Raw genomic sequence first — 72089 nt, 5'->3', positions numbered from 1 at the left:
GCAGTAATTGTATCCTGGGAGATGTTTTTCTCCGGGATACTTTGCCCAGGGAGTTCCGGGGAGCTTTCCAAGTTTGGCTGCAATGTCACCTCCGCTAAATTCTCGCTTTTTTTTTGAAATCTAAATTTTTTTGTGCCACATCGCGTACACTTACCAGAAAGTGCTTGTCTGTTATTTTTTGTTGTAATGGTTGTTAGATCATTCGTAGGGGTTCGTGCCTTACACTTCACACAATATAGATCCATAATTATTATTCTTTATATACAAATGGAAATTACAGATTTTTCTGCGACAAAAAAGAAAGAGCCAGTTAAGCATAATTCAGTGCTACCAAACTCTATCCGCGCGATTATAATTGGGCCATCCGGTTCAGGTAAAACACAGCTGTTGCTGAACTTGATAATGAAGTGGATGAAATGGGATAAACTGTATTTGATAGCTCCATCTGTAGATGATCAACGATGCTATAACGTTATAAAAGATTTTAATGAGAGTGCAAGCGCGCTGAGTAAAGACGGTGAGGATGTTGTTGAATTTATCACTGATATCGAAGAAGCCCCCAGCGTCGAGGATCTTGATGAATCAATTAACAACCTAGTAGTGTATGATGATGTTATGTTGGACAAGCAAAAAAATCCCGCAAGAATATTTTCCCGGGGACGTCACAAAAACACTGATGTGATTTATGTTACTCAGCGTTATACACAAATTCCTAAAGTAATCAGGGATAATTGTAATCTTCTTGCGATATTCAATGGAGTTGATACACATACACTGAGAAATATTCATCAAACCTGGTGTGGTGGCGATATGGATTTAAATAAATTTAAAAATTTCTTCAGTCATGCTCAAAGAAAACCTCACGGATTTGTGACAATAAATTTACACGATCCCAGAACAAGATACCGTATTGGACTTGATACACTATTTGCAACATAAAAATGTTTTTCCTTGGAAACTCATTTCCCAGAGCAGCAGAGGGGATGGACCCGACCCATGGATTTTTCAATAACGACCCCGCCACGGAAACTGTTTCAGATTTATTGAAGTAACCCAAGTTGTCAGTGCAAACTCAACGAGTTTGTCCCTGGAAACTCTTCGAGTTTTCGGGGGACATTTTTTTTTGTCCTGTATTCTGAATAGAAGGGTTTATTTCGTCGAAATAAGCCCTCTATCGAGGAATAGTTTCCTGGAGGGGTTTATTGTGCAAAAAGTTTCGGTCTGTACAGCCCCTCTGCTGCTACTGTAACACTGCAGACATCGTAGCGATATGACTGAAAAATTGTTAAAGCTGCGTTAAGAATCCAAAACACACACATCCGAATCTAAGGATGTTTAACCTCGGTTATCAACACATTCAACAAAACATGTTCTACAAACTGAATTATGCCATACTATGAGGAAAATATGTACATTGTAATCATTTATTAAAAGAAATTGTCTGGTTTATAAATTTGATTTTTGTCATAGGAACTTCTCTGCATGATACTTTTTTGCTATGCTCTCTCTCTCTCTCTCTCTCTCTCTCTCAAAAATGAAAGGACAAAAGCAAAAACAAACAACCTTTAGTCGACCTATTAATCGAGATGTGATTGTCACAAACCTTTCTTTTTAAGGTACATTTGAGAAAGAATTAAACAATTAGTCCTTACTAATTTGTGATCTTATTGATACAATATATTGCACTCACAAACATCACAACACAGCAAATACGCACATACATACACTCAAGCACGTACACACGCAACTCTCAAAATTGGACGGTAATGTGATTTGATGAGATTTTGATTTTTAACGTAACATCAACAATTTTTCAGTCATATGGCTACTATGTCTGCAGTGTGGCAGTTTGCAGAGATGTTTAGCACTGGGGCAACATGCCGCAGACATGTAGCATGATGTCCCACCCAGTCACATTATCCTGACACTAGGCCGACCAGTCCTAACACTAACCTCTTAAAGCTGAACGCCAAGCGAAGCAGCTGTTGTACCATTTTTGTAAGTCTCTGGTATGACTCGGCCAGGGATCGAACCCACGGCATCCCGCATCCGAGGCGGACGCTCTAACCACTAGGCCACAGGAGCGGTTGGACGGTAATAAGAAAAGCACAGAAATTTCAAATTAAAAATCAAGCAGAAATAAAAAAGAACTCATAAAAAAAAGTCAAAGAGGACTTGGACATTATTAGACTTTTAGTATTACGACCTAAATAATACTAATTGTATTTCATAATAAAAACCGTGGAAACTGATAATTTCTCATTGGTAAATACTGAAAATGTGGCTCTAAACAGTTTCGCATGATGTTTTTTTTTTTTTACATGCAAGGTAGCTTTAATTTCGTATGATTTGTTTTTGCACATGCATGGTAACTCTAGTTGCGCATGATATGTTTTGACAAACAAAGTAGATCTAGTTTCGTATGATTTTTTGACATTCAAGATAGCGCTAGTTTCGTATGATATTTTTGGACATGCAAGTAGCTCTTGTTTCGTATGACTTTTTGGACATACAGGGCTGCTCTAATTTCGTATGATTTCTTTTTATCGAAGACAAATTCGTATTTGAATCTCATCTTTCCAGCTGAATATTTACAGTCATGTCAGTAATACACAAGTTCATGTTGTATGTACAACTGAACGGTACTAGTTCAAAAACACATCTTTGCTAACAGGGTTCAAGATCAACTTTGCGGTTAAAGTTTGCATGTTTTTAATAATATCGACGCGTAGCGGGCAAGCAGTTTTGGTGTGAGTGTAAAATGGGTGTTCATAGAAGGATAATCTTTTGTCGTGCCAACTCTCTTTGTTGATTCTGTTTCTCTGTTTTCTGACGGTTTTGGTAATGTGTTCAAGTTAATCTCTGATGAGCACTATTTGATAGCAGGTGACTTTAAAAATGTGAGATAGTACAACCTTGGCCACGGCAGCAGCAAAACACTATTAAGTGCTACCTTAATGAACATATACCTACCATTTACTCTTGCTTCTTTTGAGTTTAATTTTCGTACTTGAATTTGATTTATAGTACTCTTATACCTCAGTAAAAACTTCCCTGGGGGTAAAGCATGAATAAAAACCCAAATCTCATGAATCATGACACCAATCTATCGCCGTTTTCAATTTCTGGATCTATAGAAAAATGTGATTTTCAGTATTTAAACCTTTTATCACCCAAACAACGTGAGCAATGAGAACAGATAGGAATTTTTAACCTTCGCCATTTATGCCTCAGATGTCTTAATTCATATTACGGGGTTACCACTACGAACTAATCTCAAGGTCTCTAGGGTCAAATATCAGAAAGTAAAAAGCACGATATTTCACTATTTTGTGGTTACAATTGAGGTATTCCTGGCTACAAAATCGAACTTCATATACATTGTATAAAATATATTTCTATTTTTGTAAGGAAAAGAAACTTTTTATCAAGTGCATAACATTGTTGGTTTTCATTGTTGTTTGTCACAGCTTGTATCAAATACTTTCGTGGTGATATGCATTTGAGGTTTCCTGTACACGAATAATAAAATTGAAACGAAATGACTCCTAAATGGTAATTTATATGGGTTGAAAGGTAGAAGTGTTTGCGTACAACAAAGTGAACTGGGTACTGTAGTAATCATAATTAAGCTTATTATCGCCTAGTGGAGTGAGAACGGATTTGAGAAACTTTCGAATTTTGTTCCAGGTAACACAGCTTAGTATGCTTGATCATGGGGAAGATGTGCTTTATCGAAAATACATTCATATTTCTCCATGCTTCACCATCACAATTTACAATTATGATAATAATACACGTTTTCATATTGTGTTGCACACAAAAAAGATTCTAGCACAGAAACACACACGTCCTAGCCAGGTTCGCAATTACGTTTTGACCTCCGATGTGCAAGGGTAACTGTGCATTTTCTCCTAGCTCCACTTTCATGTGTTTGCCATAATATTTATAGTGAGAGAAACATGGTTCAGTTTCCTCATTACACTGGTCAACAGTGAAATCATTACTGACTTGAAAAGGCCCTAATCTGTAGTATTTTGGTGTGCCGAACACGAATATAACCGTGAAAAATTTGTATTGGCTCTCGTTTTGAAGATATTCATATACCTCATTTTCTATGTTTCACTGTGTAAATTTCTCCAGTAGGACTGCAGCAACATCCGTAATAATGATATAACATTGCATAATACCATCATGCTCACATCATCCACAGTTGATTGCATCATTTTCTGATGCAATGCAATACTAATGCCATGCGGCTGCTGAAGTAAGTTGACGTCAGCAGTGTACTATACATGTGTAGGCCTATTATACTAATGCCAGGCGGCTGCTGAAGCTGACGTAAGCAGTGTACTATATAAAGCCCAATCAGATAGGTTCAGCATTTAAAATATTTTAGACGTTGTGCGAGACAGTTCAAGCTACTGTTACATAAAACTTATTATTTTATCCATTTACGTACAATAAAGAACAGTAATACCTCGAAAGTGTGTTAATACCGCGGACAATTTTTGCTATATTTGTGGGGAAGTGACATTTGCCAACCAGAAGAAAAGTATCAATTCCCAAGTGAAGAACGCATATCATCTTTACTTCGGATGCAAGGTTGGTGACCAAGACAAGCCTTGGGCTCCGCATATATGCTGTGCTACATGTACAACACAGCTTTCACAGTGGTTGAATTGCAAAAGGTCATCAATGCCGTTTGCAGTCCCAATGGTGTGGAGAGAGCCAAGCAACCACCTAAATGACTGTTACTTCTGCTTGGTTCCTCCTCTTTCCGGCGGAATAACGAAGCGAAAGAAGTCGAGAATAGTCTACCCAAACATTCCGTCTGCATTGAGACCAGTTCCACATGGTGAGGGACTTCCTATTCCAGAACCTCCAGCAGAATATTCTCTTGATTCATCTGACGAAGACAAAGGTGAGTCGACCTGTTCTTCTCCTGGTCCATCAGCATGCAGTGATCCAGATTTTCACTGTGGTGCATCATCAACCCCACACAGAATAACACAGGAAGAACTAAATGACCTGATTCGTGATTTGGACTTATCAAAGAACAAGGCAGAATTGCTAGGATCAAGACTCCAACAATGGAATCTTCTAGAAGAAGATGTCACAATTACTGCATATCGAAAGCACCACCAGCAATTGGAGCCTTTCTTCAGAAAGGAAAGTAATCTGATATTCTGTTCCGATATTGAGGGCCTCATGAATGCTTTAAAAATCCCTCATGACCCACAAGAATGGAGACTATTTGTGGACTCTTCGAAACTGAGTCTCAAGGCTGTGCTTTTGCACAATGGAAACATTCTTCCATCTATTCCAGTAGCGTATGCTGTCCACATGAAAGAGACATACGATAACTTAAGGCAGCTACTGAATTCCATTGAGTATAACAAGTACAGCTGGCACCTCTGTGGTGATTTGAAGGTAGTTGCCCTTTTAATGGGACTGCAGCAAGGATATACAAAATACATGTGTTTCTTATGCGAGTGGGATAGCCGAGCAAGGGAAATGTACTACATGAGGAAGGAATGGACTCACAGGCAGAATGTAGCCATTGGAGAGAAGAATATCCAACACCCAGCTCTGGTTGAGGCTCAGAAAATCTTGCTACCACCCCTTCACATCAAACTAGGTTTGATGAAGAACTTCGTGAAAGCCATTGACCGGACTTTGCCAGCATTCCGATACCTGCATGAAAAGTTCCCTCGCCTCAGCGAAGCAAAGATTAAAGAGGGAGTTTTTGTGGGTCCTCAGATTCGAGAGCTTTTCAAAGATGACCGGTTCAACAACTTGCTGGAAGGTGATGCGAAACAAGCATGGAATGCTTTTCGCCTAGTTTCTACAAACTTCCTCGGAAATGTTAGGGCAGAAAACTATAAGGAACTAGTAGAAGACATGTTGATGAAGTATAAGAAACTTGGCTGCAATATGTCTCTAAAGATTCACTTCCTTCATTCCCATTTGGATTTCTTTCCTAGCAAATGTGGTATTGTTAGTGATGAACACGGCGAACGTTTTCATCAAGATATCGCAACAATGGAACAAAGATACCAGGGAAAATGGTCCACTACAATGCTGGCTGACTACTGCTGGACACTCCTCAGAGATGCTCCCGGACAGCTGTACAAGAGACAGGCGAAGAAATCTAAGATGTAGTCAATGACTTGATTTTTTATAGGTAGGCTATTACAGTTGACCTTTTACTATTGGAACGCATTTCGTTATGTAAACATTAATTTCTTGCAGATTACAAAAAAACTAGAGCCAATTTTGCAATTTGACTGTCATATTCGTGTTCAGCACATAAAAATTGATAAGAATTGACTAATTTTATTTCAGTAACATGACTTTTGTAAAAATTTGTTGTCCAGTGTTATTAATGTAATATCTGGGACACACTTGTCACCGACCTATATATAAAATATCGATGAATTTTCTTAGTATATGTCTCTTTAGGAGTTAAAATCGAGAGCTTTTAGGAATATTCATGCGTTGGTAAGGGTTGGTAAGACTATAAGAGGGGTAATCATAGTATTTGCTTTTTTGTCGTGCCTACCATTTTACTGATTTAATTTCTCCATTCTCTGACAACTTTGAAAATGCATACATGTTAATGGTTTGCAGCTTTATTTTAATAGGATGGGGCCTCAAAGGGTGACAACTTTCATGCTCAGACCATGCCGTAGATGAAATTGCGTTTGTTACTTAAATTATCTTCGTGTTCTACATATAATCTACTGTACATAGGTGTAGATCAGCGCACGCTTGACGGAGAATGTTTTCTAGTATAGAAGATATTATAAAAACGTCTCTACATACGTAAAAGCTAAAATATAACTAGGTAAATTATCAAACCCATTGTTAAACAAATTTCATGATTTCACTTGCAGTTAAAAGTCGATATATGTACACAAAGTTTCCTTTCTAAACACTACTTCTATCCAGATGCAAACAAAGCCCTGACGTCATTTAATAATATTTAGGTGGTGGCGGCGGTGGATATGCTGAGTTAGTGACTCCTCAGGTTCCGGTATTAAACGGGGTATAGCGAGGAGGGACTTGCTGACCCGCCGGTTGACCGTATATGACAGGTCCATATTGGCCGGGATAAGATGAGGGTCCAGGAGCAACTGCCGAATCAGAAACTGAAAATTAATAATAATAATAATAATAATAATAATAATAATTCAAAAACTTCCGGGTCATGAGATACTCTCTGTCTATCCGTCCGTCCATCTGTGGAATCAGCGGTAGCTCAGTTGATACAGCGACCGACTCGTAATCTAAATGGCATTGGTTAAGTACCCTCACAGACAACCATGGGTCGTCTGCTAGGTGTGTCAATGCACACGCTTGTTCAGCAACATTATATACCAATAAAGTGTCGAAAGTGTCGTTGAAAACCAACCAACCAACCGTCCATTTCTCTGTTGACACATCTTCTTAACCGCTAAGTGGAATTTCGCGAAACTTTGAAACATTTTGTCGTTGTGGTCATTTGCAGTGGAGTTAATGGAAACTTTGTAATATGTTGTCGTTCTCGTAATTTACGGTAGAATTTAACGAAACTTTGTAATATGCTGTCGCTGAGGTAAATTACAGTGGAAGTTAAGAAAACGTTGTGTTATGTTCTCGTTATGGTAATTTACGGCTTGGGATATCATATCTTTGGTTCTCGTGCTTGTGGTGACTGGGAAGAGGTCAAAGTTCACATGTAAAAGAATGCAATTTTTGTAACCTTTTCAAACATTTCTTTTACCAAACTTCATTTATACACTCATACAAGGTCGAATCAACATATAAGTGACGGATGTACCCCAGAATCACTGTCGGGGGTGGGGGGGTGAGGGTGGGGGCAGCAGTACAGGGAGAAGGTTTTACGCAGTTAAAAATGAGTAGATTTGCAATCGACTGAGCGCCATTGCAGTCTCTCTAGCTGTTGTTGATGTTCTTGTTGCTTTTATTATTGTTATTGTTATAATTATTATTATTATTATTATTATTATTACTACTATTACTACTACAGTTTCCATGGAGAAATCCTACCCAAGCTAAGAAAAGAATCGTTCTAAAAACCAGACATACTATAGAAAGCGAAACTCTTCTGAAAGCAAGAATATTGTGCAAGATCCTTAAGATGGCTGCCAAATGACAAGCCAAATGAGACTAAAGCAGGGAGAGAAAAATCAGGGGCTGCATAGGAAAAGTGTTCATCGCCAATTTTACCACCAATGATTTCTGATGAGAATAAATACTGTCTAAGGATCTACTGAATGAGGATCGTGTGTGTATGTGTGTCTGTGTGTGTGTGTGTGTGTGTGTGTGTGTGTGTGTGTGTGTGTGTGTGTCTGTGTGTTGGCTTTTTAACGTAGTTTTAACAATTTTCAGTCATATCGCAACGATGTCTGCAGTGTGGCAGTTTATGACGATGTCTAGCACTGGGACTTCATGCGGCAGACATGTATCATTATGTCTCATGTCTCACCCAGTTACATTATCCCGACACCAGGCCAGCCAGTCCTAACACTAACTTTTAATGCTGAGCGCCAAGCTGTTAGTACCATTTTAGTAATTCATGTATGACTAACTCGGGGTTCGAACCCGCCACCATCCACATCATAGGCGGACGGTCTAACCACTTATGCCATCGGAACGGTTAGAAAGGGGATCAAAACCTTTAAGGGATTGTTACTTCTCACGATGTGATGTGTACCATAGTTCCCGCTAATTGTGTATGGGAACGAATTACGAAATGATGTGCATAATTGCCTTGATTAATGTTAACTCAGATTCATTCAAAAGCCTCCTAAAGTGTGTTTGATGTTAGAATGAAGTAAAGCACTCGCTTGTACATCATGTTAAGTTGAATACATTGTTGCTCTCATCACTTATTTTGCAAGATATATATATATATATATATATATATATATATATATATACTATGCAATGCAACAATCATTTTTCAAAACTCTGCCTATCAGTCGACACTCTACAGAAAGAAGATGTTAAAATTTCACTTTTAAAGGGTATTTTCATATACTTGTTTGTAATAATAAAAATAGAAAATAGCAATTCTGTATTCATAGTAGATACAGTGATGTTTTAACTAGTAGCGTGGTGACAAAATATTTTCATGAAAGATAATGCTATGTGTAAAACAACTTATGTCTTTAATTTCACGAATGACATATTTTCTTATATACACTCAACAACAAAAACAGCTAATTTTATGCTGTTTAATCACATATCTGAAATACTAATACATTTCATTAGATATCTGAAAAAAGAAGGACTAAATATGTTGTTCTCTCGTAAGAATGTATTTTAATCCAGAAAGCATCTAGAATCGCAGTGCTTTGTTAAATATGATGCAATAATTAGTTCACCATGATGACATCATAATATTTCACCATGATAGATACAATATGTATTTCACCAAAGTGATACAATAAATATTTCACCATGGTGATACAATAAATATTTCCCCTTCATAGATATAGTAAATATTTACCCGTGATGTGGAGACACAATATGTTTTTAATGACGAAGTAGCACTTAAAATATAGTTTTTAATTTCACAAGTGACCTAATTGGAATCCGTTGCCGAGTCACCGATTGGGTCACCGAGTGAGTCGCAGAATCATCGACTGTGTTGCTGACGGTGTCGCCGAGTCGCCGACTGTGTCGATGACTATGTCGCAGAGTCGCCGACAGGTTCGCCAGCTTGGTCGCAGAGTCGCCGACTGGGTCTAAAGACTCGGTCGCAGAGTCGCCGACTGGATCTCATAGTCGACGATTGTATCACTTACTTAGTCGCAGAGTCGCCGAATACATACACGAGTGAGTCGCAGAACTGTCGTCTGTGTCGCAAACTTGGTCGCAGATACGCCGACTGTGTAACTGACTGTATCACCGGCAAGGTCGTGTTCGAGCGTCGTTACTCGATCAAGATGAATACACAGAGAGACGAATAGTGCGAAATGATGAGACAAGAGATATCACCAGTTCAAAAGTGTATTGTCGCAAGATTTCCGAGTTTCTTGGACTATTCTTGTAGCGCCTGTATCCTGGTGGACGAAAGTCCTTGTCCCACCACTTTTTAAATTCACCAGCCTGTCCTTTTCCGGTTCAGTGAACTACGACCAAATGTGCTTGCTCCGGCGGGTGGCTATAATGCTTCACTTGCAAGGGGACGTCTTTACACAACACCGCTTCATAACACACCACTATTGGAGCAACAATTGTTATATATATATATATATATATATATATATATATATATATATATATATATATATATATATATCCAGGTGGTATCACGTGACCCAAACTAAGCTGCTAGCCGGTACTACAAAGCCCATTGACACTGAAATTAAACATAAACGTTAATGAAACTAAAATTAGCTTATATGAAACGAAAATTACTTCGTGGATCGCCTCTACCACCTCTATATAACATGTCAAAGAAGAGTGTATGTCAAAATTATTTAGGAGGGTATGTGATATTAAAGGTTTACATGCAAGATATGATATCCTTACAGCATGTGTGACACCGAACTTCTTTTTCTAGCCGAGAAAATCTCCAAATCGGCTGTACGAATTTTCTTTAAACTTTTCCTCATGTTGGAAACGATACCGGGTTAGATATTGCTGAAGAAGCGTTGAAATCAAATTTCTTTTAGAAGGGGTTCAAATGGTAAAAATATTGAACCAATCAGTCCACATTGTGCATGTATTTTCATACCCAATAACCATAGGAACCCGCTAATTTCGCTGATTCTTGTCGACGAAATTCGTCAGGACTTCCTTCTTAGGTCACCTCTATCCAACAGAGATAAAATTCTAAGCAAGAGTCAATTTTAAAACTCTTCAAAGAGTGAACGTAATGTCCGAGCTGTATAAGTAAGATATAAACTTCTTACGGCAGGCAGTGTACCCAAATCCATTGTACAGCCAAACGTTTCTCGGAATCGGCTCCACTCATTTTCTTTAACATGCTCCTACTGTTGGAACACTGTTAGGTATATTTGATTTAATTTATATCTGATTTAATTGTTTGTCAGCTATAAAAACCTTTTCTTTTTAATTTCATTATAAGTCAAAATAATGTAGTTTCGTTTACTAGGAAATAGTGTTGTTTTTTTAGAAAATAGTTTGATCATGACTCTTCAATTTTGTAAACATAAGGCTGACCTGGTTCCCGACCTTAATTCAAAATTAGTAACAGGCACGTGCACAAGTTATTTTTTATTTATTTTTATTGTAGGAATATTAAGGTTGAGATCGAGGTTGTTTTGGATATGTGACCCTCGACTTGTAAAAAGCTTTTAGTGATGTAAACAACTTTTATTCTCGGAGTAATAAGACCGTACAGGGTCTGCGTGATATTTTATATGTAAACATGACCACGTGATCCTCTATTTCGCAATTAGTCATGTCCGAAATTGCGCATTACTTAGTTTTAATAGTGATGCTTTGAGATCGATCTCACAGTCTGAGCTTGAAAACGCTTGATGTCAAGTCGTTTCCTTCTTTTGTAGCCATTTTTTTGAATTATATGTTACTTTTTCTTTAGATTAGTTTTGTATTCTAAAAGATTAATTCGTTTATCTGGAAATATTTGTTGTGCTCATACATAATTCTTGAACAACGACATTTCTTAAAACAATTATTTGGATTTTAAAAACCGGAGGATTATTTCTTGTGTTCGACAACGAAATGTAGACAACAACATTGAACAGGATACAGCATACGTCATCGCCTTCCATCTTGGATTCTTCGTCGGTTCTCGAACTTGAAATCATTAGAACATTTTATTATTAGGACATCTAAAGTTTTATTCGTGGATTATTCTTGGAGTTTGTTTTGTAGATTTGATTCTTGAAACCGTAAGTTTTTGATTTTTTTTATTGTTACAGTATCTTTCCAGGGAAATAAATTATTCGTTAAATTTTTCAAAGCTTGTCGTTTTCACTCGTTTTTGTGATGCTGTTTATTCGAGCCTAAACACGTAACATAAGAATTGGGGGCTCGTCTGGGACTTAGAATTTTGGCTAAGATATTTCAGAACACTTTTTTTAAAAAATTTGAATGTCCCATGTTTCTAAAACGTCATCAAAAGTGGAAATCTTTCTTTCAAATCCTACACAGGAACAATTAGATCGTTCAAAGTGATGAATTGATTCAACTTGCCAGAAAATACGATCTTTATGAGGTAATAGCTTCTTTAACGAAACAAGAAATGAGAAATATTTTGATTCAGTATTTGGTAAAAGAGACTTTTTGGATAAAAATGCTTTGGTTTCGATCAGTAAGTATGTATCAGACTCTGACATAAAAGTGAAGGAATTAGAATTAAAATATAAGATGGAATTGGGGTTGAGGAAGCTGGAGCTTAAGGAAGAAGAAAGAGTAAAAGAAACGCAGTTACAAGCGGAAGAAAAAAGAAAGAAAGACAAAAGCAGTTACAAGAAAAACAAATGCAGTTATAATATAAGAGAGAGAGAGAAAGAATAACAAATGCAATTACAAAAAGAACAAATGTAAATGCAATTAAATAAGGAAAAACGAGAGAAAGATAAGGAATATCAATCTAGAATAAAAGAAATGGAGCTGCAAGTGAAAATCATATTTCCACTTCAAATGCAAATTTAAGTTTTGATCTTGCAAAGAATATTAGATTAGTGCCCCCCTTTCAGAGAAAAAGAAGTAGACAAATATTTGACTCGTTTTGAAAATGTTGCTGCAAATTTGAAATGGCTAAGGGAGCATTGGACTAAATTATTACAATGTGTACTCACTGGTAATGCTAGTGATATTTTCAATTCACTGTCAGTTCACCAAAGTGGTAATTATGATGTGGTTAAAGAATGCATCCTAAGGAGTTATTAGTTAGTCCCTGAAGCTTATCGGCAAAAATTCAGAAACTATAGAAAAGAAGCTGGACAAACTCATGTCGAATTTGCTAGGGAAACAGAGCAGTTACTTGATAGATGGTGCTTAGCAAAGAAAGTTCGAGATTATGAAAGTCTCAAACAACTTGTATTACTTGAAGATTTCAAAAACTGTGTCCATAGTGGCATTAAGTCTTATCTTGACGAGCATCAGATTGAAACCTTGGAAAATGCTGCTCGAGCTGCTGATGAGTATTCTTTAACTCATAAAGTTCCTTTTGCGAATAAGACTTCTACTCAACAGTCTTCTGGCGGAAACGTATTTCAGCCTAATACAAGCCCTTCTAAAACTCAAACTGGCACAACTTTTAAAAATCAAGCTTCTGATAAGCTTGATTAGAGATCCTTGTCTCTTCCTACGTGTACCTATTTCAGGAAGAAAATACACTCTATTTCTGATTGCTACAATTTGAAAAATATGCATCAGAATCAAGACAGACCTATTCCAAATGATCTTATTTCTAAGAGGTCAAGGTCACGGTCATGCATTGAAAGCTATACATTTGTTGGGTCTAATAAACCCCAGTCTGATTCTGTTAAGGAGAATTATGAACCATTCATATCGAAGAGTTCTATATTAATCTCGGGTGATTCGGCCAATCCTCCTATTAAAATTCTAAGGGACACAGGAGCTTCTCAGAGTCTTTTTTTGTTAGGCACTTTACCTTTTTCGGAGAAGTCTTCTTGTAATGATAGCGTTCTTATCAGGGAGTAGAGTGCGGCTTTGTTAATGTTCCTCTCCATCGTGTACATTTGTCATCAGACTTAGTCTCAGGACCCATGACAGTCGACACAGTGTATGTTTTACCCGTTGAGGTCATAAATTTATTACTAGGCAACGACCTAGCTGGAGACAAGGTTGTGGTTAATCTACTTGTAACTGACAAGCCTTGCTTGGATCAGAAAGTCGATCCAATTGAAAGAGAATTCCTTTATTTATTCCCAGCTTGTACATTTACCAGAGCTATGGCAAAGAAAGCGTTTTAGAATGATGTTGATAAGGAAAGTATTCCTTTAGCTGACACATGTATTGGTCAGGCTTTTGATGAGGTCACTTTCACTCCTTGTTTAGATCAATCAGAAGGTATTGATCACAGTGATCCTCTTTTAACCACACATTCTCTTTATTCTAATCAGGATGATAAACGACAATTACTTGTGGTCGAACAGGAAAAAATCCTGCGATCTCCTGTTTGTTTCAAAGGCCCATTAGCGAAACTGAAGCTACTGAAGTTCTGTCTTTTATTTCATTAAAAATAGAATTCTTATGAGAAAATGGAGGCCTCCCGAGATACCTGCTGGTGATGAGTGGTCAGTGAACTATTAATTGTAGTTCCAAAACCTTACAGACAGGAAATACTTAGTCTGGCCCATGAAACTCCTTTGGCTGGTCATTTAGGGATTAATAAAACGTACTGCAAGATCTTAACTCACTTCTGTTGACCAAAAATCAAAAGTGATGTTAGTAAATACTGTAGATTTTGTCATACCTGTCAAATGGTAGGAAAACCCAATCAGAAAATACATAAGACTCATCTACAACCTATTCCTGCCTTTGACCAACCATTAAGTAAAATTATGGTAGACTGTGTTGGTCCCTTACCTAAGACTAAGTCCGGTAACTAATACCTGTTGACCATTATGAGTGCGCCAACAAGGTTTCCAGAGGTAATTTCCTTGACGAATATAAAATCTAAAATAATAGTAAAAGCTTTGATAAAGTTTTTTACTCAATTTGGCCTTCCCAAATCTGTCCAGTCTAATCAAGGCTCACATTTCATGTCTGGAATTTTCCAGCAAGTTATGTACGAATTAGGCATCCAACAATTCAAATCTTCTGTTTATCACCCTGACAGGCAAGGGGCATTGGAAAGATTCCATCAGATTTTGAAAAATATGATTCGATCATATTGATTTGAATCGGTTAAAGATTGGGATGAAGGCATTAATTTACTATTGTTAGCTCTTAGGGAATCAGTTCAAGAATCTCTAGGCTTCAGTCCCTTAGAACTGGTTTTTGGACACACTGTGCGTGGACCATTTAAGTTATTGAAAGAAAAACTTCTTTCTAATGAAGAGTCTGAAATTAATCTTCTTGATAATGTTTCCAATTTTAAGTATAAGTTGCGAAAGGCTTGTGTGGTCGCAAGAGCAAATATGTACTCTACTCAATCCAAAATTAAGTCAAGATATGATAAAAACTCGATGGAAAGGAACTTTCAACATGGTGATAGAGTCTTGACTATCTTGCCCATACCACAACATTTCATACCCTGTACCCTTAGGATGTCGCTTATTTGGATGATTCTTCTCCTGGACATTCGTCAGGACTTGCTTCCTAGATCCAATAGAGATAAAATGTCAATGAAGGGTCCATGTCAAAACTGTTTAAGTAGGTGAGGTAATGTCCCAAAATTATACGTAAGATATAATCTTCTTACAGCATGTGTTCGACCCGAACCCCATTATTTAGCCGCGAATTTCTCGAAATCGGCTAGACGAATATTTTTTGAAAATTTTCCTATTGCTAGGACAAGTCCCTCATTAGATACTGTCCAAGAGACGTAGAAATCAGTCTTTTGACCAGGACTACAGTTAGTACAAATGATTGATATATTAACCTGTTTGTATTGTTCATACCCAACAACCATGGTGCGCTTTTCTCGACAAAATGTCAGGACGTCCTTGGTTAGTGGACTTTATACCCTAGGGTTAAAATATCAAAGAAGGGTCCATGAAAAAAAAAACTGAATAAAGAGGGGACGTAATGGCTCAAATGGAAACGTAAGATATAACTTACAGCATCTGTAGAGCTCTAATTGCTTTATTTAGCAGCGATTTTCTAGAAATATGCTGGAAAACGTTTTTTTCTTCTTTTTCTAATGTTTCCTACTGTTAGAACGGATCACTACTTTTGTAATATCCAAGAGACGTTGAAATCGAAATCCGCTAAGTTGGAGTACAATTGATACAACATATTGATACAATATATTAATATTTTCTTGTTTTTCATACCCTGTACCCAACGCGCGCCCCTTATTTCGCTGATTACTGAAGACAAAGTTCAACTGGTCATCCTTCGTGAGTGGAATCTATATACTAGAGATACAATATCAAAGAACTTTCTATGTCAAAACTCTAGAATGGGTGGACGCATTTGCAAAAATGTAAACGTAAGGTATAATCTTCTTACGGCATGTATTGAACCAGACCTCCTTCACCTAGCCGCTGATATCTCGAAATCGGCTCAAGGAATCTTTATGTAAGGTTTCGTATTGCTAGGACAGGTATATATTTAGATACTGTCCAGAAGAAGCTGAAATCAAAATCCTCTAAGTAGGAGTACAAATTAGCACAAATTATTGAAACGATATATTAACATGTTCGTGTTGTTCAAACACGACACTCACTGGGCGCCTTTTATATCGCTGTTTCTTGTCGACGAAATTCGTCAGGACTTGCCTTTTTGGTGGACTATATTCTCGAAAGACAACATATCACTCGAACTCCTGTCTCTAGCCACGAAATCTCAAAATTGGCTCGAAGACCTTTCTTCAAACATTTCATAATGTTAGACCGGGTCCCGATTTAGATACTGTACAAGAGACGTTCAAATCTAAATCCTTTAAACTTGACTACAGTTATTAAACTATTGATACAATCAATTAACTTTTGCGTTTTTCATACCCGATTCGTATAGCCTACTCCCCCTTATATCGATGACTCCTCTCAACGAAATTTGTCAGGACTTCCTTCGTAGATGTACTCTATCCCCTCGAGGTAGAATATAATAGAAGAGTCCATGTCAAAACTCTAAAGAGGGGACGTAATGACCCAACTGTGTTCACAAGATATAATCTTCTTACTAGGAGATGATCACATCTTCTGACGGTAAGCGTTGTACTCGACTTCCCCTATCTAGCCGAAAAATTCTCAAAATCGGCTTCACGAATTTTCCTCAAACTTTTCCTACTGCTGGAACGGGCCCCCGATTAAATATCGACCAAGAGACGTTGAAATCAAAATCACCTACGTTGGAGTATTCTTAGTACAAGCTAGTCATACAGTCTATTGACATTTGCGGGTATTTCATACACGGGACATATAGCGCGCCCCGTATTGAGCTGTTTCCTCTCAACGTAATACATCAGGACTTCCGTCGTTGGTGGTCGTTATTCTCTAGCAGTAAATATCAAAACTCATTGAAAAGGGTACGTAATGGCCCGTATGTAAACGTAAGATATAAGCTTACAGCATGTGTTCTGCTCGCTTTCCTTATCTAGCCGCTAGTTTCTCGAAATTAGCTCTATGAATTTTCTTCAAACCTTTTTTACTGTTAGAACCGGTCCCTAATTAGATAATGTCTCAGAGACGTTGAAATAAAAATCCTCTAAGTTGGAGAAAAATCAGTACAAACTAGTGATACAATCTATTAGCATTTGCGTGGTTTTCAAAACCGATATCCATCGGACACCCGTTATTTGGTCGTTTCCTCTTGACGAAGTTCGTGAGGACCTCCATCGTGGATGGATCTATCCTCTAGAGATAAAACATCAAAGATTGGTCCATGTCAAAACTCTTGAGATGGGACGTAATGGTCCAACTGATTAGGTATGGCGTCTTCTTCTGACGGCATGTGTTGTACTCGACCATATTTCTCCAATTGCGAATGTCTCGAAATTGGCTAACATAAGTTTCTTTACACCTTTCCTATAAGTAAGAACGGGTCCCTAATTAGATACTGTCCAAAAGACGTTAAAATCAAAATCCTATAGATCGGAGTATAATCACTACAAGCTAGTGATAAATCTATTAACATTAGCGTGTTTTTCATACCCGGTACCCATAGGCGCCCCTTATTTCGTTGTTTCCTTTCGACGAAATTCATCAGGACATCCTTTGTGGGTGGTCTCTATCCCCGAAATATAAAATATCAAAGAAGTGTCTATGCCAAAACCCCCAAAATAAAGGTGACGTAGTGTCCCAAATGTAAGGTAAGATATAACCTTACGGCATGTGTTGTACTTTATCTCCTCTAGTTGCGAATTTCTCACATTTAGGTCGACCAATTTTTTATGTATTTTCCTGCTGAAAGAACGGGTCCCTGGCTAGATAATGTCCAAGAGGCATTTAAATCAAAATCCTCTGAGTGGAGGTTCCATTAGTACAAACTATTGATACAATATATGAATATGTGAGTGTTTTTTCACACCCGGTACCCGTAGGATAACTCTTATTTCAATCTTACCACACGACGAAATTCGTCAGGACTTTATTTGTGAATGCACTCTATCCCCTAGAGATAAAATATTAAAGAAGGGTCTATATCAAAACTCTAAAGAGGGGGATGTAATGGCCCAACTGTACAATGGTAGATGTTGTTCTCGACCTCCTTTCTCTAGCAGCGAATTTCTCGAAATTGGAACGGCGCATATTCTTCAAACTTTTCCTGCTGTTAGAATGGGGGCCCTATTTAGATACTTTATGAGAGGCGTTGAAATCAGAATACTCTAAGTAAGGAATCAATTAGTACAAACTTTTAATACAATATATTAACAATTGAGCGTTTTCCATACCCGGTACCCTTCTGGCTCTCTTATTTCCCTGTTTCCTCTCGAAGAAATTCGTCATGACTTCTTTCGATGGACTCAATCCTCTTATAGATAAAATGTCAACAAGGGTCTATGTCAAACTCTATAAAGAAGGGACTCAGTGGCCCAAATATATACGGACAATACAATTTTCATACGGAATGTGTTGTACCCGACCTCCTTTATGTGGTCGAGACTTTGTCGAAATTGACTCAACGTATTTTTTTTTAAATGTTCTCACGGCATGTGTCTTACTCGACCTTCATCTAGCAGTAGATTTCTCGAAATCTCCTCAACGAATTTTAAAAAAACAACCTTTTTCTACTGTTAGAACGTGTACCTTGTTAGATAATATGCAGGAGACATTGAAATCAAAATACTCATAGCAGGTGTTGTTGTTTTTGTTGGGGTTTTTCGGGGGTGGGAGTGAGGTAATGACAGGTACCCATAGGGCGTCCCTTATTATGCTGTTTCGTGGATGGACCTCTATCCCTAGAGATAAAATGGCAAAGAAGGGTCTATGTTATAATCGTACGGTATGTGTCGTACGAGACCTCCGTCATCTAGCTGATTTCTCGAAATTGGCTCAACGAAATTTTTCAGGACTTCTTTCGTTACTACACTATCCTCTAGAGATAACATCTCAAGAAGGGCCCTTGTCAAATCACTTTAAAGATGATACTTAATGACCAAACTGTATAAGTACTATATAATCTTCTTGCGGCATGTGCTTTACCCGCCCTCCACTCCCCTTTATAACGCCAATTTCTGGAAATCGGTTACAAGTATGCTAAGTTATTCCCGATTCAAATATTTTGCACATACATTTGAAGTAAGTATGCTAAGTTACGAGGACTAAAAGACAATATTCAAGTCAACTGAAGGTCTCTTAAACTCGTAAATACGCCACATAATTCTCCTCTAAGGACATGACGACCACACAAGAGAAATCTCCAATTTCACACTTGTATGGTTTTTTTGTGGTTTCCCTTTTACTTGAGTCATTAGTAAGCTTTTCGAACCCGAATACTAATACTTAACGCCATGCCTTACAAAACACGACCCAAATGCCTGACACAACAGTAGTGAATGGGGATACCCTAGCGACAATGGGACTTTAATGTTAAAATAGGGGGATTGTACCCTGGCGACAATGGAAAATTTAACATTAGAGAAAAAAGTTTGTACCCTGGCGACAATGGGAATTTAACATGGGGAATAAATCGTGGGACTGTTGAGCGACAAGGGGAATTTAACATGGGGAATATATTTTGGGACTGTTGAGCGACAAGGGAAAATGGAACAGGGTCGGGACCTTATTTTAATAGGGTCCCGACCTGATGGGTCTCTATTTATTTTTTAAAATAAAAAAAATGGGGTAGGCAATTGAAAGTCTATCTCTTTTCGAGAGATTGGCGTGGCCCTGAAAAGGGCCTTTGGGTTTATGTCAATGTATCCATTAACATAAGGGGCACCGCATTGGTCTTCTTCTTGTCCTTAGGCTGCGTCTCACTGTGGGACCGTAAATCAGGACTCTTTTGAGGCATCCTTGTCTTTCTACGTAGATCCTACGTATCCACAGACTGGTGTCTGTCCTATGGACAACTGTTCAGTTGGATCGGACATACATGGGTATGTCCGTCCGGAACATCATCGTTGACACAAGGGTAGAAGAGTGTACGTCGGTCCACATGTTGAGGCGCCGAGAACAGGTGAATCAATGCAGTGAACTGCGCTTATTTATAGGTAGAGGTAGGATTGAAACGGATTGAGTTTGTTGACCAATCCAAACACGCGTGACAAAATTCAGTCAGCCCGCATCCAATCCGAAGACAGCAGTCTGTGACGTCACTTGGTCTATATAGATTCGCTAGCGCCTGTGTGCAGTCAATCGATGCGACAGTTATTCAACATGACGGAAACTCAGAAAACGATCAATTGGGGTGCACAAGCAGTGGAGACCACCCAAGGGAACCCGGACTTACTTTCAGAAGAGGTGAATTGGGATTTTGTGAATTTTCTTACCTCGCAAGAATTTGTTCCGGAACCTTCGTCTCCTTCTTCATTACCGCACGTGGAGAATTTTAGACAGAGACAGAAAGAAGAATTGGAGAAATTTATACAACAGCAAAAGGAAGCGGAACAAGCTTTTCTCCTACAGCAACAACAGCAAGAAGAAGAGGTAAGAAAAAAAACAACAACAAGAAGAAGCAGCAAAGAAACAAGGGTGTGAAAATCATACGGTCACAGTACTGTTAGACATTTTAGCGGAGTAAAGAAGTCTGAAACAAATGTATCAGACTTCTTTATTACGACCGAAGAGAATACGACTTTCCCGAGCTAAACACTCCAACCCTGTGACTAAGCCTACCGTACCACCCTTAGTGATTTCAACCAAATCATCATCATCATCATCAACAGTACGCAGTCCAGAAGAAGGCCTTGGCCGTGGCAAAGGCTTAAGGCAGTTAAAGTTGATTGCTTAAACTCACCCCTACACCAAAAAAGGCCCTTTCCAGGGCCACCCACATTTCTCGAAAAGAGATAGACTTTCAATTGCCAATAACTAAAAAAAAAAAAAAAAAAAATTTACCCCTATAGTACGTGTCTGTGTATGAGTGCGTGAGTGTACGTTCTTATTTTAAAATCAAAACCCAAAGACACTTACCTTTTCATACCTAATTTATTCTTTTATAAATATTTACAATCCAATTCACAATTCACAACACAGCACTTTAAAAAGTTCATACACTTCTTCTGTCTCATTGTTTAGTCTCTCTGTTTTTTAAATTTCTTCACCGTCACATTCTTTTCCTCCTCTTCCTCCTCACTTTCTTCCCTTCTTCTTTTCTTCTCCTGTTTCTTTTTCTTTACCTGGCTGCTTTCTTCCTCTGAAGAATCCCTCTCTTCTTCTGAAGAATCCCTCTTTTCTTCTGACTCCTCTTGTTTCTTTTTTGGGCAATCTGGAGACCAATGTCCTTTTTCTTGACAATAATAACAGGTATCTTGACTTTTGTCTTTTCTAGCCCCTTTTATTCTTTTTTGACGGTCTGGACACTCTGAAGACCAATGCCCTTTCTTCTGACAGATATAACAAGTATCTTGACTTTTATCTCGCAAGGAAGGAGAGTAGTCCGTCGGCTGGTCTGAAGAGAATTTTCTAATGACCCCTCGCAAAGCTCTGATGAAATGTTCGATTCGTGTAGTCTCTTCCATCGTTGTGCTCGGTTTGAGAGTGAAATGAATAATGAAAGGACAAGACACACACCCTTTTATATTCGCTGGTCTGCCATGACTATAAATTAGTCTATGGTGTTTAAACTTTAGTCATTTGACGTTTTGCACTCAAGATGAAACGATCCAATTCATTTGAGAAGAAAGAAGAAGAAAGTAAGAGGCAGAAACGTGATCTATCGCCTCGTACCAGGGCTGAAATCTTGGCACAAATTCATGCCAGTGATTTTGAAGAAGACATGAGTGAACCAGAATCCAAACCCTCTAAACAAAGTTCACCACCCTTAGTCAACCCTGAAAAGTACCATTCCATTCGAGAGACGGAAAAGCGCCCCTCTAGAAAATTTAGAACCACGGCTTACAAATACACTGTGAAGTTTAAAGATTTCAAGGCTGAAGTACCTTTAGAGAAAGCAGAAGGGTTCATCACCGGGGTGTGGGATTCTTTGCGCACCACACTCTTGCGACAATGTGAACCAAAATAACACGATCGCTTGAGACTTTCCATACAACACGACGGTTTGAAATCCCCTGCTTGGATCGAGTTTAGCACCCCTGCAGAATTGACTGCTTCCAAAGTCATGGACAAGATTCAACACGTACAACAATCCAATGACCAGTTTGACATCACCGATGGAAAAGCCACACTGGACATGACCCACGTCTCTCCTCCTCAAGGGACTGGACGCAAAAAGATGTTATTGGTGGACGAGCTTCGCAGCACCAAAACAAGTCTCGTCCGAATTCACAACCCTCAAGACCAGATGTGTTTAGCCCGTGCCATCGTGGTGGGACGAACCTATGCCAACAAGAACAACACGGTAGAATGGAAAAGAACCTGGAAAACTATTCAACAATCCGACCGAGCCAAACAACGAAGTGAAGCAGAACTCCTGTTACAACAAGCTGGCCTGTCCACAGACACACCCTATGGCATTCCTGAGATGCAAACATTGCAAGATATTTCAGCTCCACGCTACACCTTGAAAGTGCACCCTCAAGAAATGCGTGGGCCTCTGTTGTTTCGAGGGAAAGACTTTAAGAACGGAAAATACATTCATGTCTATCATCACGATGACCATTTCGATACCATTACCAGTATTACCGGATTCATGGGATACGGTTATTACTGTGAGAAATCTGACTATGGCTATAACAATCGAGAGCAACACAAGCATTGTGGCTCGAAATGCTTAGGATGTTTGGCCTCTCCACCCTGTCTGAGCGAAGGGCAAGAACCAGTGCATTGTTCAACTCGTCAGCGCACGTTTGTCAGCCCTGCCTGTTACCAACAACATTTGAAGGCGCAAGGTTCACAGAAGAAATGCGCTTGTCAGCTGCTGAGACTGTGCCCCGCGTGTGGACAACGCATACGTGCCAATAGTGCCAAGGCACACGTATGTTCAGGAAAGAAAAAATGTCACATTTGTCACCACATCGTGGACTTGGAACATCAATGCTACGTGCAAAAATACCAACCCCAACCAGAGAAAGAGGATGGACACAAGAAGAAAGACAATTTCATCTTTTTCGATTTCGAATGCATGCAAGAGACTGGCATTCACATTCCAAATTTCTGCGTGGCTCATCGAGCGTGCGAAAAGTGCATTCAAGAACCTATCGTGAGTCATTGCCCTTACTGCAGCAAGATTCCGGGAGGGCGTGAAAAAATCTTTCGGGGACCGAACACGCTAGCCGACTTCGCCCGATGGATCTTAGACCCCATCGACAAGACGTGGAGCCAAGAGGACATCGAACGTTACGGAGATTGTCATCGTCATGCCACGGTGATGGCTCACAATTTCTCTGGATACGATGGACAGTTTCTTTTGAGATACTATACGGAACATGGCACCGAACGTCCTAAAGTCACTTTGAACGGAGCCAAAATCATTTTCATGCAAGTGGGACAAGTGCAGTTTAAAGATTCGATGAGTTACTTGGCCATGCCTTTGAGTCGAATGCCTAAAACGTTTGGAATGACAGAAATGGTTAAAGGGTACTTTTCACACTTTTTCAGTACGGAAGCCAATCAACACACCGTTCTACCCTATTTGCCTGAGGCTCACTATTACGACCCCGACAACATGCGTACCGAACAATGAGACGCTTTCTACGCTTGGTACCAGACCCATGCCTCGAACCCTTTCGACTTTCAGGAAGAAATGCTAAAGTATTGTCGTTCCGACTTGGACATTTTACGGCGTTGCTGTGGAAAATTTCGAGAACTGTTCATGGAGGGGTCGATCCTTTGAAAGAAGCTTGCACCATTGCCAAAGCTGTTCCTTAGTGTACCGACAACGATTCATGCCTGAAAACACCGTGGCTGTCATCAGTCCTCAAACGACCAACTATGTCAAACGTCAATACTCGGTCAAAGCCCTACGCTGGTTACATTACTTGTGTGACAAGGAAGACAAATGGATTCAGCATGCCCGCAACGGAGGGGGCGAAAAGACCATTGGAACGCATTCGGTCGATGGCTGGGACTTAGAAAACCCCAAGATCGTGTACCAGTTTAACGGTTGCTTATTTCACGGATGTCCCGTCTGTTACCCTGACCGTGGCACTAAAAATCAGTTTTTACAACGAATCATGGAAGACTTGTACCAGGTCACTTGTCAGCGACGCCTAAAGTAAGAACAGGAAGGATACCAAGTGGTGGAAATGTGGGAACACGAATACGATCACCGTTTGAAAACTGATCCCGAATTTAAACGCCTCATGGAAAGTTACCAGTTCATGGACCCCCTGAACCCGAGGGATAGTTTGTACGGAGGAAGGACCAATGCCACCTGTTTGCTATACCAAGCCGACGAAGAGAAAGGAGAAGAAATCAAATACTTGGACGTGTGTTCGCTGTATCCCTACGTATGCAAATATTGTCGCTTTCCTGCAGGGCACCCACAATTGTTAACGGAACACATCGACCTGAAAAACATTCGACAATACGAAGGTCTGATCAAGTGCAAAGTTTTGCCTCCCACCGACTTGTACCATCCCGTGTTACCTCACCATTGTCAAGGCAAACTGATGTTTCCTTTGTGCCGTACTTGTGCCGAAACATGCAACCAAGACCAGCCTTGTCAGCACACCCAGGAAGAACGGGCCTTGACGGGAACCTGGGTCAGCGTAGAATTGTTCAAAGCTCTGGACATGGGATACCAACTGTTAGAAGTGTACGAAATTTGCCACTTTCCCAAGACACAACAATACCACAAGGGTGACCCCAAGCAGAAAGGCATTTTCGCAGACTACGTGGATGCCTTTTTGAAACTGAAGCAAGAAGCCAGCGGCTATCTGTCCTGGTGTCACACTCCCGAAGACCAAAAGACATTCAAAGAGAAATACTATGAACAAGAAGGCATCCCTTTAGATCACATCGAGAAAAACGAAGGCAGGCGATCGTTTGCCAAAGTGATGTTAAATTGCTTGTGGGGTAAAATGGCACAACGACCGTGTTTACCCAAGACGGAATATTTGACAGAACCTTCCGGCTACTTCCAGATGATTCACGACAAAACAAAATTCATGAAACACGTGGACGTCGTTCGCGAGGAATTGATCTTAGTGAATTTCGAAGAAGATCTGGACTTTGTACACGACGACCCCTTTGGAAATGTCATCATTGCGGCTTACGTGACAGCTCATGCTCGCTTAAAATTGTACGAAGCTTTAGAACTGTTAGGGGAATTTGTCCTGTACTTTGACACGGACAGTTGCATTTACATCGATCACCCGAGTCAACAGCACCCTGACATCGAAGGAGACCGTTTAGGAGCCTGGACAGACGAGCACCCCGACGACAAGATTCTAAGTTTCGCCAGTGGTGGTCCTAAAAATTACGGTTACGAATACCGGGACAAACAAGGAGAAGTGCACACGACGTGTAAAGTGAAAGGATTGACTCTGAATTATCGTACCAGTCGAGTGGTGAACTTTGGCGTATTGAAAGAAGCTTTGCAGTCTAGAGAAGATGAACACTTTAAAGTGACCACCTATCAACCCAACAAGATTGTACGTTTACCCACTCACCACATCGTCAGTCGACCCTTGGAAAAAGTCTATCAAATCGTGTACCAGAAGCGAGTGCGACTTCCCAATCATTTTAATTACCGTATGGACACGTCGGTATTGGTCTGTAGATAAAAAGGAACCCTATGCAAGATCGATAGTTCATTGTGGCTACCAAGACCAAGCGAACAAGATGAATACTTTCAGAGAAACACAAAACAAGTTCAGACAGGCACAATTCAAGTGTGGGTCCCCTGAAGTGGAATGCGATTGTGAGCCTTGCGATGGGAACGATGCTGTACGCTGTGACCCTAGCGATGCCGTAAAGCATCATGGGAACTTTGTTCTCACTGCCCCTATCATGGAAAGTGATGCTGTGCGTGTCAAACCTGAGGGATGCGAAAGCGATGCCACTCGTCCTTTTGGATACTTTACTGGGTTTCGTTTTAAAGGTGAATGTCCACTTCACGTCTACCTCCCTACGGATGTCATCCAGCCCTGAGCAAACTCCTGTCCATGTCACCCAACCCTCATCGAAACGAACCTGTGAAAGACGAATATTCGTTCCCTGTGTCGGAATACTGCGACTTTGAAAATCGTCTTCAATCGTTCAAAGGAAAATGGCCTAAGTATCTGGGAGGACCGATCCCCGAAGAATTAGCCAGAGCCGGATTTTTATACTTGGGCGAAGGGGATAAAGTCAAGTGCTTCAGTTGCGGTATGTCACTTCACCACTGGGAACCGCAAGATTCGGCCTACCTAGAACATGCTCGATGGTCACCGAATTGTCATTACTTACCCTTAGTGGGACCGAGACATTGAAGTAACTTACCATGTCGTTGTCGAAGAAGAAGAAACCAGATTGGTTAGGAGTCAAATGTTGGACATCACCGAGACCAGTATTTAAACTTCATTTCAAAAACGATATTGAGTCATTACCTAAAGAACTGCAAGAGGAGATTTACAAGGAAGTTTGGCAGGGGTTTGCCAGAGTGAAATCTCAATGGGTGACTGTAGAACTTTTGTGCCGAGAAATTCACATGAGGAAAGTGAAAAAAGTCAACCAGTGTGTTAGATTTCTCTGGGTCAAGTGTGCATTCGTCCTATTATATTACTCGAGACCGTTTACATCAAAAGAGTTCAATGAGATTCTTGGACGTTACCCTGAATGGCAGTGGTCAGAAATTACTCACTGTGTGGATTACTTTTGCTGTAGGAGAAGATTGTGAATTGTACGGACTGACCTATTCATGGATACTTTACAAGAGAACATTCGTGCTTTGCCTGTGGAGTTGAGAGAACGCATTTACCGAGCGCTGGTCAAAATACAAGTAAAGAACAGTTGCATCCGTTACGTCACCAGATCTTTAACGACTGGTACCTGAATGATATAAGAGGACTGATTCGTCAGAAATTGTTTCAATGGTCAGACCTTGTTCAACACTTTCAGTTAGTGAATGAACTAAATGTTCGTAATTTTGGTTACTTCGAGATTCATCTAGAGCAACGTATTGAGGAAGACGAGTTAAAGGATTACCAACATATTTTACGTGGAATCTGCTTAGCGGAAGACGAAACTTCCAAACAAACTCTGAAGTGTAGGTTACAGTATGCAAGATTTAGATTCCCTACTGGAGAACGAAGATGTCTAGTTAGAAAGTACCTTTAGTGCTTCCGAAATAAAGAGACTATAAAATCAGGAATCCATGCCACGGCTTATGTCACAAGTGATTGAACTGATTCCGTGGAAGGTACTCAATGACCATATTCAAACCGTGGATCATTACCATCAATTATTACAAGAACTGTATCCATTCAATTTGGGTCGACAAGTGATGTTTGTCTTAGTGACTTGTTTTCTGGGATTTCGTTTACCAGCCGATTCCTTGTGGATTCTTTACGAACAGTACTTACCACCCAAATGTCCTTAAATGGTCACGAGAGACTCCTTTTGCTCAAAGCTTTCCGTTTTCATCTGAATACTTCTCGACCTCTACGGGAAATAAAGATTCGTCAACTTTTAGCAACCGAAGACGTGTATGACGATGTGTGTGTAGCTTGTGACTTACACCCCCATTGGACAGATGTCCGTGACTGGAAAAAGGGGGGGGGGGTTTGAGGCTTGGACCCGAGAAGTGGCCCTGTATGCACGAGAGTTGTTCAGGGAAAAAAGTTACTTTTCAACCTGTGTTAGTGACAGTGCCAGAAGAACCCATCACCCAGGACAGGACTGTCGTGGACATGTCTGAAAGACCCTTTCGGGAGGACACTTGTGTGACCTTACCCCCTATAGAACTGGTCAGAATATTACCCAAAACATGTTGTACAGACACTTGTGTTTATTCCACGTTAATGGTTTTGATGTGCCTTTTATCGTTGTACTTAAGTCTTTGGCTTTTATGTATTTTTGTCTTTCGTGTTCATGTTTAAAACAATCAATAAACGTGTTCTGAAAAAGTATATAAACTCTTGTCTTGTCTGTTTTCGTGTCACAAGTGACATTCCTAACACTATGGCTACCTCTGCTGTCTCTGCTCCCTCTTCCTCCACTGTCAAAGTCATCGACGAACACTTAGATAGTGCCAGTTGGGAGGCTTTGTATCTTCGCCATCCCTTTAACATGCTCATTGCTGGACCTAGCGGTTCAGGCAAAACCGAATTCGTCAAACCTTTGATCGAACATAAACATCATTTGATCGATCGACCACCTCAGCGCATCGTGTGGTGTTACAAAGAGTGGCAATCGTCGCATAGCCTCTTGCGAGAAAGTCAAGGCGATTCCATCGTGTTTGTGGAAGGCATTCCTAAAGAAGACGACAGCATCGTCTCTGACTCCCGTCAAACCCATTTGGTCATTTTCGACGACATGTTAGGAGAAGACGAAGAAGAAATTAAACTGTGGTTCACGCGCAAAGGGCATCACCGTAATGCCAGTGTCGTTTACATCACTCAAAATTTGTTTCAACAAAGTAAAGACCATCGCACCATCAGTCTCAATGCGCATTACGTGGTCTTGTTTAAAAACCCTCGAGATAAATCGCAAGTGCAAGTTTTAGCCAAACAGTTAGGAACGCCTTGGCTTACTCAGGCGTACGACGATGCCATTCAAATTCCACACCCCTATTTACTCGTCGATTTGAAACCTACGACCCCCGAGGATTTGCGATTTCGTACCCACTTGTTTCACCAATGGGGCCAAGACGGAGGGCCTGTCCTGTACACATCTCCGTCCTCGACTTAATTTCATTCCACAAAAAAAATCTATAAAAACCTCAGACACTTTTCGTCTGTCTCACACAGTTTGAACATGACGTCCCTTCAGTCGCATCTTCCCGTCAAATTGATTCGTGCCTTGTATGGCATCAGTCGAGAAAAAAAATCCACAAACACGAGCTCGTGTCTTAGAAGCTAGTCTCAAAGAAGTCTTACGATGGTTCACGGTGACTGCACGTCAATTACTACAAGGGATCATTCAGATTCCTCATCAAACCAAACGCTTTTTTGATCGAAACAAAGTCGCTTTGACCCAACTGGCCGATCCTCGCATCGACACTCAAACCAAAAAACAAATCATTTTGAAACCTGGAGGAAGCGGTACTCTAGGAGGGGTCATCATTCGCTCTCTCTTAAGATGGGATCCTAATGCCCCCAAAGTTCTCCCCAAGAAAAAAGTCAAACGAAGCTCCAAGAAGAAGAAAAAGACCAGGTCCCCAAGGAGGACTTCTCCAGTGGCGGGACTCTCCTCTTACCAGACACCACCCCGGACAAAGAAAAGAAGCCCCCAGTAAAAGAAACAGAGAAAAAGTCCCCAGAAAAAGAAAAGTCCACAGAAGAAAACTAGTCACAAGAGAGGCACTTCGGCCAGGACGCAACCTTACACTCGCAAACCACGACCTGCCAAGGCGGTGACCGCGTCTCCGGTAGTCTCAAGTTCATTCACTTCTCCGTTGATGTCACCAAGAACTGAAGAGTACTTGGAGACGTTGATCACACCAAGAACTTCTCCTTTGATGACCGCAAGAACTTCTCCAGTGGCAGGACCCTCCAATTTAGTGGCAGTGGCCGCTGCTCACAAAGTACCTTCTCCCAAAATCAAAGTCCAAGAAAGATCGGGCATGTTACAAAGTTTACTGGATTTGTCCAAGCAAGAACTGGCTCGATTTAGTCCGTTGCGTACCCCTGCACGACGTGTCATGCCTGTCCTCAAGCTGATACGACGTAAAGACAATCAGGGGCGACGCGTTCCAGTATAAAAAAGATATGTGACCAAGAAGGGTATCAGTGTTTTGGTGCTCCTGAAGATGTCACCCTCCAGAAAACATCCCTCTTCTAAACAACCCCAAGGAAAGAAAAGGAAAGGACTGCCACCACGTTCAGTCAAACATGGGGACATGTTATCTGTCCTGTCCAAAGCTTCTCCACCCCTACGACAAAAACTCATTCAATCAGCTTCCAAAGAAGTCATCGATACCGTGTGCGAATGTTGTTTGAACGTCTTGAAAGGTACGATCCCTTTGTCCAAACACCAGAAACAATGCTTAGGCAAACATCGTCACGTTCTTCGCCAAATGGTTCAAAAGAAAATCCCCTTTCGTCAAAAGAAGAAGATGTTGGTCCAACGTGGAGGCATTTTACCCCTCTTGTTAGGCCCATTGCTGAAAGGAGTCTTGGGAACCATGTTGGGAGGACTGATGGGAGCGAGATAAAAAGGCCATCTGAAGTCTCAAGATCTCAGAATCGACCCTTGACAACCCCATGGAAGGACGAAAACTAGCTTTAGTGCCTTACAAACGATGGATGGAATACCATCGTTGGCAAGAACAACGCACCCCGCATTTACCTCCTAATCCCCATTTGAGCGAAATGTCCCAGTTACAACACGAATTGCAGTCCTTGATGGATCGCCAAGATTTGTCCGAAACAGAAAAATCGCAAAAGTACGGTCAACTCTTGCAACGACTACAACTCTTTCACCAGAAAGCTTTAGACGAAACAGCTCTACCCACATTAAAAGATTTTAAGACCTTGATGAAAAGTCCAGCACCATCACCAGTACCACCACCACCACTACTGCTACCAGTGACCAAGACAGAAAAAGAAGAAGAAGAAGAAGGGTTTCAAACTCCACCAGAAAAAGTACGCAAGTTAACAACACGACCTACCTCCAGAATTGGATGGATTAAAAAGATGATGAGCACCCCTTCTTCATCACAAGAGAAAAAGAAAGTGAAGACAGAAGTGAAGACAGAAGTGAAACAAGAACCGATATCCCCTGTTCCGACATCCTCCTCTTCGACACCTATTGCCGGTCGCACACGCAAAGAAAGTACTCCAAGAGAAAAAGAGTAGCATCTTCCAAGAGTGGGCGCCTTATTAACACACAAACACAAAATGGAAAAAGTGTTAGCCAGCATTTACTACGATCCCTCCCATCCTGCAGGATACGCAGGAGTTCAAAAATTGTATCGTGCTGCCAAAACGCGACTGAAAAGTCTCCGTTTACCTCAAGTGCAACGATGGTTACAAGAACAAGCTACTTACACTTGACACAAACCCATTCGACGCAAGTTTTCCAGAAGTCGCACCCGAGTGGAAGGCATCGATCATCAATGGCAAGCCGATTTAGCCGATGTCTCTCATTTGGCCAGCTACAATCATGGCTACAAATATTTGTTTTGTGTCATCGACGTCTTTTCCAAATTTGCCTGGGTTGTACCCTTGACTTCCAAATCGAGCAGCGAGTTAGTGCGAGCCCTGCAACGAGTGTTGAAACAAAGTGGTCGTCACCCTCTTCGATGGCAAACGGACAAAGGCACTGAATTTCTGAACCAAGCTTTCCAAAAAGAATTAAAGAAACGTGACATTCATTTTTTTGCCACCGAGAATCCCGAAACCAAAGCCAGCATCGTGGAACGTTTTCAACGCACTTTGAAAGAACGTATGTGGAAATATTTTACGCATCACCACACTCTGAAGTATATCGACATCTTACCGCACCTGGTGCAAGCGTACAACCAATCTTACCATCGAAGCATCGGACGTGCCCCGCAAGAAGTGACTCCCGAGAACGAAGTGCTGGTGTTTGAGCGCCTGTTTGGTACGTCCCCGACGAGGGCTCCCCCCAAGAAAAGTGGAGTGTTGACCGTAGGAGATTGGGTACGCATTGTCAAAACCAAACGCACTTTCGACAAAGGTTACTTACCTAACTGGACGACCGAATTGTTTCGTGTCACTGGACGAGTGCATGGTCGTCATCCTGCCGTCTATAAATTAGAAGACATGAACGGAGAAGTGCTCAAAGGAACGTTTTACTTACCCGAGTTACAAAGTGTCACTAAAAAAGAAGACGACGTGTACCATGCCAATGAATACAAAACTATCATTCAAGAAGCCCGACTTTACGTGCGTCGTGTGGAAGTGTTACCTAAAGTGGGAAACGACGTCAGTCAGACGTTGAGCAGAACGACCACCAAGTATCCGATACGACGCGTAGAAGTGAAAACGTTCACCATTCCCGCTGGACAGCGATCTATGATCGAAGATCATCTGTTCCAAGGACAGTTACCCAAGCGTTTGATTGTTGGTATCGTCAGGAATTCAGCCTTCAACGGAACCCACGATCAAAATCCTTTTGAGTTTCAACATTACAATGTGTCCAAGATCGAAGTCAGTCGCGACGGTAAGGCCTTGTGTACCTGACCCTTTGAGCCTAACTTTGGTGTCGCGAAGAATTATTTGAGATCGTACTTGTCCCTGTACGAAGCCACGGGACAGTTAGGAACCAACACCAGTCACGGTATTTCGTACGACGATTATGCAGGAGGCTATGCTTTGTGCGGTTTTGATTTCACTCCAGACCAAGGCAGCGACGAGGGACATTTCCACCCTATAAAATCGGGTCAGATTCGTGTGGAACTTCAGTTTGCAAATCCACCTCCATATCACACAGTGAACGTCCTCCTGTATGCAGAATTTGACAATACCATAGAAATCAACAGTTTGAGAGAAGTCATTCTGGATTATTAGAAGCCATGGAAGACTGTTATCCCTCTTTACCTAGTGGAGAAACTTTGAAGATGGAATGTGAGGAGACCGTGGAAGAAGAAGAAGAAGAAGAAGAAGAATCCCAAGACGAAGAAGTTATCATGATGAAGTCAAGATGGCCAGAACAAGAAGCCCATTTAGTCTCCTGTTTTGCTATATTCCTGGCAGATATAATGAAAGAATTGATCAAGGAAGAGTGCTATGGATGTCACAACGATCATCCCAGTCAAATTCAACAAGACAAATGTCTGATGTTAAGTCAAGAAGAAAAATTGGACGAATATCTGGCGAAAGCTTGGGATCACATCGAGATAGAATTCGTGTTGAACGAGTGGTATAAAGGCTTGGATACACATTCTTCTCCTCCATTAACGTCTCTGGAGTGCCGTCGCATCGAATCTCTTTTGGAACAGAGTAAGAAGTCGGATCTAAACGCCTTTTACTTGTCAGACATTTTCAAGCAAAACGTCAGGATCGAATTGATCACTTATCATTATCTGTGAAGAAGAAAACCATACAAATCAATGGATGCCTGGGAACTTTATTACCTTTTGAACCACAGCTCGTACACGACTTCTTGGAATCCTGTCGTCTGTGCTAAAGATGAACTCCCTCATCGTAAACCTCAAGACCATCTAGCTTATGTAATCAACACGGACGACAGTCATCTCCCAGAAACCCACTGGGTAGCCGTCTACTTTCCTCAAGAAGGATGTGTGGAATATTTCGATTCGTATGGATTGCCTCCTTTGGAAGACGATATCATTGGCTTTATGAGAAGAAATGCTCAGACCACCCGATTCAATAATATGAAATTACAAGGCACAGATTCCTTGGTGTGTGGACAATATTGTGTGTATTTTCTGCGTCATCGCAGCCTGGGTTATTCTTTAGAACATTTAGTGACTTTTTTTGATCCTCGTTCTTCTTCTAGAAACGATGTGAAAGTAGATCAATGGTTTTGTGACCATTATGCTTATCTTTTGTCTCAAGCTAGGAAACGTAGTGTCCATCAATGGCCTAATGACTTCCAGCAGTGGAAATCACAATTTCGTTCACAACGTTGCCAGCCTTGTCCAAAATAATGTGTAAGTTGGAAAAAAATGTTTGTTATTTGAAAAAATGTTTGATGTTATATTGTTAAAAATGTTATAGTTGTTTGTTAGTGTTAAGTGATTTTAAATAAAAAATGTTGTGTTTTGAAGAAAAGATGCCTTTGTGGTTTGTTTGATTATAGAAATCTTGATTCATGCTCTTTGACTTCTTACTGTCCCTCTCATGACACTCATTGAACGTTCCGGCTCGAAAACCGTGAAGGGATGTTTTCCTTCACGTCCGCGCTTTGACTTTAAAGCCGGGGCAGCCTCCAGTCTAACCATCCATTGTCGACTCATCCTCCTACGAAGATGTGCTCCAAACTAGCTAAGCTAAACGAAGCCTACGTGAATTTGCACAGGGTCAGACACAGTCTGATACCGAAGCCAGAAGAGATAGAGAATGTGAGAATCTTAAAAGTCACTGAAGACCTGATAGAAGAGCTCTTCAGAGAAGAAATGAACAGGGAGAAAGAAGAATGGACAGAGAAGTACAGACTTCAGAAACAGCAGAGAGAGCAGCAACAGCAGCAACAACAGCAGCAGCATCCACCTGAACCTGACAGAGGCTTTGTCGATTGTCGTATCGACACCAAAGAGTTTTTCTTCTCTTTCCGAAGAAGCAGACCTATCGTCAGAAAGTCTATCCTCAGAGGACGTCGCATTCTTAGAAACTAAAAGATTGCCATAGCAAACAAAAAAACAACAGCCCTTTTCAGGGCTACTCAGTACTCTAGAAAAGAAATGGTAATCCATTTGCCAATGTGTGTATGTAGAGTAGTGTGAATATAAATACTGACTCTTTTTTATAGTGTGAGTGCATGTGTTTGTGTATATGATTGTGTGTTTGTAAGTGCTCACGTACGTTTGTTGTGTGTTTGTAAGTGCTCATGTACGTTTGTGTGGATAGTAGATTATGATCATGTTTTTTTTTGCTGTTTGACGTGTGGGGAGAGTAGATTTGGGGCTTGATTTGACTGCTTTGCGTATGTGGATAGTATATTATTTGTTTAATAAAATTTTTTAGAATAGTAATTGGTAGTATAAAAAAGTGAGTGAGTGTTTCTTTTAGGTCCGTGCGTTGTTTGGTCATGATGTAGGTAAGATCAATTTGTTTTAGGGGGATGTTTTCCATCACGTCCGCGCTTTTAGTATAAATTGTAACTCGCTCGGCAGTCTAGCTACCCTTGTTGATTGATCAAGAGAATGAACACCAGACTAGCAAAACTGCTTGAACTTCATGTACACCTGGAATATGCCAGAATAGGAGAGAGGATGACTTACAAGATACCAGAGACAGAGGATTGGGGTGCTGAAGCCAATTATCCCGCCTCTGCACTCGCAAGAAAAAAAGTAAAAGGAGACTGGGGAAGAAGATGTGTGTGTGGTGCCAGGCCTGGAAGGTGCCATCATTAACCAGGTGTCACTGGAGTTCAAAAACAAGCAGCCCTTTTCAGGGCTACCCAAACCTTTAGAAAAGAAATAGCAATCCATTTGCCAATGTGTGTATGTAGAGTAGTGTGAATATAAACACTGGCTCTTTTTTCCTAGTGTGAGTGTATGAGATTATGTATATGATTGTGTGTTTATAAGGACTCACGTACGTTTGTGTGGATAGTAGATTATTGGGTTTTGTAAGAGCTTAAGTTGGTTAGTGTGGATAGTATATTTGGGGGTTTGTTTATTGCTGCTTCACTTATGTGGATAGTAGATAATATAAAATGAGAAAAGTAGGGGATGTTTTCCTTCACGTCGGCACGTTTTAAGTGATGATGTAGGTAATATAACTTTTGGGGTTTAGGGGGATGTTTTCCATCACGTCCGCGCTTTTCGTATAAGAACCCACAGTATTCGTCGTTCAAACCATTCTACAGAGAATAAAAAGGAAGATGGCTTCAAACCAACTTGATAAAATGAAAACATTGCAAGACGTCCTGGACAATTTGGGTATGATGGAGCAAATGTTAGTTAGGCTAAACAAGGATCACTATTCTTATAGACTCCATCGAGTGAAGATGGAGATCAACAATTTAAGAAAAGTAAAGGACATGATCAGCGCTCTGATGAAAGAAATAAAGGAGGAGAAGGAGGATGAAGACGAAAGGATAAGGATGAGAGAATGGAACGAAAAAATTGAAAAAGAAGAAGAAAATGAGAAGAGGAAGAAAGAAGAGGAGGAGAAGCAGAAAGAAGAGAAAAAGAAGAAAAAGGAGGAAGAAAAGAAAGAAAAGAAGAGAAAAAGTGTAGGACAGAAAATAAGAAGCTGTTGGAGAAATAGAAGAAATTAGAAGAAGAAGAAAACCAAAGGCCCTTTTCGGGGCCACCCACATCTCTCGAAAAGAGATAGACTTTCAATTGCCTACCCCTTTTTTTATTTTTTTATTTTTAAAAACAATTGAGACCCATCAGGTCGGGACCCTATTAAAATAAGGTCCCGACCCTGTTCCATTTTCCCTTGTCGCTCAACAGTCCCAAAATATATTCCCCATGTTAAATTCCCCTTGTCGCTCAACAGTCCCACGATTTATTCCCCATGTTAAATTCCCATTGTCGCCAGGGTACAAACTTTTTTCTCTAATGTTAAATTTTCCATTGTCGCCAGGGTACAACCCCCCTATTTTAACATTAAAGTCCCATTGTCGCTAGGGTATCCCCATTAACTACTCACAACTAATTAACCCTATATCAAATTACAAAACACATATTCCTATCAATATCCTAAACCATTTCTACATATAGTCCCTGATCCGTCTATATTCAGCTTTATATAGCACTCGTATTTCTCCAGTCATGTTACAGTTCCACCAATGCATGCCCTAAAAAGATTTCATCTGCATTAACTAAGTGGTAACCAATTACACACTGAATTGTGAATACTGAATAAATAATTAAAAACTTCGGTGTGAATAAGGATGTGATGTGATGTGATGTGATTTTGATTTTTAACGTAGCTTTAACAATTTTTCAGTCATATCGCTACGATGTCTGCAATGTGGCAGTTTATAGTGATGTGAATAAGGAATAAGTATTCAAATGTATGTGCAAAATATTTGAATCGGGAATAAGTAACCAGTTACTTATTCCCGATTCAAATATTGATATATATCTCCTCCATTCTATATCTCCTCCTCTTCTTTCTTCCTTATTGAACCGGGAATAAGGAATAAGTAACCAACTTGATTTCGCTGTGCATTATATAGATCATGTCGTCTGTATTCGTTCCTCGTATGATTGCAAACGAACAGTGCATTCCTTGACCTGTCAAAACATCATACAGATCAGGTCTTCTGTAATCGTTCCAATTATAATTGCAGGAGAACAGCGTACTCCCTGTCCTAATATAATAACGACAAGCAAGACGTTGTTGCTGGGAAGCAGTAAATGAACCAGCACTGTACCGACGAATAATACTGCTAAAGAGAAGCACATTTTGATAATGGCAGTGTCTATGTCATCACTGGACTTAATAGTATTTAAATGTACGAAATGTATTTTTAAGCCACACACGAATTAATTTTCTAAGTCAGATTTCTTTATAAAAAAATACGAAACATTTTACATCAAAATAAATATAGGTCAATTTTACTAAAACATTTACCTATATTTCCTTGTGGCTTTTTTCATCTGCTTTCATTTTCAAGTTTAAATTACCTAAAATACTATAAATATTTGACATCTCTGCTTGTTTGCTTCAGCATCTTTACTACAATGTGTGCCCATTATTGTACTGCAAGCTAAATAATAATTTTCGTGCATTATGGAAGTTTGAACGAAATACTATTATGATTTAAATCTATTGTGATATATTATGACTACTTATTTTCTGCAAATTATGCAATTATAATGTTAAATAATTTTAGTCAAATTGGCATATATATAGTATACTGCACTATGTAATGCTGTGCTGTGCTGTGCCTTGCCGTGCCGTGCCGTACCACCGTACCGTACCGTACTGTACTGTGCTGTGCTAGGCTAGACTTGGCTAGGCTGTGATGTGCTATGCCATGCTATGTTATGCATGTTATACAATACTATAATGAATTTTAATTAAAATCTAAATAAAACATTAACGAAAAATAAAATTATGCTTTGTATGGACAACAAAGAATGAATCATCAGTTTTATGTGTCGATTCCGCAGTCCTGTGCAATTTTGTTTTTGTGTATTGTCTTAACAATACAAGTAGACAATGCAATTCATAGACGATGCCGCCAATGCTATTATAGTAAGTGCATCACTTCTACATAAGGTTTTCATATCATGCAGTCTTTTTCTTCCTGAATAAAACAGTGACAAATTTGCATTAAAAAAAATCAGGACAATATGTATTTATGTCTATAGAAATATTTGAAAATAATTTTCCTTTGTAACATTATTAAAGAAAAATGGATTTTAAAACCACCTCTAAGAAGCATTTGGTGCTTGTATTTCGAATCATTTTTCCGTTATTACTTGAAGAGAAATACAATTCCACACACAGGCAACCTGTCTTGGTTTGGATGGGGAATTGTTATATTTTGTTCTTATTTGTTTAGAAATTTATCTCTGACTTAGCCAAGAATGCTTCGTTATACAACCTTCAAATTTAAAGTTTAATACAGGTTGTCGGATCAGTAGTTCCTCCGTTTTAACTAACCGTTAACATTAAGGTGAGCTTTGTTTGTGTAACATTCGATTAAAAGAAAGAAGAGAAAAATAACAAAAACGAAGAGACTGTAGCAGTCACCATGAACTTGAATACGGCAATGTTAACCGCACTGCTGAGATTTGTAAAGAATCCATGAAAAAATACGCGGTGACCATGTTATGGATAATACGGTAAAATAAACGGCTATTGCGTATAGTTCCTCGGCTTTGTCCTTCCAGTACCCGCTTTAGAGTTGTTTCAAATACGCAATCATTCAGACATGACAATGACGTTCAGCAAATCAATGTACTTGTCTATTCACTACCTGGATTTGTTTTGTTTTTTATATGCTGCAATAGACCGGTTGATTTCTGCATAGGGAATTAAGTATAATCCGTTGATCACTGTGGACAGGAAAAGTATGATTGTCAAAAATCATGGAAAAGAACGGTTTGATCTATTTTCTGCTTCTGTGGATTGTATCGATCTGTAGCGTTGCATGTTGTAAGTATTTACATTTATCGGAAATTGCTCTAAACGTGTTTTTTGACCTGCTTTCTCAAGAGCAGTAAAGAAGGCTGCAAGAGGACGTTTTTGAGTATTATAGTATCGGGGTAGATGATGTTCAGTATTAATCGGTGTATATCACATAATGCATGAACAGATCAGGGTCCATTGTACTCGTTCACTTAAGTTGGAAAAGGTCCAGCGTAGACCCTGATCTGCTGACGCATTATACTACATCAGATTATACCACTAAGCAGTGGACCACTACAGGTCCTTGTCTACGTTGTTTACAGATATGCTCTATAAATTATACAACGATAACGACACTTAGGCAAGTTAAATTGATCGTACAAAACAAGACGCTAGGCACAGTGTTTTGAAACCATAGCGAAATTTAAAAACACTCTTCATTGTCCTTAACCCTATTTAAAATCACTATAAATTATCAAGCATATGACTTTTAATACACATTTGTGTAAAGTCTAAAACGATGTTTTTTCTTGCAAAAAATAGCTCTTATGGACTGTCTCGTGATTCAGATGATAATAATTAAAAAAAATGAATATGGCATGCACGTTGGATAGTAAGTTTGTACTTGACGAACTTAGGTGTCTTCAAACCATCATTGGTCCAGTATATTTATATAAGTACGACAATTGTTTCATATGAACGGATATAAATAAATAAATAAATATATATATATATATATATATATATATATATATATATATATATATATATATATATATATATAATCCAATAATATGCATTGATATATATCGTCTACATTAATGCCTTTGAAACGTTGAAAATATTGCATGAATATACATAGAATTAATCCAAGCAGTTATCCATATCGAAATACGCGAAGATTAACACATAAATAACTCTGTGCTTTTTACAGTCTTTTCTTCATCAAACAGGTTTATCTTACCTATTTCATGCCATATCATTGCTTGCTCAAGTTTGGTTAAATAAGAGTGGAAATTCAACACATTAAGTAATAATGGCACAAAACATAATTAAAAGCAAAGTAAAAAGGATAGAAACGTAAAACACTTGTCTCTAGAAGAAAACAGAATTATCAATGACTAACTCTGATAAACACCCAAGGACAGACAGGCAGACATAACACACACACACTTATATATATATATATATATATATATATATATATATATATATATATATATATATATATATATATATTTGCAAACATTGACACCCAGGACATTATTATCTTTCTAGATGAAAAATACCAAGCATAACAGGTCAGAGTGCGTAGTAAATATTCAACGTTTTTAAATGACCAATTGGAGGGACCCTGAAAAGTAAGCATACCCCGGAACCTTCTTAAAATACCACGCACGCATTGAAAATCCCTGAAAAGTAAATCAAGAGTACATCCTTCTTAGGAGACCACTCTAGAGAAGAAGAAACATGTGGTCGTTGAAGACAGGCGAATAAAGTGTTTTCTTTGTTCTGGCTGATTGACCACTTAGTCAATAACTCGTTCAGTTGTGCTTACTCTGTGTGCTCAAGTAATTGTCACGAGAGTAAAGTTTTTGTTGTTGTTGTAGGGTTTAACGCCATTTTTCAGCACACGATAGGCTGTACATGGTGGCCAGTATTAATGGTGGAGGAAGAACCCGGGAAAACCTCGGAAAGAACCACCGACCCACGAGAAGCTACTGGCAAGCTTTCTCACATACCCACATTGGCTGAATCCGAGACTCGAACCCACGCAGACAGAGGTGAGATGGCAGTGATCCGTAACGGACAGCGCTTTAGACCACTTGGCCACTCGGGGCCCCGAAAGTAAACTTAACTGGACTTAAACTACATCCTTCTCATTGGTAATAACTATACATGGAATACATAAGCAACCTAAAGTTTTGTTTCATTTTGATATTACTGTGTATATGTGTATTTGGACAAAACATTTAATTGAACTTATTGTAAAGATACATCATTTATGAACATATGTATATTTGTTTGGGTGTGTGTGTTTGTGTAATTTGGATTTTTAACGTAGCTTAATAACTTTTCAGTCATATCGCTACGATGTATGCAGCTTGGTAGTTTAGATGGATGTATTTCACAGGGGCATCATGCCGCAGACATGCAGCATGATGTCCCACCCAGTCACATTATCCTGACACCAGGCCGACCAGTCCTAACAATAACCTCTTAATGCTGAGCTCTAAGCGAGGCAGCTGTCATTATTGTAAGTCATTTGTATGACTCGGCTGTGGTTCGAACCCGCGACCTCCCGCATCCGAGGCGGATGCTCTAAACACTAGGCCACCGGAGCTGTCTGCATTATTTAAGAAAGTAATTTATCTTATAATAATGTATCTTAGTAAAATAATGATCTGACTTCAAAGATTTTGTTAATTTCATATTTAATTATCAGACTTATATACCTGGAGTGCAAAATGAATTACATCCACACTGGTTCGAATTTTATATAGCACTGAGAAAAACAAAACATTGACTGCAACAATACTAACTCGTAACTTATTTACAAAACGATACAAAACACTATAGCATATGCGTTTAAATGATAATAAAGACAAATTGTATCAACATAGCCTTGAAAAATACCCTTTCAGCCTTTCACATCCAGTGATCAAAGAAAAGAGCTTGAGCAACACTTGGTTGACCTCACAGTACATTTACACTTAACGATTATTATTGTATTCTTTATAGTTGCTGCTGTCATTATTGTTGCTGTTGCTTTATTTTTTATTTCTGATATGCTACCTAAACTGAAAAGAAATATTTATTATCAGTGTTTTTCGTAAAGTCTACAATTCTTCAAGAAATAATCGATTTGATAACATAGCATTATGAGTATCTATGCAAATTACACTGTTCAGGCAAGTATTAGTTACAAATGCTACATTATTCATGACCATCGTCAGTAAAACATGACATTAAACACTGGGTTTGTTTATATCGAAAGTCATGAAATTTATTATTAGATCGTGAAAAAATATATAATCATAATCTTATTTGCCTCCAAATCTTTTGTAAGATGAATATGAAAGAAGAGCAGGCACGTTTGAAACGCTTCTCACACAGATGATTAGCATTCCTTGACGCAAAGTTTCATTTGTCAACAAGTCTTCCTCTCAGCAGTTTTTTGGTTAACATATTCAATACAGTTTAAAAAGCGTACCTCCAGATCTCGATATGACACAACTGTTAAGAAATGAAATATCTGATAAGAGCGATCTGAAATCCTTATCTCTTCCTAGGTGGACTTCTTGCAAAACTGAAGGACACATCATTTCTGATTACTACTGCTTTTAAAAAATGAAAAGAGTAAAGTCATGCTCTTATTTCAGATAGTTTAAGGTGGTTGTCTTGTATTGAAAGCAATATATTATTCAGAGGCGTAGCTGGGGGGGGGGCCAGGGGGGTACATCTGTCCCTGGGCGCCAAGGTACAGGGGCGCCAAAATGAGGCTTACAACGTTACATTATAATAAGTAAACAACGGTAATATTCAAAAATGTGATTAAACGGGGAGGGGCTGGGGCGCCAATTTTATAGTTCGTCCCCGGGCGCAAAATATCATAGCTACGCCTCTGATATTATTTCCCTCAAACAAATCCCAGTCATATTCTATTTCAGGGAATTATGAACTATTCTTGTCGAAAGACTGGTAATTCAGCCCGATCTGTCCCTGATAAAATATCAATATACACTGCTGGAGCTTCTAAGTCTTTTATTATCAGGTACTTTGCCCTTGTTCGAGAATTAGTTTCTAGTAAAAGTAAATTCATTCGTTGCGTAGAGTGAGGTTTTATCAATGTTCCTCTCTGTTTTGTCATCTTGACATTAGACTTAGCCCCAGGACCGTGACTGTCGAAGTGGTGACTTCTTTACCTCTCAAAGATATTCACTTATTACCATGCAATGGCGTAGCAGGAGATAACTGAAAACCCTTCCTCGGATCAGAACGTTGATCCTGCTGAGATTGAATTCCAGATTTATATCTTGCCTGTGCGGTTACTGGTGCAGTGACAAAGAGGGCTCTTGAGAATGATGCTGATCAGGAATGTATTCCTTTAGCTGACACATTTAATGGTCATTCTTTTGATGAAATCAGGTTTGCTCCTGTTATTTATCAATCAAGAAGTATTGATTATTGTGACTTCTGCGGTTACAACTCCTACAACTTCTTTATTTTCACCATTATGTAAGTAAGCAGTAAACCTTATTTAGATAAGGTGAAAAGGTAATATGTAATCATCCCATGAAGTTTAAGAAGCAGGCGAATTGCGTTTCTCTAGGTACGTCTACTTTGCTGCGTTAGGCATAGTTTAGTCAAGGTTGCATTTGATCTGATATCACCTTTTTGCTTTTTAATGAGTTTCGATATATCATTTACATTCGATTTCTCGTTGTAACATTATTTACATGATTTTCGATATATCATTTATGTATTCAAAACAAAAGACCCTTTTAATATTTTATGTATTTTGTAAATCGCTATTTTCATGCCATCATTTAACTGCAAAGAATTCTGTATGTTCTGCTTGAAGGAAGTAATCATCACATGTGGGTGCAGAAACGAATGTTCAGATGTCTATACTTCGGGGCTAGAAAACATGCCATTCTCATTCAGTATTAATGTTGCTTTAAAACGATTTTTCATAACATTATTCCAGCATGCGATAGGCAAATCCCCCACGGTGAAATTTGGGGTTGTGACCCATTTGACCCACCTTGTCTGTATGTGTGCCACAAAGATTACAAACACCATGACAAAGTTGGCTGGGTGAAATGTTCCACATCCGGACAATTGGTTCCTTGGGATCCTTTTCATCATGATAGTGTCAACGTTTCCATCGAAGATCTCTGTACACGTATGTATTGTTTAAATTTACACTTTATAACAACTAGTAAGAGCCTGTTTAAAGAACCTGAAATATTTTTCTAAATCAGCTCTTTCAACATCCTAATCATCATGGCGGCAAAATCTAGTTTATTGACGTAATTCACTAAATTGTCAGTAGTGAATGGGGTCACCCTAGGGACAATGGAAATTACCATTAAAAACACCCTTGGGTCACTCTGGGGACTATGTAAATTTAACATTAACCACCCTGGGTCACTCGAGGGACAATGGAAATTTAACATGGGCAAAAAACCCTGGGTCACTCTGGGGACAAGGGAATTTAACATATGGAAATTGAACATGGTGAGTCTGTATAGCGTCAAGGGGAATTGAACATGGTGGGACTGTCTAGGGACAATGATGGTAGAGGGTCAAACACAACAGAGACAGAGACATACATACACTAGTACAAGCGTGAGATTTATATATAAAGCATTACCAAGACCTGAAATCTTGCTGGGGTGTTCAAAAATTTGCATATTTGTAATGATGCTATAAATGGCTATAATCAAGGAAATGTTCAACGACAAAATGGATGTGACTAAAAGTAACGCTAAAATGACGAAATTGTCCCAGAATTTAAAGGAAAATAAACATATCCCCGAAAATTAAGTTACAATGGTTTAGACTAAAATGGATAAAATTAGTAACTACTTACAATATCAACTTGTGTGACGATCGTGGATAAACACCCATGTATCTATTTATAGCTATAATCAGCTAAAATTCATATGAAATCCCACTATCTATTTATACTACAACTTGTGGGTTATTCCTTTGGAAAATCCCACTATCTTTTTATAGCCTCAGCTTCAGTGACGTTCCTGTTTATGAACTCTAGTACATATGTATAGCTACAACCTATGGAAATCCCCAAGTCCATATTTATAGTCCCGAAATTTCCAGCGTCAGTGACGTCACTGTACTGAACACTAGGGGATAAATGTCAACAGTGTTGCAAGTGGCTGACCTGAATACACGCTACTGCAGGTATGTAGGTAGAGTGTATCTGATAGGGATAAAGTGAGTTTTTATAGGGACAAACAGACACCAATACACACACACCCACATACACACACAACGTACGCGCGCAGACATACGCACATACACACACACACACACACACACACACACACACACAGAGGGAAGAGGAAAAAACAAACCCCAAATATACTATCAACACAGAAGGGAGATAATAAAAACCCCAAATAAACTATCCACACAAACGTACGCGAACGCATACAAACCCCAAATATACTATCAATACAGAAGGGAGATAATACAAACCACAAATAAACTATCCACACAAACGTACGCGAACGCATACAAACCCCAAATAAACTATCCACACAAACGTACGCGAACGCATACAAACCCCAAATATACTATCAACACAGAGAGAAGAAGAAAAAGTTTTTTGAAAGCACCTAAGCCCTCACCTGCAATGACCAACTCTGCCAAACACCTACACCCCACCCCCACTCCCAACACTACAAAACCCATTTAACCCGTTATTTTATGGCATCAGTGTGTGATTTAGGAAACATCAAGACACAAAATGATGGAGGAATAGACTGACTATTGTTTACCGACTTGCATGCCTAAAGAGCGTGCGTGAAGGAAAACATCCTTCCATTTCAATTCTAACTAAAACATGACCCAGAGGAATAGAGAGAGGTGAAAGAGCACAATTTCATAAAGTGTGAGTAAAAACAAAACACGCCATCCTTATTATACAATGTCAAGACCAAGAGACACTTACGTTTTCTTTCTGGTCTATTCTCTTTTAGAAGGTAGTATGAAATTTCACATCAGGGCCAACGCATCGGCTCACATTGTCAATTTTTCCATTTCCATGTCTTTACTGGTACAAGTTCTTCATCATCTTCAATTTCTTCTTCTTCTGAATCCCTCTTCTCTGTTTCGTCTTGTTTTTGTTTCTTCTCTTTTCTCGTAGGGCACTCTGAATTCCAGTGTCCTTTCTCCTGACAACGATATTAGGTATCTTGACTTTTGTCTCTCTTTCTTAGACGAAGCAGGTATTCTGGAGACAAATACCCATTTACCTTTGCAGATATAGCAAACTTCATTAGCACTTACACACTTTCGTATGACTCTCATCAAATCAACGACCAAAAGAGTAAGTTTTGTTGCCACTTTCGCATGTGAATTATGCTTTCGTATGACTTTTAGCAAATATTTGACCAGCAGGTCGATCTGTGCTGACTCTTCCATCTTCTTGATCGTTTGAGAGCGGAATGAATACTTGACGCTAAGACACTCTCCTTATATACAGGGACCTGCTGCGTATGAAACCTAGTCAAATGTAATTTTGCAATAAGATGAAACGATTTCATTGAGGAAGTAAAAGCAATGATGTACCGTATCGCCTCACACAAAATCTGAAGTGTTAGTTCAAATCCGTGTCAGCGATTTCGAAGACGACATAACTGAGCTTTAATCAATGCTCTCCAATTATGCCACAAAACCACAAGTCCTGATTCACGCCAAAAGAAATTTCGTTCGGTCCATAAAAAATAGTATCACATCAGAGAAACGCAAAAACGAACTTCCAGAAAACTGAGAACGACGGCTTACACCTACAACGTAAATGTATGAGTTCAAGTAGTGCGCAAAACTTAGTCAAATTAAATTTGTATAGTCAAGACGAAACGATCTCTTTTCGAACAAGAAAGCAGACACCAAGCGACAATGGCGATCCGTGTCACACAACACTTTTCAAAATGTATATTATCAGAGGTCTGTTCTAGCGATCTGCACGGTTAAATTAAATGTTGATATATTTTGCAGTAAGACGGACACAATTTCCATGGGATCGCCCATAGTACGATTGTTCGTGCATTAGTTTAATTTTTAAAAATATTTCTTTTATATAAATCGCCTATAGGATAGACCCAGTAAAGCATGGCCATTCTCGTCACTGTCTGAATAGCTACTGAAGTCAATTCGAAGCGAACGCGGTAAGAAAATAAGTATAGCCAATGAAATGGCTTACAACGGGTGATGCATTGTTTTGTTCTAGGACTGTGTGGCATAATAATCCCTATGTTCTTGCGTTGTTACCATTACAGTGCAGACAGACTGAAATGTGAACTTACAAGCCCTCTTTGTCTGTGTTGTACCATTTCCTCTTACAACATCAAAATACTGAGTGTCACAGTATTGGTTCGCGTTTTCAAGCTGACCATTTTTTTATATCTCACTTAAACATTTCGACATAAACACTCACACTCACATCGGTAGAGTCAGAACAGACGTGTTACAGTATTGAGGGGCATGTTATCTTGTTTTTTTCAAACTAATAAATTTGGGGCTTGTATGAAGTAAAGAACCGAAAGTACAGTGAAACTCAAGGATGATGACCCAATCTGTATGTCTATTGATGCGTGTATTTACTTAAGAAGAAATATGACCTCTAAAACACAAAGAGATACGGCAAGCATGATTAGATTAAACACAACGATGTTTTCCTTCAAGCCCGTGTAATTTAGAGTTTCAATCGTCTTTGAAGACAAACTTGGTCTCCTTTTGTAGGGCTTGCAATAATAAAAAAACTGAAAAATCTTAAGCACTTTGCTATAGATAATTTCATCAACAGACTAAACAACATAAATACCGTTACAACAATAGAAAGCCTTAAATCTTCTATCAAAAAGAAATGTATGAAAAAAATTAAAGATTAACGATAACTAACCAATGAAACCGAATTTAACAAAGGCAATGACATGTGAAGAAATGCCTCTCACTTTGGAAAGGTAGGCGAATGTACTCTGTCATGTACCATCAACTTGAAAAAAATTATAAACAGAGAGAAACCTGAATTCAAAATTCAGTTGTTTCTTTTTCTTTAAAATTGTTTCGTTTCTTTTTTCTTTTTTTTTGGAACAAATCTAAGCACTAATATAGAGTGGAAAGGGGAAAATGCACATACAAGCTTTGATATTTCTGAAAAAATGAGGGGATATTCCTAACGTTCATAACCACCTATATATGCTTGGACTTGTCTGTGACTTATCCACAAAACAAGATGTACATATTTCTGGTCAAGCTGCAAGTGTGTGCGTGTTTTTGAAAATGGTAAAAATGGGATATACAATTTTCTTGTGACACTTATAAAGTGAAGAGTCTGTGCAAGTGTCAAAAGCCAAAGTCATATAAGTTTTGTATTTTGTACGGCTTGTAAAGATTTCCACTTTAGAAAATGTGAAGTATCACAAGTTATTATCACAAACAGAAGTGGAACATAGGGGCTTGCAAGAAAGAAAATAACCCAGACAGTTGGTGGCATCAAGAGTGCTAGAGACGGTACCCGAACTTGCTTGCCTGCTTACTTGAATTAAAGTGATTTTCGCTCTAATGGAGCATATATCACTATTTTAATAACGCACCGCGTGATTTTTAATTACTCCTGGGGAAGGAAAGAGAGCCTCATCTCCCAGGCTTTTATGTACTCACAGACTACTTTTAAATTTAGCCACTCAGGTGTAGGACTAACTAATCCTTAACAACCTATCTGAAAGGCTTTAAACATGAGTGGGAATAGTCTCACCACACACTCATTTTCTCTGTCCGAGCGTGGTAAAGGAGGAAAAAGGTGCTCAAAAAGACAGCCATGGGTGTTAAGTACTCAACAAAACGCTAGCCCGTACTTATTTCAAATCAAGTCCCGTTTTTGCTAATGGACAGTAAAATGTACCAATAATATGTTAACCACTTGTGCAATTAGTTCAAATCTAACGAGTCTGTTAAATTTCCTACTTCCTAACATATCTATCTAATATTAGTACTTAGTGTACATAAAAATAGCCATACTGATCTTATTTAAATTATTATGTCTAAGAGACATTTACCAGTTTGGTCACTGTTATGTTTAAAAAGTTAAGTTTGTTGCGGTGTTCCAATGGATCAAGTTTGTTTCGAGAATAGTTAGTCAATGAGGGATACCAAGCCAAATATGGTTCCCTATTTAATAAAAAGCAATCTTTTGGAGCCCTAAAAAAGGCTGTTTTTTCTGTTAGAAGGTAACACGTCTCTCTTTTGCTTTCACGTTCTTTCCCGCACTACTAGTCTCATGAATCTTGATATCAGGAAATGCGTAGCCATGATGGGCGGCAATGTAAGCAGCGGCTTCTACCAGTTGACTGAGGGGGTATCCAGTGTACGTTTGTTTGTAGAATTGGGGAAGAACTCTGACCCTAATCCCCATTGAGAAGGACTTGGTTTAAAGGTGTCTAGAGATTTGTAGGCAACGTATTGTATGGCTCTAATAAACTGCCCTGCTTTGTTAACGTCATGCAATGCTTGATCTAGCCCCATTTCGGTGTACTTCTCAACGAGGGTCAGCGTCCCCCTCCTCCTCCTCAATCGCCTCAATTTCCTCTTCTGGTTCTGATACTAATTCTTTAGTTGAGGTAGATAGTTTCAAATCCGCTGCTATGGTGTCTGTCGCTGTTATTGTTGTTGTGGTTGTTCTTTCAGCTGAGATTGCCTGTAGTATCGGAGTGAGAAAAGAACGTTGTTGTTGTTGTAGGGTTTAACGCCATTTTTCAGCACGCGATAGGCTATACATGGCGGCCAGAATTAATGGTGGAGGAAGAACCAGGGAAAACCCCGGAAAGAACCACCGACCCACGAGAAGCTACTGGCAAGCTTTCTCACATACCCACATTAGCCGAATCCGAGACTCGAACCCACGCAGACAAAGGTGAGATGACAGTGATCCGTAACGCATAGCGCTTTAGACCACTCGGCCACTCGGGGCCCCAGAAAAGAACTTAGTGCCTCCAATAATTACATTTGAGTTTGCCATACCGTTTGTCTAACATAAGTGGCCCTTTGTTTTGCCACCACTCTTTCCGGGGCAGGTTGTTTGTTAGGTATAGTCGGCTGTTGACTAGATGTTATTTGTGTTCTCGAGGTGGGTGGAGTGCTAACTGGCTAGGTCTGCATTTCTTGCTTCCGCTACTGTTGCGTATATTTCTTCCCTCCACACCGAGTTCTGGGCCTAATTCTTTTAATTTCGTTGTACCCGAACTTACATTATCCATATTATCACCAGCAAAACAAAAAACAAAAACGCACAGACCGAAAAGAAACACTCACTCACTTTTTTACAGAACATTACTATTTTTAAAATTTTGATAAGCGACGGAAACGAAGGACTTGGAGTCGCACTTTCTAACCAAGATAAAGAAATCATGTGCTGATAGATTCACTTCTGTATTTTTCTTCTAACTGACTAACATATCATAGGCAATGGAATGTTATTTCTTTTCGAGACCATGGGGTAGCCCTGAAATTTTTTTTTTTTGAACTTGAAGCTATGGCAATCGCTTAGGTTATAAGATGGCGGCCTCCTCTGACGACAGGCTTTCTCACAGGATAAGGTCTGCTTCTTCGGAAAAGAGAAGAAGAACTCTTTGGTGTCGATACAACTGTTGACAAAGCCTCTGTCAGGTTCATGCTGCTGCTGTTGCTGCTCTCTCTGCTGTTTATGAAGTCTGTACTTCTCCATCCATTCTTCTTTCTCCTTCTTGAATTCCTCCTTGAAGAGCTCTTCTTTCAGGTCTTCAGTGACTTTCAACATTATGATATTGTCTATCTCTTCAGGTCTCGGTATCAGACTTGTCCTGACCCTATGTAAATTCACATAGGCTTCGTTCAACTTGGCTAATCTTGAGCACATCTTCGTAGGAAGATAAGTTAACAATGGATGGGCAGACTGGAGACTGCCCCGTTTTTATGGTCAAAGCGCGGACGTGAAGGAAAACATTACTACACGGCTTACGAGCCGGCACGTTCAATGAGTGTCATGAGAGGGATAGAGAGAAGTCAAAGAGCATGAATCAACATTCTTATACCCAAACAAACCACAAAGGCATTTTTTTTTTTCAAAACACAACATTTTTTTTATTCATACTAACAAACAACTCTAACATTTTTTAACAATAATCCAACAATATAACATCAAACATTTTTTTCAAATACCAAACATTTTTTCAACTAACACATTATTTTGGACAGGGCTGACAACGTTGTGAATGAAATTGTGATTTCCACTGTTGGAAGTCATTAGGCCATTGATGGACACTACGTTTCCTAGTTAGAGACAAAAGATAAGCATACTGGTCACAAAACCATCGATGTACTTTCACATCGTTTCTAGAAGAATGACGAGGATCAAAATGAGTCACTAAATGTTCTAAGGAATAGCCCAGGCTGCGATGATGCAGAAAATACACACAGTACTGTCCACACACCAAGGAATCTGTGCCTTGTTATTTCACATTATTGAATCTGGTGGTCTGAGCATTTCTTCTCATAAAGTCAATGATATCGTCTTCCAAAGGGGGCAGTCCATAGGAATCAAAATATTCCACACATCCTTCTTGAGGAAAGTAGACGGCTACCCAGTGGGTTCCTGGGAGATGACTGTCGTCTGTGTTGATCACATAACCCTGATGGTTTTGAGGTGTGCAATGAGGGAGTTCATCTTTAGCACAGACGACAGGATTCCAAGAAGCAGTATAAGAACTGTGGTTCAAATGTAATAAAGTTCTCAGGTATCCATTTTTTGTTTTTTTCTTCTTCACAGGTAATGATAAGTGATGAATTCGATCCTGAATTTTTGCTTGAAAATGTCTGACAAGTAACCGTTTCTTCGCCTTGTCTCCCAGCTCTGATCCACCAGAGCTTCGATGCGATGGATCTCTTGAGTTGTTAATGGAGGACAATAATGTTCACGCAAGCCTTTATACCACTGTTGTAACACGTCTTCTTCCGAGATGAGACTCCAAGCTTCGTCCAGATATTCGTCCAATTTTTCTTCTTGACTCAGCATCAGGCATTTATCGTGTTGAATTTCACTGGGATGATCGTTATGACATCCATAGCAATCTTTCTTGACCAATTCCTTAATTTTTTTCTGTCAAGACTATAGCATAACAGGAAACTAAATGTGATTCTTGTTCTGGCCATCTAGACTTCATCATGATGACTTCTTCGTCTTTGTCTTGGGGTTCTCCATCCTCAGGGATCTTCACATTCTATGTCCAAAGAATCCCTACTATACAAACATTGATAAAAGTCTTCCATGACTTCTAATAGTGTAGAATAACTTCTCTCAAACTGTTGGTTTATATCGTATTGTCCAATTCAGCATACAGGATGACGTTCACCGTATTATCTGTGCGTAGATTTTCTGCAAACTGAAATTCCACACACATCTGGCCGGATTTTATGGGGTGAAAATGTCCCTCCTCGCTGTCTTGACTTACAATTCGTTAGAGAACCGTTTTCGAAAATGGAGTTTCACTGTAACTTTCCCTTTGGAGAATGGAATATTTTGTCCCAGATCTCCTTTTATAGCAATGTTGACGGTGTCTAAATACGACTTACTGACGGGCAAATAGTGAGGATGTACAAATTCACGGTGTACGTGATAGGTGTTTGCACCTTCCTGGTCATTGTTTGTGGTACTATCCACTTTGAAAGGAATGACACGCAGTAACGGAACAGAGGTGTGTCCCACCACGTTGTACTCCACCACATCGGAATACACAAAGATCAAATTAAGTCCTTGGTTCAGTTCTACCGGGTTTCCAAAAGCTCTGTAAAAATCCATATTACTTTTGATCTTGGGGCTCAAATTGTTTGCGACCATTTCTGCATGTCCACCCAAAATTTCAAACAAACTACCATTGAACCTGAGGGACAATGTGTCCGTATCTTGAAATTTGATCACGAGACGATTAGCCACTTTATGGTACTCAATCTTCACACTTTTGTGGCTCTTTTCAGTGCTTTGCCAAAGGCTAAGTTGAACCTGTCCGCAATAGTGTCCACCAAATGTTCACCACTAAAATAATCACCTGAAGGAATTTTCAAGGTGTAGATAATGAAGGCTGGATTGCTGGCTGGTCTTGTGTCCCCTAAAAACCCGATTTTATTGATTTATTCCTCCAATTGGGCATTCAGGATTTCCACCTCGAAAGTGTTTTGCTTTCGGTGATGTTTTTGATTTGTGTTGGGTGAATGATTTCCACTAAAGCCACTTCCCAATGGGCTTCGTGATCTAACTGGATGGTCTGAGGTAATTTGACCGTGTAACAGCACAACTTGTTCTTGGGAAACACCTCCATGGAACTGTCACTGGGTAAGGTTAAGTAAAATTGGTTGTTATTGCTCATCATTCCAGAGTTTTGTGGCTCTCCGAGGCGATACTGGAAGTTAGAGGAGTGTCTCCGGCCAAAATGGGGTTGTTGTTGGAGTGGTGACTGGCACTGACACTGGACACAAGGTTCCCGTTGTTCCCGTTCGAGGAGAATTTCAGGGAGGGATTAGGAAGCAGGTAACCGATGTAACTGCTCAATACAATGGTCCACAAGTGTTTGTCTCCTTGTTGCAAATTCAAATTGGCAATGGTTGAACCGATGACACAATACACCACGAAGGTTTGGCAGAAAAAGACGATTTGCGTTTTAGGCACACGTTTTCCGTACCACACCCACAAGGGTTGTGTTTGTAAATCTTGCAGAGAATAATTGGGTGAAGGAGTGATCGCAGTAGCTCAATCTGTGTGAAAGGGCATGATGGTCACTTCTTTTTATAGTGCGAGGAGTCGATGCAAGAATGAAAACTGGGTGGATATCCTTTCCAACGTACTTTGACTTCTTTGACACGTCGTTTCCCATTTTACGGTTTCTGCGTTTGACAATGCCTTTGATGTCGTACACGTCGTCTTTTTTGGTGACACGACTTGATTTGAAATAAGTACGGGCTAGCGTTTTGTTGAGTACTTAACACCCATGGCTGTCTTTTTGAGCACCTTTTTCCTCCTTTACCACGCTCGGACAGAAAAAAATGAGTGTGTGGTGAGACTATTCCCACTCATGTTTAAAGCCTTTCAGATAGGTTGTTAAGGACTAGTTAGTCCTACACCTGAGTGGCTAAATTTAAAAGTAGTCTGTGAGTACATAAAAGCCTGGGAGATGAGGCTCTCTTTCCTTCCCCAGGAGTAATTAAAAATCACGCGGTGCGTTATTAAACCAGTGATATATGCTCCATTAGAGCGAAAATCACTTTAATTCAAGTAAGCAGGCAAGCAAGTTCGGTTACCGTCTCTAGCACTCTTGATGCCACCAACTGTCTGGGTTATTTTCTTTCTTGCAAGCCCCTATGTTCCACTTCTGTTTGTGATAATAACTTGTGATACTTCACATTTTCTAAAGTGGAAATCTTTACAAGCCGTACAAAATACAAAACTTATATGACTTTGGCTTTTGACACTTGCACAGACTCTTCACTTTATAAGTGTCACAAGAAAATTGTATATCCCATTTTTACCATTTTCAAAAACACGCACACACTTGCAGCTTGACCAGAAATATGTACATCTTGTTTTGTGGATAAGTCACAGACAAGTCCAAGCATATATAGGTGGTTATGAACGTTAGGAATATCCCCTCATTTTTTCAGAAATATCAAAGCTTGTATGTGCATTTTCCCTTTTCCACTCTATATTAGTGCTTAGATTTGTTCCAAAAAAAAAGAAAAAAGAAACGAAACAATTTTGAAGAAAAAGAAACAACTTAATTTTGAATTCAGGTTTCTCTCTGTTTATAATTTTTTTCAAGTTGATGGTACATGACAGAGCACATTCGCCTACCTTTCCAAAGTGAGAGGCATTTCTTCACATGTCATTGCCTTTGTTAAATTCGGTTTCATTGGTCAGTTATCGTTAATCTTTAATTTTTTTCATACATTTCTTTTTGATAGAAGATTTAAGGCTTTCTATTGTTGTAACGGTATTTATGTTGTTTAGTCTGTTGATGAAATTATCTATAGCAAAGTGCTTAAGATTTTTCAGTTTTTTTATTATTGCAAGCCCTACAAAAGGAGACCAAGTTTGTCTTCAAAGACGATTGAAACTCTAAATTACACGGGCTTGAAGGAAAACATCGTTGTGTTTAATCTAATCATGCTTGCCGTATCTCTTTGTGTTTTAGAGGTCATATTTCTTCTTAAGTAAATACACGCATCAATAGACATACAGATTGGGTCATCATCCTTGAGTTTCACTGTACTTTCGGTTCTTTACTTCATACAAGCCCCAAATTTATTAGTTTGAAAAAAACAAGATAACATGCCCCTCAATACTGTAACACGTCTGTTCTGACTCTACCGATGTGAGTGTGAGTGTTTATGTCGAAATGTTTAAGTGAGATATAAAAAAATGGTCAGCTTGAAAACGCGAACCAATACTGTGACACATTTTTGATGTTGTAAGAGGAAATGGTACAACACACACAAAGAGGGCTTGTAAGTTCACATTTCAGTCTGTCTGCACTGTAATGGTAACAACGCAAGAACATAGGGATTATTAAGCCACACAGTCCTAGAACAAAACAATGCATCACCCGTTGTAAGCCATTTCATTGGCTATACTTATTTTCTTACCGCGTTCGCTTCGAATTGACTTCAGTAGCTATTCAGACAGTGACGAGAATGGCCATGCTTTACTGGGTCTATCCTATAGGCGATTTATATAAAAAAAATATTTTTAAAAATTAAACTAATGCACGAACAATCGTACTATGGGCGATCCCATGGAAATTGTGTCCGTCTTATTGCAAAATATATCAACATTTAATTTAACCGTGCAGATCGCTAGAACAAACCTCTGATAATATACATTTTGAAAAGTGTTGTGTGACACGGATCGCCATTGTCGCTTGGTGTCTGCTTTCTTGTTCGAAAAGAGATCGTTTCGTCTTGACTATACAAATTTAATTTGACTAAGTTTTGCGCACTACTTGAACTCATACATTTACGTTGTAGGTGTAAGCCGTCGTTCTCAGTTTTCTGGAAGTTCGTTTTTGCGTTTCTCTGATGTGATACTATTTTTTATGGACCGAACGAAATTTCTTTTGGCGTGAATCAGGACTCGTGGTTTTGTGGCATAATTGGAGAGCATTGATTAAAGCTCAGTTATGTCGTCTTCGAAATCGCTGACACGGATTTGAACTAACACTTCAGGTTTTGTGTGAGGCGATACGGTACATCATTGCTTTTACTTCCTCAATGAAATCGTTTCATCTTATTGCAAAATTACATTTGACTAGGTTTCATACGCAGCAGGTCCCTGTATATAAGGAGAGTGTCTTAGCGTCAAGTATTCATTCCGCTCTCAAACGATCAAGAAGATGGAAGAGTCAGCACAGATCGACCTGCTGGTCAAATATTTGCTAAAAGTCATACGAAAGCATAATTCACATGCGAAAGTGGCAACAAAACTTACTCTTTTGGTCGTTGATTTGATGAGAGTCATACGAAAGTGTGTAAGTGCTAATGAAGTTTGCTATATCTGCAAAGGTAAATGGGTATTTGTCTCCAGAATACCTGCTTCGTCTAAGAAAGAGAGACAAAAGTCAAGATACCTAATATCGTTGTCAGGAGAAAGGACACTGGAATTCAGAGTGCCCTACGAGAAAAGAGAAGAAACAAAAACAAGACGAAACAGAGAAGAGGGATTCAGAAGAAGAAGAAATTGAAGATGATGAAGAACTTGTACCAGTAAAGACATGGAAATGGAAAAATTGACAATGTGAGCCGATGCGTTGGCCCTGATGTGAAATTTCATACTACCTTCTAAAAGAGAATAGACCAGAAAGAAAACGTAAGTGTCTCTTGGTCTTGACATTGTATAATAAGGATGGCGTGTTTTGTTTTTACTCACACTTTATGAAATTGTGCTCTTTCACCTCTCTCTATTCCTCTGGGTCATGTTTTAGTTAGAATTGAAATGGAAGGATGTTTTCCTTCACGCACGCTCTTTAGGCATGCAAGTCGGTAAACAATAGTCAGTCTATTCCTCCATCATTTTGTGTCTTGATGTTTCCTAAATCACACACTGATGCCATAAAATAACGGGTTAAATGGGTTTTGTAGTGTTGGGAGTGGGGGTGGGGTGTAGGTGTTTGGCAGAGTTGGTCATTGCAGGTGAGGGCTTAGGTGCTTTCAAAAAACTTTTTCTTCTTCTCTCTGTGTTGATAGTATATTTGGGGTTTGTATGCGTTCGCGTACGTTTGTGTGGATAGTTTATTTGGGGTTTGTATGCGTTCGCGTACGTTTGTGTGGATAGTTTATTTGGGGTTTGTATTATCTCCCTTCTGTATTGATAGTATATTTGGGGTTTGTATGCGTTCGCGTACGTTTGTGTGGATAGTTTGTTTGGGGTTTTTATTATCTCCCTTCTGTGTTGATAGTATATTTGGGGTTTGTGTTTTCCTCTTCCCTCTGTGTGTGTGTGTGTGTGTGTGTGTGTGTGTGTGTGTATGTGCGTATGTCTGCGCGCGTACGTTGTGTGTGTATGTGGGTGTGTGTGTATTGGTGTCTGTTTGTCCCTATAAAAACTCACTTTATCCCTATCAGATACACTCTACCTACATACCTGCAGTAGCGTGTATTCAGGTCAGCCACTTGCAACACTGTTGACATTTATCCCCTAGTGTTCAGTACAGTGACGTCACTGACGCTGGAAATTTCGGGACTATAAATATGGACTTGGGGATTTCCATAGGTTGTAGCTATACATATGTACTAGAGTTCATAAACAGGAACGTCACTGAAGCTGAGGCTATAAAAAGATAGTGGGATTTTCCAAAGGAATAACCCACAAGTTGTAGTATAAATAGATAGTGGGATTTCATATGAATTTTAGCTGATTATAGCTATAAATAGATACATGGGTGTTTATCCACGATCGTCACACAAGTTGATATTGTAAGTAGTTACTAATTTTATCCATTTTAGTCTAAACCATTGTAACTTAATTTTCGGGGATATGTTTATTTTCCTTTAAATTCTGGGACAATTTCGTCATTTTAGCGTTACTTTTAGTCACATCCATTTTGTCGTTGAACATTTTCTTGATTATAGCTATTTATAGCATCATTACAAATATGCAAATTTTTGAACACCCCAGCAAGATTTCAGGTCTTGGTAATGCTTTATATATAAATCTCACGCTTGTACTAGTGTATGTATGTCTCTGTCTCTGTTGTGTTTGACCCTCTACCATCATTGTCCCTAGACAGTCCCACCATGTTCAGTTCCCCTTGACGCTATACAGACTCACCATGTTCAATTTCCATATGTTAAATTCCCTTGTCCCCAGAGTGACCCAGGGTTTTTTGCCCATGTTAAATTTCCATTGCCCATGTTAAAATTCCCTTGTCCCCAGAGTGACCCAGGGTTTTTTGCCCATGTTAAATTTCCATTGTCCCTCGAGTGACCCAGGGTGGTTAATGTTAAATTTACATAGTCCCCAGAGTGACCCAAGGGTGTTTTTAATGGTAATTCCCATTGTCCCTAGGGTGACCCCATTCACTACTATTGTCATTCAATTAAATAACTTCTAGCAACGGTACATAACAACGCAACCGCAGTGATATACGCATTTTATATATTTTTATATATAATTGTTCCCCATCTGTTCTCTGTCGATCCTTACAAGTGGAAACAATTATTTATGACTTTGCAAGCTTTATTCGTTTGCACGACGTCTGACTAATTAGAGTCACTAAAAAACTGTGTCTGCGGATTCAAAAAAATGAAACGAACACATACACACAGATATATATATATATATATATATATATATATATATATATATATATATATATATATATATATATATATATATATTGTAATATATATATATATATATATATATATATATATATATATATATATATATATATATATATATATACAGAGAGAGAGAGAGAGAGCATGAAATTGCGACATCTAAAATGATCAAAGAAAACTTACTTTAAGTACATAATCATGTACACTTTTGTAAATACAGCTTATGCTTATTTCGTGTTCTTTGTTTTGTAATTTTCATCAAAGCCTGAAAGAGAGGGAAGAGCACGTAGACGTTGATATTATTCGGAGCTCAAATCAACAAGCTGCGAAATCTAACTTTTCACACTACGTTTCATCAGACATGCAATCATGCACAGTTTTATAACTTCAGTGTGTTATTTTGAGTTTATTGTTTTATCTTCTTTGTCTCTAGTTAGTAATATACTGATCGAGATTCAAAAGCTTTAAGGGTAGCACCAAAATTATGTTGCATCATTCTTTGTCAGTGTTTCACATTTAATAAAAACCGGACACACCCATTCCCATGCGGTAACCAGTGAACTTGATCAAGATCTTATTAGCTTTGTTTCCAACCAATCTCGGAGATGTATGTCAAAAACAAAATCGTCACCTGTCAATGAAAATTAGCTGAGGAAAAGGCTCAAAAGGATATGTATCATATAGTAGGTATAGTTTTCCTATAGTATGTGCAGTTTCATGCCACCATATCAATATATACGTACATTATCTTTTAGATTTCAAAATGATACTGAAACAAAGCAGTGTTCCAATCATAGTACCTCACGACGATATGCTGTTTAACATGTTTAATCCAATCATTCGTTGTAAAGCAATCGAACTTCAAGAGAGTTATTATAGAGAAACACGTTAATTTTGCGCATCCTATTGTCTTTAATGAACATAAACTTTATATTAGTACAGCGGGCGATTGTACGTCGTTCACTTTTAGAAAAATTGCATATATATATATATATATATATATATATATATATATATATATATATATATATATATATATATAAATATATAGTTTACTTGTCATACAGAACAATATTTCATGCAAGTATTGATAATATCGGGAATAGAGCATAGTTTCAATATATAATCCAAACGCGATGTGATACTAGTATATCCTTCGTATAATGCTTGTGTAATACTGTAACGTCTTATTATTACGATTATTATTAATAATTGTTAACACATACGTCAGCATCTTTTTATAGATACTATGTTATGTTCTGCTCTTAACAGACTAAGGTGATTTAGGCAAAATCTTTCTATAAATATTCCATACAATTTACAACCATGAATAAATTAAATAAAATTATGTACAACAGAAGACACGTCTGCAGACTTGCAACAGGAACACAAGAAACGAGGATGGCTCCAAAATCGGGATGAACTTCATTGTTCAGTTCTCTCCTTATATACACCGTCTATTATGACTATGTTTCTCAATATACAGCACGTGATGAATCTTTCTACTCACTTTGCCTTGAAATTGCTTGTTCATGTTACCCAGCGCGACGAATAGGAAGTGGCTGAATTATTTTAGAACAGTCCAAACCCCATCATCCAGTGAGATATTAATCCAAAGGGGATATCAAGTCTTACCATTACGATTATTTTTGTAATTGTCAACACATAGGTCAGCCTCTTTTTACAGATCCTATGTAATTTTACGCTATTATTAGACTAAGGAAAATCTATTTAAAATATATTCCATGCAATTTACAACCAAGAATAAAAATTACATAAATTAAATAAAATGTGTACGAAGAGTTACAAGAAAAAACAGAGATACATAACAGCTTGACCTTTGTCCGCGAATGAGGATAGCCTTATTTTTTTTTTCATGTTTTTTAAGATATTTACTAAATCTGGAGTTCATGGACACAACTTGTTTACGAATATTTGGTATATTTGAACTTGTGATAGGAAATTTAGGATTATTCGGGACTTAATTCAAAATACTGTTAAGTTCTACTTGAATTTTCACTTTGCATTGTATGGAAATAAATTATTTGTTGATTTGACTAATCATTTTGTTTCGCTTCCTTCTGTTATATAATTTAAGACAATCTTGAAGTAACAGAAATTTGAGGCTTGTCCAGGATCTGAATTTCTTTAAAACATTTCAAAAATATAATGAGCGTCTTTAAAATTCAAACTGACTTTGTTTTTGAATTTTCAATGTCCCTGGAAAAGATTTTAATTTGACACATTTAAGAAATGTGCAGAGAAACTAACAAGCATTCACATCGACATCTGAATTGATTAGATTCTAGATTCTATCAAAAGGGACGAATAACTTGAGCTTGCTAGACATTATCACATTTCGGAAATAAAAGAATCTTTATCAAAGTAATCAATAAGAAAGACTGAAAAAGTTCGTAAAGTCTACACTTCACTGTCGACAGAAGAGAGTGCTGATTATGATGTAGTTAATGAATGTATCTTCAAGAGATACGACCTGAGGCATATCGAGAAAGGTTGCAGAAAACAACCTGGGCAAATCAATGTCGAAATTGCTAGGACAAAAAAATAACTATTTGAGAGATGATGCTCAGTCAAGAAGATTGATCAAGATTATGGTACCGCTCCGGTGGCCTAGTGGTTTGAGTGTCCGCCTCGAATGCGGGAGTTTGTGGGTTCGATCCCCGGCCGAGTCATGCCAAAGACTTTTAAAAATGGTACTAACAGCTGCCTCGCTTGGCGCTCAGCATTAAGAGGTTAGTATTAGGTCTGGTCGGCCTGGTATCAGGATAATGTGACTGGGTGGGACATCGTGCTACATGTTTGCGGTATGATGCTCCAGTGCTAGACATGACCATAAACTGCAAGGCTGAAGACATCGTAGCGATATGACTGAAAAATCGTTAAAGCTACTTTTTAAATAAAAATCCAAATCGAAATACAAGCTTATGGTAACCTTTGAAAGCACATTAGTTGAAGAATTCAAGATTTCATTCCATAGTGATATCAAGACCTATCAGGTTGAGCATAAGGTCGACACGTTTGAAAATTCTGCACACACAGACGATTATTATTCCTTAATTCTCAAACTTTCAATTGTAAAGAAGTCTTCCTCTCAGCAGCTTTGGTATCATATGCGTACCTCCAAATCTCGATATGACACAACTAGCAAGAAATCACACATTTGAAATGAGCAATCTGAAATCCTTATCTCTTTCTACGTGTACTTCATGTAAAATGAAACGGCACGTCATTTCTGATTACTACAGGTTGACAATAACCAACAGAATAACGTCAAAGCTATTTCAGATGTTCCTATTCCAAACTGGTCAACGTCATTCTCTTGTCTTGAAAGCATTATATTATTTGTGTCAAACGAATCCCAGTCAAATTCTTTTTTAGGGAATTATGAACTATTCATTTCGAAAGGTTTTATGCTGCATATTGGTAATTGTGCCAGATCTGTCCAACTTAAAATATTAAGGGACACGGGAGCTTCTAAGAGTGTTTTATTATCAGGATTTTTGCCCTTGTCCGATAATTTGTTTATAGTAAAAGCGTTTTTTTTTTTCTTCATCGAGTAGAGTGTGGATTTGTCAATGTTGGTCCTTATTGTGTCATTTTGGCATCAGACTTAATTCCCAGACTGTGACTATTGGAGCCGGAACTTCTTTGCCTATTGCGTGCATTCATTTATTACTAGGCAATGACCTAGATGGAGATAAGTGAGAAGCCTTCCTTGGATCAGAACGTTGATTCTGTTGAGATTGAATTCCAGATTTATATCTTGCATGTACAGTTACTAGCGCCTTGACAAAGAGGGCTCTAGAAAATGAGGTCGATCAGGAATGTATTCATTTAACTGACACATTTATTGTTCAGACTTGATGGCAGTGCTTTTTCTCCTTCTATTGATCAATCAAGACGTATTGATCATACTGATCCTCTTTTAGCTATTTATTCTTTTTATTCAAATAAGTGTGACAAAAGACAATTACTCATTGTCGAACAGGAACAATATTTTGAGATCTACTGTTTTATTCAGAGGGCTATTAGTGAAACTGAAGTCCAGCGGCAGAAGACCCATGTTCCACCCACGTAAATAACGTGTAGACTTTGCATCAAAGCGAGAACTATTCACTAAAGATTTTCTAGCCTTTCAATCTGTACTCAACCACGCTAGTCGAAACCCTCAAACACAAACTTGGAATTATTATATGCAGACAAATATGAAATAAAGAATAGGGCGCTCAGTTTTGAGCCATGAGAATAAATATATTCCGTTTAAGTCTTCCTTTTATATACAAGTGCATAATATCGAAGTAAATGTTTTATGTTTATCGATCTGTAGGAGTCATTTGCAATGAATGTAATATGTAACATATCTTACTTTTGAAAAATCTTTCGTCTCTCAGAATTGGTAGACGCGACCCATTTTCTCGATACAAAGAAGGGCATTGAAAATTTTCATTCTTACCGAGAGCACGTAAAACATCTCATGGCAAACTAAAAGAACACTTGGTTTCAAATGTTCTAGTTATATTTCTTAAACTAATATTTTTGAAAGCAGTACAAAAGCGCATAAGGCTTTGCAAGCCCACTCCGCCATAACAACCAGTGATGTATTCTGCTTGATGCCTCCATTGAAATACAATAATACGAAAGCGTTTAGTTCTAAAACTGACTGTTTTGTTAGACAGCTAATCATGTTTATATTTAAGGAATATTATTTAAAGAACAAATGTGCACATGGTTGTATGCTCACCAGTATCATTTCTTTAGTTTTCGAGCGTACGTGAGAGGTAACCTTCTGATATGCAACCCATCAATATAGTTTAATCTTTTTTTAGGAAATCAACGTTGCACGGATGAATTTCCTGGCTGTCACATAATCTCGCTTTGTAACAGAATATCGCAAGAAAATTGTTACTATGAATGTTACCAAGGATATTTAGAAAACCGTTTTATCATTTGGCTGACTTGCCACGAGAACGGACTGAGGGATATGAATACAAGTTCTCTTTGCACACAATAAGTTAATATGAACAATAATTGCTATTCTCTAGGTATCTGTTACTAATTTCATGAATTGTTCCTGTAGCACACGACATGTATCCTTTCTTTACTGACGAGCTGTTAGCAAGTCTGATAGAGCCTGCTCGATTCCGAATAAATCCATGCCTTATGCTTTGAGACAAATTTTTGACAGTTTGATATGCCCGTTACTATTTTCGGAAGTTAAAATATCTACTCTGAAGCAGATTATCTCGTTTTCCAGTAGAGAGACAGCAAAGCAAACACAACGTTAAATGAGATGAAAGCCAAAATTAGAGTTGCCAAACACTGTTTGTATTCACAAATTATGATTTATTTTTGTCATCGGTTTAGATATAAACAAAGAAGAAACATATTTACATAATACTCAACAAGGCCATAGAAGATATGGGGAAAATAGATCAATTCTAAGATATATAATTGTTTTTTATTCCACTCTTAAGTGTTGTACATGAACAGGTACTCTATTTGTATATTGCACGTATTTGACATACATATTCATTCTAGCAGTTGTTTGAGGTAAACAGTCTATATAGTATATAATTTTAAATCATTTTGTAAATCTGTGTGATCCCATGAAACGATATCCAAAAGAAACTCATTTCTCCTTCCATTTATGTGTAAGTATGACTTGTTGCCCGTTTGAGGTTATATTTCCTCCTAGCGTCCAGGTTTCCAATTTATTAGTCTCCACATTATCCACCAAAATGTATACTCAAAAAATTCTTAAAATGTGTTGCCGTTCTACAAATTGGCACAAACCTTCAATTTATCATCTAATCAATGAAGCTTGATAAGTTAATCTTATTCGAATGTTGAACTCTTAATAGTTCCACATCCGAGCAATGGGTTCCCAGGTTTCTGTATCAGCTTAATGGTGTCAAGTTTTGTATCGAAGATTTCTATGCATGTATTTATTATTTCATTGTATACTTTATAATAATTAGTAAGAGCCTGCTTAAAGATTTTTTTTTTATAACTCACCTTTCTACATCCTAATCACCATGGCAGTAAAATCTAGTTCTGTCACATACTTAACTTTATTGTCATACAGTGAAATAACACCTAGCAACGTTACAGAGCAACGAAACCGCAGCGATATAAACATTGTACATTTTGATAATCAATATTTCCACAAGCGGTTCATGATTGATCCTTGAAAGGATTATGTATGGCTTTGCAAGCTTTGTTTCGTATGCACGACGTCTGATTAGTTAGAGCTACCAAACACTTGTGTTTGGGGATTCAATACAAAAAGAATCTCTCTCTCTCTCTCTCTCTCTCATTTTCAAATGTTTTATCGTATATATATCTCTATCTAGTTTAGTAATGATTTTAATTTATTTATTCGTTTGCTATTGGAAATAATTCAGTAAGTAACGAATCCACTATTTTTGTGATTCTATGTATTTAAATGCATTTCTTTTTTGTTTTAAAATCTTCAGAAAATAGAGGAATAAAAGAATATCATCATCATCATCATCTCTCTCTCTCTCTCTCTCTCTCTCTCTCTCTCTCTCTCTCTCTCTCTCTCTCTCTCTCTCTATATATATATATATATATATATATATATATATATATATATATATATATATATATATATCGAAAGAGAGAGAGAGAGAGAGAGTTCAGCCAGGTAGTTGCGACAACTAAAAGAACACTTATATAAAGTATATAATCATGTACACATTTGTCTCTTTTGTAATTTCCATTAAAGTCTGAAAGAGAGTAAAGAGCTCGTAGACGTTATGTATATTACGGAGTTCAAATCAATAAGCCGAAAAATCTAATTTTCACACTACGCTTCATCAGACATGCAATCATGCACTTTCTTATAACTTCAGTGTAATCTTTTGCATTTATCGTTTTTCGTTTTGTCTTCTTTTGTCTGTCTCTAGTTAGTAATATACTCATTGAAAATCGAAAGCTGATTGGGTAGCCAAAAGATATTTTTACACTGGCCGTTGTTTTTGCACATAAAATCAAAACCGGACACACCCAGTCCCGTGCCGAACCAATATATTTGATCAAGATCTTATTCGTCTTGTCAGCTTTGTTTCCAATCTGTCTGGGTGATTTATGTCAAAAATAAGACATCTTCTATCACCTATCAATGAAAATTGGCTATAGGAAATGGCTCATAAGAATGTAAGTTTGCCTGCAACGATATCAACATATACGTACTGTATCTGTTATACTTCAATTGATACTGAGACAAAGCGACGTTCACAGCTCATCGCGACGACATGCTACTGAGCATGTTTAATTTGATCTCTCTTTGTAAAGCAATCGGACTTAAAGGGAAACATGACAGCAAAACACGCCTTTAATGGACAGAAACTTTTATACAGTACAGCGGGCGATATACCCTGTTCACTTTCAGGAAATTCTCATATATATATATATATATATATATATATATATATATATATATATATATATATATATATATATATATATATATATGTATGTATGTATGTATGTATATATATATATAGAGAGAGAGAGAGAGACAGACAGACAGACAGACAGACAGACATGAATATGTCCCTTTCTCGGCTAATACATACAAACAATTAGTTAATGTAATGAAAGATCACAAATATATCCATGCTTTATTCCTTCTGGCGCTTTCGCGTCGTCTTTTCGTTTACTCTTAAGGTGAATACATCATTCCTTTACATATATTTTTGTAAATAAACGATTTGGCGTCATTATAATATTAATTAAGTCATTGTTTATACGACGAGAAATTAAGACCTTCCCTATATCTATATTCCAGACTTGTACAAAAAATTAAAGTTGTAATGTTGAAATATCATGAATGTGTAATAATAATAGAAACACAAAACCAAGAATATAACAATAAGATAGTTTGCATGTCGTAAAGAACAATACTTCATTATTTATAATATCTAAGATAGCATATAGTTTCAATACATAATCCAAACACGATTTGACGTTAGTATATTAGTATATACTTCATATAAGGCTAGTATTTTACTGTAACGTGTTATATATATATATATATATATATATATATATATATATATATATATATATATATATATATATATATATATATACAAATAATAATATCATACAGGTTAGAGAATTTTTAATTTGTACTCTACCGGTAAACGGCACCCATTGTCGCCTTGCCTTCACACACGAGCCCATATCCCCTCACGACTAAGCACATATCACCAAAAATGAGTTCGTCTTGCGAGTGTGTCGGCTACACACGACTGCATGTAACTCCGATTGAGTAACATCATTTTTTGGTGATGTGTGCTTAGTCGTGAGGGAATATGGGCTCTTGTGTGCAGGCAAGGCTATGGGTGTCGTTTACCCGCGGACCTTGGTTCGAATCTCCGTACAGTACGAATTAAAAATTCTCTAACTTGCATGATAGTATTATTTGTATTAAAATATTAATTCAACCAACTAGTATCAAGCATTCTTTTATAGAATCCAGTGATAACACTTTCCGTTCTATCTGGTGTATATTTATAATTCTATCTCTCTTATATATCGTTACCAGGCACGTCCAGTGGTGAATGGACTATAGGAACTATTATGATCCCTGCTGGAGGTCTGACTGGAACACTAGTTATCTTTTTCGTCGTTGGATTCATTGTAAAGATGTAAGACTGCACTCTTGAAATTATACCGTCATCATCATAACTCTCTATATATTATTAAAACAACGTTTACGACTTTAAATATGAGCATGATGGTACTATCATCATCATCATCACGAAGAGAACAATGTGATGTGATGTGATTTTGATTTTTAACGTAGCTTTAACAATTTTTCAGTCATATCGCTACGATGTCTGCAGTGTGGCAGTTTATAGTGATGTCTAGCACTGGGGCATCATGCCGCAGACATATAGCATGATGTCCCACCCAGTCACATTATCCTGACACCGGGCCGACCAGTCCTAACACTAACCTCTTAATGCTGAGCGCCAAGCGAGGCAACTGTTAGTACCATTTTTGTAAGTCTTTGGTATGACTCGGCCGGGGATCGAACCCACGACCTCCCGCATCCGAGGCGGACGCTCTAACCACTAGGCCACCGGAGCGGACGAAGAGAACAAGCTAAAAAATACCATCATTATTAATTTAATATCCCTTCACCCTCTAAACTGTTCTTTGTATCTTTATTTCTAATATTATTAGTACTATTAGTATCATTATTATTATAACATGATATAATTTCAGCATATGTCTGTGAGAGAGAGAGACAGACAGACATAGAGGGAGATACAGACAGACAGAGAGAGACAGAGAGAGACACAGAGAGACATAGAGTTAACCTGACTTGAGCAAAGATTTAGACAAATGCAGAATAAGCAGATACAATGATACAGGGGCACTCAAAATGCTAGTTCTGGTCGCCTATACTCGTACTATTTATTATTAGGCGCAGTGTACGAAAATCACAAGGAAGAGAACCAGGTCATGTGGGGAGTAGATGTTTGAGACCAAGGGAGAATCCTGTACAGAACGTTACCACCATCAGACAACAGCCAAATGCAGATGGTATGGTGAGAGAATCATCCTCTGAATCTCCTTCATATAATGACCTTTACGTCCATTCATTTGTACAACGGATCCCTGCAGTCTCCAGCAGTTGCAGTCATACTGAACCTCCCCCGTCATACAGCAAGACTCCAGTCGCACCTAACGAATCCCCACCCACCTATGAAGAAGTAGTTACGGACCCTTCTAGATTCAATTTATATATTTAAATTACAATGTTTTTTTTTATGAAAACAATATTGAGGAATAAAAATTTGTTTCTTAAAGAAACATACTTGGTAAAATGATTTTATTTTTGTATCAATGTATCTTTTCCTCATTTACATTGAAAAGACAATACTACGAAATGATATACCATTGAATTAAGTTCTAACGTAAGTATACGAATATATGCATATATAAGGTCAAAGGTTAAGGTCACTGTTACTGAATAGAGAACAATTGATTCAGTGCACTAACTTTAATTTTACACGACATGCCTCAAGACTGTGTATATGGCTTGCACATGGGGTAAAGAAAAGCCTGTGAATCTTTGTGAGCGTCGTCAGAACTTGAAAGGTTAAGGTCAGTGTGACTGAAATAAATTGTTCGCACCATTAAACTAGTTCTGCGTCATATGGAGTAAACTTTGTGGATCGCTTACACTTGGGGTGAGGAGAAAAGCATGTACACCTTGAGATCGAAAGGTTAAAGGTTAAGGCAACTGCGATGTCTTTAAAAATGTTAAAGATGTGATTAGACGATATTCCTTCACCAAAGTTTGCCTAGAGATTGCACTTCAAGAATGAAAGATGTGTTTTATTTGTGTGTAAAAGAAAATCAAAGGTGACGGTGATTGTGCCTCGAAGTAAAGGTAGAATTGTTGCTTTAGAGCGAATTCCTTCAAAAATACTTTGTTGATAGCTTGCACGACATGCCTCAAGACTCTTTGTATATGGCTTGCACATGGGGTAAAGAAAAGCCTGTGAATCTTTGTGAGCGTCGTCAGAGAAACTTCTAAATGTCAAAGGTCTCGGTGATATGAAATCTAATAAGAATATGATGGTTTTCTATATTATATTTAGTTTGCCAAAAACCTGATCATAGCACCATTAAACTCATGCCTGTCGTATACACATATATGTTTACTGTAATCTTGTTACAAATTCTACCGAAATATTATAAATATAGAGACACCGTGAAAATATATTACACGCATTTCAAACCACTGATTTCGACAGTAAAACTTCAGTACAATCATTAGGCACGTTGAGAAATGATGATAACATTTTCCTTCTCAAAATGCCCACTTTTCAGCATTGTTTTCTTAAGACGTTTACTGAACAATTTGTCAGAGGACAAGGTCGAATTCTTTTTTTTAAGCCTAAGAAATTTTAGCAAACTGCTTTCGAACAACTTTTGATAAGAGCTATCGCAAGTTTCTTTCCTCTACCTTTTTTCCACCAATGAATTCTCTTTGTCAATCTTCGAAGACAATTAACATAAACAATACGGATATAAGTTTCAGTGCACCTATCCCTTACTTAGCCTACAATGTTTTATTCAAATTCTTCATTCATCATTGAAGTAGACTCGATGATAAAAACCTCCTCATACATTTTTAATTTGCATGACACAATATTTGTCGACATTTTCCCATTTTTGTTCTGATACAAATAAAGAAGAGAAAACAAAGTCAAACTTTATTATGCCTCCATCTGAACCAAGTATATAATCTACATTATTTCAGTATATTAGAAACTTAGCCAACCAAGTTTATACATTTTTACCATTTTAAAAAGTTGTTTTATACCATTTCATCCACAAAACTTAGCAAAGGAGGAACTCAAAACGTACTGCGCATCTGTACAAACTATTTTTTAGACAGAAGTTTTAACGAACTTCTTCAAGCCGCTGACAAGGAAATGTGGTGACTTTTTCCTGCCACATAGTTCTCAAAATACCCGAATTATGATAGATTTTAAATTTGCGAAAATAACAATAAAGCAGAGAAGAAAATGTTAACATTATTCTGCATGAACAATTTAATTGGCATCGGCAGTTCCAATGAAATTTTTCTGGCAGCTAACTAAGAGAAGCAATGACCATCTTTCATATTATTACTTTTCACATTCAATGTCGACAGTTATTATATACTTAAGTGTGAAATAAAGAATATTATTGGTGATATATTTGTTCTATTTCTTTAATTGATATTATAATTTATGAATACATATATCATTATGTTTTCTCGTTTAAAAAAATACACGATTTCCCACCATGCCATGCGACGTTTGATTGTGTGTACTTATAAAAGTTATACTTGCAGCAAGAAATGACATGGAAATGCTTGCTGAAAATATTCAGCTCAACACATTTTTTTTACAACGTTGTATTTTCATAGCTGGAGAGGTAAGGTAAAATATTGTAAACATGTCAATAATTTATTTTTTCGGAACGTATTTGGTTATCACAAACATACAGTCCTCTTCATCTTGGATATTTCTTCGAGACAAAACTATATAGAGATGTATGTCGGCGCAGTATTTTACAAAAAAATCATACATTTGTTCGCCGGAAATTTTACTATTCTTTGACGTTTCGGACCACCTCGACTATCGTTCCGATTTGATATACCATAGGACTGACTGAGAAGCTGCGAATGATAAAGTAATTTGATTCATGAGCAGCGTCTCTATCTATCCTTGTGTCGTAAATAACCAAAGCAGTCCGAACAGCAGTTAGTGGCAATTAAGGACTTCTATTAGCGATATGATTCGTAGGATTGACCTAGAAGTTGCGAGTGCTCAAATTGCTGATATTTTTTCGCATCACGCAAAACAAAAAACGTGATTTCATTTTGAAGTGAGCATACAAAAAGGGCGGTGGGAGTTGTAAGCTATACAGTGAATTTAATCTTCAAAGTTTTGATTTAGAATTCAGAAGTAAATTTGGTATCAAACAAAATTAAAGCTTCTTTTCCTGCGTAAATACGGCATATATTTCAAATTGTGGAACTAAAAGATCTTTTTATATATGACGTTTATTGTACCACACGATGACATATAACAGGCTTTTACGAAGGAAGAGAATGCATCAACAATTTGCTTTATATTAGTTAAAGAAACTCATCCACAGTGAGGCATGACAAAACGTAGAACCTTTTTTACATTCGCATGTACAAACTATTTAGCCAATACGAGAGATAATGAATCACTTTTTACAAAGAAAATGCTTCTGAAATAGCCTACAAATCCTTTATGTCAGATAACACTATATGCCATAGTTACAAAATAAGCAACTCTATCTGGCGATTTACTATCCAGTTTTGGATATTATCCCTACACCGACCAACCCTGAGGTCACGTCTGTATATAAAGAAAACACATTAGTTCAAACACGTGACCTAATTACTTTGTTAATGTTCATGACTTACTGAAGTCTACGGAGCCCCAAAGAGGACAAGAGGTAAAGAATATTATTTCGTTCCCTCAAATTAATATTTCGTTCCCTCAAAATAATAATTTTTTCCGTCAAATTAACATTTCGTTCCCTCGAAATAATAATTCGTTCCATCAAATTAACATTTCGTTCCCTCAAATTGCCAAATCGTTCGCACAAGTTATTATTTTGTTCCCTCAATTTATTATTCGTTCCCTCAAATTAATAATTTGTTCGCTAAAGTTAGCATTTCGTTCCCTGAAAATAATAATTTGTTCCCTCAAATTAACATTTCGTTCCATCAATTTGCTAATTCGTTCGCACAAATTATTGTTTTGTTCCCACAAGTTGCTAGCTTGTCCCCTCAAATTAATATTCTAAAAATAGAAACATTAAATTCGTCTGCAGCGTA

At 38.3% G+C, this 72089-nt stretch overlaps 1 protein-coding gene across 1 annotated transcript; it reads left to right on the top strand.

The window, feature by feature from the left end:
* Window positions 1-38865: 38865 nt before the first annotated feature.
* LOC149774293 (uncharacterized) lies at window positions 38866-70424 on the top strand. Its single transcript, XM_089945419.1, has 4 exons — window positions 38866-39070; window positions 43755-43952; window positions 67251-67353; window positions 68139-70424. The coding sequence occupies exons 1-4, from the start codon at window positions 39004-39006 to the stop codon at window positions 68464-68466; spliced, it is 696 nt and encodes a 231-aa protein (XP_089801545.1). The 5' UTR covers window positions 38866-39003; the 3' UTR covers window positions 68467-70424.
* The last annotated feature ends 1665 nt before the right edge of the window (window positions 70425-72089 follow it).

This window comes from Sinohyriopsis cumingii, unplaced genomic scaffold, assembly GCF_028554795.1.
Source record: "Sinohyriopsis cumingii isolate HCF-2022 unplaced genomic scaffold, ASM2855479v2 utg000349l, whole genome shotgun sequence".
NCBI classification, from domain to species: Eukaryota; Metazoa; Mollusca; class Bivalvia; order Unionida; family Unionidae; genus Sinohyriopsis; species Sinohyriopsis cumingii.
This window is presented reverse-complemented; position numbering and strand designations above follow the sequence as displayed.

Bases quoted from the DNA above. Each gene is read 5' to 3' on its own strand.
- LOC149774293 (XM_089945419.1), top strand. From the start codon at position 39,004: ATGGAAAAGAACGGTTTGATCTATTTTCTGCTTCTGTGGATTGTATCG. The intron at 39,071-43,754 runs GTAAGTATTTAC...ACATTATTCCAG, and splicing joins GATCTGTAGCGTTGCATGTT to CATGCGATAGGCAAATCCCC. The intron at 43,953-67,250 runs GTATGTATTGTT...TATCGTTACCAG, and splicing joins CATCGAAGATCTCTGTACAC to GCACGTCCAGTGGTGAATGG.